This window comes from Coffea eugenioides, chromosome 2 (genome assembly GCF_003713205.1).
Source record: "Coffea eugenioides isolate CCC68of chromosome 2, Ceug_1.0, whole genome shotgun sequence".
Lineage (NCBI taxonomy): Eukaryota > Viridiplantae > Streptophyta > Magnoliopsida > Gentianales > Rubiaceae > Coffea > Coffea eugenioides.
In genome coordinates, this window is record NC_040036.1 from 23,501,002 (window position 1) to 23,563,153 (window position 62,152).

The 62,152-nt window shown below is 37.1% G+C and overlaps 6 protein-coding genes across 7 annotated transcripts; 2 read left to right on the plus strand and 4 right to left on the minus strand.

Annotated features, from left to right (window-relative positions):
* Positions 1-9,891: 9,891 nt before the first annotated feature.
* Positions 9,892-14,842, minus strand: LOC113763222 (tubby-like F-box protein 8). 2 transcript variants are annotated; one of them, XM_027306969.1, is made up of 6 exons: positions 14,439-14,842; positions 13,947-13,995; positions 12,734-13,195; positions 12,470-12,557; positions 11,837-11,969; positions 9,892-10,729 (listed from the first exon to the last, which is right to left on the minus strand). In XM_027306969.1, exons 3-6 carry the CDS (start codon positions 13,079-13,081, stop codon positions 10,021-10,023), a joined length of 1,278 nt encoding a protein of 425 aa, XP_027162770.1. In that variant the 5' UTR covers positions 13,082-13,195; positions 13,947-13,995; positions 14,439-14,842; the 3' UTR covers positions 9,892-10,020. The 2 variants fall into 2 exon arrangements, with proteins under 2 accessions (XP_027162770.1, XP_027162772.1); XM_027306971.1 differs by having other exon boundaries at positions 13,947-14,004.
* On the minus strand, positions 13,723-16,556 carry LOC113759284. The gene is made up of 5 exons (XM_027301852.1): positions 16,199-16,556; positions 15,465-16,111; positions 14,439-14,532; positions 13,947-14,004; positions 13,723-13,786 (listed from the first exon to the last, which is right to left on the minus strand). The coding sequence occupies exons 1-5, from the start codon at positions 16,554-16,556 to the stop codon at positions 13,723-13,725; spliced, it is 1,221 nt and encodes a 406-aa protein (XP_027157653.1).
* A 5,910-nt stretch (positions 16,557-22,466) lies between these two features.
* On the minus strand, positions 22,467-25,973 carry LOC113762322 (kinetochore protein NDC80 homolog). The gene is given in 6 exon segments (XM_027305715.1): positions 22,467-22,929; positions 23,270-23,308; positions 23,310-23,417; positions 24,254-24,500; positions 24,734-25,634; positions 25,679-25,973. Coding segments are annotated over 6 exon segments (1,761 nt in total). The 5' UTR covers positions 25,911-25,973; the 3' UTR covers positions 22,467-22,695.
* A 1,573-nt stretch (positions 25,974-27,546) lies between these two features.
* LOC113762762 (WD-40 repeat-containing protein MSI1) lies at positions 27,547-32,057 on the plus strand. Its single transcript, XM_027306346.1, has 6 exons — positions 27,547-28,092; positions 29,079-29,405; positions 29,969-30,121; positions 30,815-30,939; positions 31,056-31,151; positions 31,662-32,057. Exons 1-6 carry the CDS (start codon positions 27,748-27,750, stop codon positions 31,888-31,890), a joined length of 1,275 nt encoding a protein of 424 aa, XP_027162147.1. The 5' UTR covers positions 27,547-27,747; the 3' UTR covers positions 31,891-32,057.
* A 7,327-nt stretch (positions 32,058-39,384) lies between these two features.
* LOC113761425 lies at positions 39,385-43,215 on the plus strand. Its single transcript, XM_027304407.1, has 2 exons — positions 39,385-39,687; positions 41,785-43,215. Exon 2 carries the CDS (start codon positions 41,798-41,800, stop codon positions 42,926-42,928), a length of 1,131 nt encoding a protein of 376 aa, XP_027160208.1. The 5' UTR covers positions 39,385-39,687; positions 41,785-41,797; the 3' UTR covers positions 42,929-43,215.
* A 536-nt stretch (positions 43,216-43,751) lies between these two features.
* On the minus strand, positions 43,752-59,779 carry LOC113759286 (separase). Its single transcript, XM_027301853.1, has 28 exons — positions 59,112-59,779; positions 58,683-58,854; positions 58,488-58,595; positions 57,393-57,521; positions 56,903-57,303; positions 56,647-56,764; positions 56,357-56,482; positions 55,087-55,386; positions 54,895-55,008; positions 54,514-54,735; positions 54,257-54,387; positions 53,963-54,146; positions 53,499-53,858; positions 53,341-53,388; positions 53,153-53,242; positions 52,001-52,261; positions 51,753-51,876; positions 50,820-51,626; positions 49,559-49,790; positions 48,995-49,097; positions 48,467-48,661; positions 47,963-48,018; positions 47,648-47,874; positions 47,002-47,221; positions 46,013-46,397; positions 44,795-45,034; positions 44,486-44,573; positions 43,752-44,350 (listed from the first exon to the last, which is right to left on the minus strand). The coding sequence occupies exons 1-28, from the start codon at positions 59,777-59,779 to the stop codon at positions 43,827-43,829; spliced, it is 6,633 nt and encodes a 2,210-aa protein (XP_027157654.1). The 3' UTR covers positions 43,752-43,826.
* Between the last annotated feature and the right edge of the window lie 2,373 nt (positions 59,780-62,152).

Consider the following 62,152-nt stretch of genomic DNA (forward strand, 5'->3'; position numbering starts at 1 on the left):
AAGCTGAACTCCTGGCCACTATCTCCGGGAGAGCAATACAGAAGTTCTTCTGGAAGAACATAGTCTGCCGCTTTGGAATCCCGCATGTCCTGATATCCGACAACGGGCGACAGTTTGCTGAAAATCCCTTCAAAAGTTGGTGCGCAGAGCTCGGGATTAACCAGCACTTCACCTCGGTCGGGCACCCTCAGGCCAACGGTCAGGTGGAGAATGTCAACCGAACCATCCTGCAGGGGCTGAAGACTAGATTGGAGCTAGCCCAGTCTAACTGGTTGGATGAACTTCCTAGTGTCCTCTAGAATTACCGCACTACGCCCAGGACGGCAACCCATGAGACCCTGTTCTCTCAGACTTACGGAGTAGAGGCTGTAGTGCCCGCGGAGATTGGCCTCCCCTCCCCTCCTCCCGGACACAGAACTTCGTTGCGACAACCAACGAGGAAGAGTTGAGGTACAACTTGGACACGCTGGAAGCAAAGCGGGAGGAAGCGGCTGTGCGAATGGCTAAGTATAAAAGTCAGCTCGCCCGCTATCATAACGCCAAAGTGAGGGCCACACAGTACCATCCAGGGGACCTTGTCCTAAGGAAAAACTCGGTCAGCCGGGCACATGCCTCCAACAAGCTTGATCCAAATTGGGAAGGGCCGTACACGGTCTTGGAGGCAAGCCGAGTTGGGTATTGCAAACTCGCGAAGATGGATGGATCCGAGGTACCCCGCACTTGGCACTTCTCCAATCTGCGACTGTTTGTAGCGTAGGTTAGACCAGGATTGTCAGTTGTCTGATTCTTTGAAAATTCAGTTTTATCATTCAATAAAGGCTCGACTTTCGAGTTTCAGTTTCGTTTGTACTTCTCTGTTTTTTGAGTTTCTATCTTACACTAGCCCACCTAGCGTTCCTTCACTAACTGTCCTAGTGGGGGGTTAGGGCTAGGACAGGGGAGTGTTCGGCCCAAGAGGTCGGCACGAGTGAAATTACTTTGAAGGATTTCGAAAGTTTAAACGTTCGACCCAGGAGGTCGGCAGGAAATCCTGAAAGTTTCAAGTGAACTACTGTGGGTTCGTTGGAATTCGGGAGTTGGGCGTTCGACCCAGGAGGTCGGCGTGGCGTGATTGCCTTGGCGAAATGTTTGACGTTCGACCCAGGAGGTCGGACGTGATTACCTTGGCAAAATGCTTGCTGCTCGCCCAAGAGTCGGCACGCTATTTCGTAAGACCAGGTTGACGTCGACCCAGGAGTCGGCGTGATTACCTTGGGAAATGTTTGTGTGTTCGACCCAAGAAGGTTCGGCAGGGCTGTTTCGTAAGGCCAGGTGCGTTCAGTCTCTAGAGGCTGGCACATTGCCCTGGTGCGACGGTGCGATACTCGACCCGGGAGGTCGGCACATGTTCTCGGCAACCTGGTTCCCTCTAATGATTTAGTTGTTAGATTAACGGGGGAATGCATCTGGTGCTCGACCCGGGAGGCCGGCACCTGGTTTTGATTGTTGCAGGGGGTGCAAGAAGAAATTGCAAGGGAATCTACTTCGAATTTCGTATATGTATTTAAGGCCTATCTATTACAAAATTTCCGAGCTTGTGGCCCGGCCTGCCTATTACAATGCCTACCGAAGAGGAGGAAAACTGGGCTCCCATTCTTCTTGATGACCACCTGCCTGGAGAGGGAGCTGGAGGTTAACTTTCAAGAGCATATTCAACTGGAGTATGGTCACATCCTTATAAGAGGATGGGAAGGGTTTCGGGAGTGGCCGCCTAGACTACCGACTCCTTCCCCGAAGCTCTACCCGGGTCCCCGTCCTCCTCCAGGGGCAGCTCCTCAAGGTCGGCCCCAACGTCCTTCCTGCGCACCAGCTCTTTCAGGGCATGCCCCTTGCAATACCCGTCGAAGAGCCAGTCCACCTTCTCCTCGGCCTGGGGGTCGTACTCCTTGAAAGCAGCCAGGTCGAAGCCAGGCAGGCCGAGCACCTTGACCTTGTTCAGGGCTCGCGCGAAGCCGACCTGGGCGACGGGCCCGTTGAGGAGCGCGACGTCCTGGATGAACTGGTCAGAGGAGATGAACTCCCGAATGGCCTTCTTACGCTCCCGGCTGACGGTGCCTGAGAGCTCGATGGCGTGGTCCTCCCTCAGCTTGGCCACGCCGGCCTTCTCCTGGTCGAGCTCTGACCTTGTGGAGGCGAGCTGGACTTGGGCTGTTTCTAGCTCTTTCTCGGCCTTGCCCAACTTGGCCGCGAGGGAGTCCGCTTCCTTCAGTTTGGCCTTGAGGGAGTCCGCCTCCTTGAGGGCCTGGGTGAGCCTCTGCTCCGCCTCCCGTTTCTGTTTCTGCAACTTCTCTAAGTCGGGAGATAGCTCGGAGAAGCGGGACAGCAAGGCGGCTCCAGCGGCATGGGCCTGAGAGAAGAAAGGAGTTAGCATGATGCGCGGCCGAACTGGGGGTCAAAAGCGAAGATGGCCTGGAGGCCGGAAAGCCTACCTGGGCCTGGGCGGTACAGTACACTTCTTGGAGCTCGGAGGGGGAGGCTAGCTCCATCCACCTCCTGTCCCGAGGGAGGACCGAGCCTGTCACCCACTGGTTGGCCACCTCGGGGAATTGGGCTCGGTCATTGATGGAGAGCTCCCAGGACGGGCAGAAACGCCGGGGATCATGCATTGTGGGGGCCTGCCCCGGCTTCAGGGGGCCACGTGGCGGAAGTGCCACGAGCTTGGGGGAGTTGCCTGCAGGGCATGCTCCTCGGCAGAGCCGACACCCAGGTGAACGGGACCCCCCGAGGACATCTGGAGGGGAGGGGGCTGTGCTGGAACCAGCGCGAGCTTCTTCCCGGGCTGGGAGGGCTCGTCAGCTCGGCCCCTCTTCTGCCCGGTCGCCTTCTTCTTGTTGTTGGCGGACTTCTTGGAGGGGGAGGAGGCGTCTTGCGTTTGTGTCTGGGGGGCTTGGCCTCCCCCCGAGGTCGGGGCCGCCCCGGGGGCCTCCTTGGCCGCCTCCGGCTGAGAAGCGGGGGTGTCCTCCTCGGTGGGCAAGCCCAACAGCTTGGAGAGCTTCCTCACTGCAGCAAACACAGCCAAGTCAGCAAAAGGCAAGACAGTTTAGAAAATTACGACATGCTGTAGATACAACAGGTAACAAAGGCAAAGTCAGCGTTACAGGTGTCGAGATTGGGCTCGGGGGTCACCACCTCCCCGGAGGACTCGGACAACGTCCCCATCAGCCCGACCGCGGAGATCTGCTTTGTAGAGAGCTTGGTGGCATCAAGCTTCACTTGGGAGCCCGACAGCTGGCTTAGGGTTTCGTAGTCCAGGTCCTCCGGGTAGGAATCGGCCTGGACCTTTCCAACCTTCCACACGTTAGGGGGAAAATGTGTGGACTTGACAAAGAAGAAGTCCTCCTTCCAGTTTTTCACGGAAGAAGGGACTCCGTGGAACAACTCCTGGGCGCCTTTCCCTCCCCGGGTTTGGGGACCGCGGCGGGAGAAGTAGTACCATCCAGGGCGGGCGGCCTTAAGGATGAAGGCAGCCCGGAAAAGGGAGAGAGAGTAGGGGATATCGCAAAGCAGGCAGTAGATCAGGAATCCGGTGATGATCCTGATAGAGGTGGGGTGGACTTGAGTGATTCTGAGCCCCCAGTGGTTCAGAATCTTGGTTAGAGCTGAAGGAATAGGGAGACGGAGCCCTGCGATGAGCTGCTCCCTATAGATGGCAACGAAGCCGGGGGGAGGTCGGCAGGCACCGTCATCGGGCCCGGCAGCCCTCGGCTCGTAGGCCGGAGGAATGGAGTAAGACTTGGCCAGCTCGGCCACGGCTTTGGGTGACAGGGTGGCCTCCTGCAGGTCAGGATACCCATAGGAGAACTCGGGATCCTCCCCCTGCTCGGAAGCAGGGGTCCCCTCAGAGGAACCCCTGTCCTCCCCAGCTCCACCCTGGGCTCCGCCAGGGAAATCGTTAGGAGACTGGGGGGAAGGGGTGGAGGCGGCCTGCCGCTTGATGAGGGCGTCAAGCTCAGCCGTTTCCTCTACGGCTCGGGCTGAAGGGGAGTGGGCGGAAGGAGAACTCATGATGACTATGGGGTCAAGCTGATCAGGGTTGGAAGCAGAGGATGAAGAAGGAGAAAGAGAGGGAGATGATGAAGATGAAGAGGAGATGAAGATTCTGGTGGCCCTACGACGGACTGGAGTCTGGGAGGCGGTGAAAGTGACGTCGGATAGGCCCGACATAAAATGCAAAGGATGGCAGGAGGAGGAAAGGAAATGTGCAAAGAAAGGGGGAAGGACTTACTAGCAAACAAGGAATGTACTGGAGTTGAAGTGGGGTCGCCGGAATCTGGGGGGCTGTTGGCCGGAAACACACTATTAGAAGTTGGAAACGAACGAGAAAAGGAAGAAATGGCAAATAGAGTTAACTGAAATTTGGCGGCCACCATTTATAGGGAGCGAAATGGGGGGAAGACGGTTGCTTGAATTTGAACCGTCCCATGTGAACACATTTAATGGGGTACGGAGACCGAAGGGACACAACAACTGAGAGGACGCGGACGCCACTTCCTAATGTCAGCACTGTCACGGAGGTGACCACGGCAAAGCAGCGTGATGATGGGCTTCCACGTGGCTAAGTGGTAGATTAGGTCTGCCTGGGAGTCTGACCTAATCCAGGGGGCTAGTGCAGAGGTCCCATCCTGGGCCTGCACACGTGGCAGCCCAGGGTCGACCCGAGCTGGGCTTGCACCCCGGGCCCACGGGGAACCAGCCCAGGGTGCGCGGCGGCTAGGGCTCCGGGAGGCCCCCGAGAGCTACCCCGCAGAGGGCGGGAAGAATCCCCCTCGGCGCGGGGTGGGGAGCTATCCACGGCAAGTCCCGGAACGTACGGAGGTCGGACTCTTCAACAGGTATAAATGGTAACCCATACCTACTGTGCAAAGGACGCTCACTATTCGGCCAATCCACTCTGGCTAAGTTAATCCCCGTGAACCCTCCTCACCGGAAAACTAACTTGATCATCTGAGTGCCCTCGGGGACCACCTCGGGGCCCCCTTTGTGAGATCATTTCTTTCTGTTTTGTAGGCTTGGGACGAGCTCTTCCATCAGCGCTCCGAGCTCATCAGGTCAGCTCGGTCAGGGGAAGTTCCGTGCTTCTTCAGGTATGTTAAATTTTAGTGTGGGATGGAATAGAATCTACCCCAAATCTATTGGAAAGTTGGAAAAAAAAGAAAAAGGGGGCCGTTGTGGTGCACCGTTGTAACTTCAGCAACGCAACAGAAAAAAAAAAAGAGGAGGAAAGTTCGCCAGCAAGTGCTGGCAACAATGACCGAATGGAAGGGTTTGGCCAAGAAAAAAAAAAGAATAGTCAAGAATTGCGGCGTTGCTAAAGGCAAACAAGGAAAGGCCAGGCAAAGAGCAGGCCGGAAAAAAAAAAGAAGCAGCGGATGCTGCTGTTGTTGTACCACTGCCGAGTTGTAAGGTAAATGGAGGTTAGAGTTTTAGGAAAAAAATTGGCAAGTATTACTTGGGCCAAAACACAGTATAGGTTTAATTAGAGGTGTCAAAATGGGTGACTTGGACGGGTTTGAATTGGGTAAAATGGGTAATAGGTATAAGTGAGTCAACTCATTTATACCCATTTAATTAGATGGGTATAAATGGATAAGTCAAAAAATGAATTGGGTAACCAATTACCCATTTATAACCCATTTATTTTAACTTTTTGTAAACTCATTTAAATTCATTTTTGCAAACTAAGTTATGAATTTATACCACTTGACTCACTTATACCCATTTAATTAGATGGGTATAAATGGGTAAGTCAAAAAATGAATTGGGTAACCCACTTACCCATTTATAACCCATTTATTTTAACTTTTTGTAAACTCATTTAAATTCATTTTTGCAAACTAAGTTATCAATTTATACCACTCTTTGTACCCATCATTAGTTTTAAATATTTATTTATAATGTTCAATAAACTTAATTACCAATTTTTTTTCATTTATACTCTGTGTCACAAAATTACCTATTATTTAATAATTGAATAATAAGAATATAAAAATTTGAACTAAGTACTATAAAAATTAATATAAAAACTTAATCCAAAAATTTTGAACCCCTAACATTTTTTTCAAATATAAATTTAAAATTTCATTTTAGAAAGATAAGAAAATAGGCTAAAATTTATCATAAATTAGTAATACTGAAAAATGAGCAAGTTAACAAACTAAGAGAAAATAAAATAATAAGATAAAACCAACAAATAATAATAATAATAATAATAATAATAATAATGAAACAAAAGTAGTTAACATCATGACAAAATGAAAAATTTGAAAAAAAAAGGGTGGGGAAAAGAAGAGACTTGGGGGGAAGAGAATTCTAAATGGGTTAATTGGGTTTGATGGGTTATCCAATAATACCCATTTAATTGGGTAATCCATTTATACCCATATACAAAAATTTAAAATACCATACCCATATCTATTCATGGGCGGGTATGGGTAAATTTAATTAAGTGGGTTGATTTGCCACCTCTAGATTTAGTGAATTTCAATAGATAAATTTTAGATATAATTAACCCATCTTTATAGACTATCATGGGTATTAAATTTCAAAACCTAACCCAAGAATATAGGCCTGCCTGTCATCCACACCAGGAATAAATAGAGTTTCCGAAAAAACCTGCTAGTGGAAGCAGGCCTCCTAGGGATAAGAGACATAGGGCTAAAGAGAGAGCCAAAAAAGGATCTTTCGTGTATAATCTTGCATAATCTCGAATGTTAACTGTTCTAGTACGTAGACCAAATAATACAATGCAAGCAAAAGTTCCTAGATTCATGCAGATATAGAAGAGCATATAAGTTATTATGCTTGCATATCCATCATTTGAGTTTCCAACAATTATTCCAATAATTACATATCCGATTTGACCTATCGACGAATATGCAAGCATACGTTTCATGCTTGTTTGAGTAATAGCAATGAGATTTCCAATATCATGCTAAGAATAGCTAGAATTTCCAGAAGAAGATGCCATCCGTTTGATGAGAAATAAAAAGGAATATCGAAAATTCGAGTGGCTGAAGCTGAAGCAGCTACTTTCGAAGTAACAGAAAGAAATAATTTTTGAAGTTTAAAAATTTAGTCATTTAAGCTTATACTTAATTAATTGAGTCTAAGACACTTAAATAGAAATCTAAAATATCTTAATCTAACCTTATTAGATTAATTTATACAATGTAAGATAAATCCTAGATTGTTAAACAAAATACTTAAAATAATAATAATAATAATAATAGTGATAATAATAGTAATGATAACGCTAATATAATAATAATATAGATATGGATGAAATAAATTAAAGATATAAACAAAAATAAAATGAAAATATGTACAAGTGGAATAAACTAAGACTATAATTATAATAATAAGTCTATACATAAATAATAATAACACTTACACATGCGCAAAAATAGAAGTAAAGCAAAAGATAATAGTAACTAATTAACAAATATATATAAATAGTAATAAAATAAAATAGTGATAACAAGGACAATAACGATAATAATAAAATAATAAAAAAATATATATATATGTATAGTAAGATAATAGTCAAGATAATAAATATAATTATGAATAATTATTTTCTTTTAAATTAGGAAACTTTACAAAAAGAGAACTTTTCAAATTAAGAAACTTTCTAAAATAGAAACTTTCCAAAAATAGAAATTGTCCAAATTAGGAAAACGCTGGTAGGGTTCATATAATAGTCTAGACATGAATCTTCGACTCGCTCAGAGTTTGTATATTTATATATTTATAAGAAATATCAACTAATTAGGAAACCTATGCATTTGATAGGTAGTTTCACTCGAGTAACCAGACAAAGGTAGGTGGTACTTACCCTTTTGATTGACAAGGTCATGGTAATTCGGTATAGAGTCCGGCCGATTGACCTATGTATGTAATGAGACCAATCGATAATCATGAAACCTATTGATCGCTCACCTAGAAGAGGTTTAATCTCTATGCTAAATATTTAGAAGCCAATCATTGTATGTACTTGTTTAGAGTTGACATGAAACGACTTATGGATTTATGACTTTCATATACAGTTACAAATAAGGTGTTTATCAATTGTGTGTCATTCATTATTATTGATTATTTTACAAATAACGTTATTTTCATGATTATGGATGTGAATGATGTGCAAATAAGTTGATATATATATATATATATGTAAAGTTATGGGTGCATGGTCCAACAAAGAGGTAGATACTACCTATTGAGCGATTTGTCGCTCAACTCACTTTTTTTTACTATTTTTGCAGATTCTGAAGAGTATGAGTTGATTTACGTAGAAGATCCTAAGGATGATTTTTATTAGTTTTAAGTGAATTGAAACCAGCAGCCTAGCTGCTTCTAACTGTTAGTTTTATTTATTTTCTTCTCCCGTTGTTTTAATCAGAGAATAAATGTGCGAACTTATTGGATATTCGTAGACTACGTTTTATTTAAGATTTGTACTGCACTTTATTTAGTTATACTAGTTAGTACCTTCTAAATTTAGTCTAGTTTAATGTTTTATGGTATTCTTGAGCGGGATTTGAGAATACGGCGGATATCATGTGACTGGCGCGTGCGAGTCAGAGGCGTGACATATACCTACATGCAGAATAATATTATATATATAATATATATACATATACATATATTATTTTAGAGCATACATCACAGGCCTCTTTCAGTACATTCTCTTCACACATAGAAATAAATTCGTGAGAGTATTTAATTTAGCTATACATTTACATGAAGCATGCAAATATTCTTATATTTTTCAAACATCGAATGGTTAAAAGAAATTTGAAACTCTTTCTTTTATCTCCACTTTTTTGAACTAAGGTAAAATATAAAAAAACTCCCTATGATTTGACAAATGTTCAATTTAACTCCCTTTGATTTGAAAATCTACATTATAACTCCCTGTAATTTCGACTAAATTGAAAATTGGACAGAAAACATCAAATATAACGATTGTGTGTGAAATATTAATATTGCCTCTACTATATTTAAGATACTTTCCATTCAATTTATAATTTAGTTGAAATCGTAGGGAGTCACAGTATAATTTTTCAAATTAGAGAAAGTTAAATTGAATATTCGACAAATCATAGGGGTTCATTTATATAGGGACAATATTGACATTTCATGTATAACCATTAAATTAGATACTTTCCGTGCAATTTTCAATTTAGTTGAAACCATATGGAGTTATAGTATAGATTTTCAAATTAGAGAAAGTTAAATTGAACATTTTGCAAATCACAAGGTGTTTTTTGTATTTTACCCTTTGAACTATAATACAACAATTTTGGAGCACAACGTCAACTCGTCAAGTAGGTTAGAAAATAAGTAGAGCCATTTTCTTCATGTTGAATGAGTTGAATGATGACATTTCCAGTTTCATGTTATAATTGAAATATAGGAACGTAGCTAACATCGCATCTTCTAATACCTGGCTAATATCCACAATCATAATTGAAATACTTGTAGCACTTTTTTTTTTTTTTAATCTATTTTTATAGCGTTCCCTCCTATAGCACTTTTTTAACAAACATATATCGTAGCTTTCATAGCGTTCCCCGCCTAAAATTACCAGCTGATTTCTCTCCTTATCAATGCAGGCCTACAAGAAAAGCCTTCCTAATAACCATGCAATTGTGTTGCACATTTCTTTCTTCACACCAGGAGGACGAAATATAAGAACAAGCTGACAAAGAAATACTGAAGCCAAGGGCATTATGATGTTAAAACTAGAAAGTGAAGATGCAGAGGCGCAGAGAGTTGTTTTTAAAATGGTCCGAGTGCCTAGAGGTATCTTGACGAGTGTCTTGAGAGATTTTAATCAAGTCACAGAACAGATTTAACAACAAATCTTGAATTCTAATGATGATGATGAGAAAGTTACGATACAATGGAGCGAACATAAAGGCGTTGCGACCATGCTGTCTTTGGCCGCATATATATGTTATAACACCCTAATCTTTTAACCTATTCACAAGCCAATTTCGTGTCAAAGCTACTCAAACAGATTGCAAAAGCCTGAAATGCAGACAAAGGATAGCGGTAATCCATGGTAAACATATCTTTGCCCACCTTGCCAAACTGCAAGATGATTTTGTCATGGTCAGTTTGAGTTGGTTGGGAGGTGGTTGAAGCACTTGCAGCTGGTTGGGTGGCAGCGATCAACTGAAAATTTTTGACAGATGCCACCGTTACCCGGCCTCGAAAATTTAGGCACCAGCACTGTAATTGTTCGTGCCATCTAGGTGCCTTGTTCTTGAGGATTAAAGGTTTGACCTTACCCTCCTCATCTTCATTTCCCGGCACACCAATATCAGAAAATCTTGAGCTGCTGAACTCCGTAGAATGATCCAGAGATTTTGAGAAAGAAATACTCCGGAACGAGTCTTCCAGACACCTTGGAAGGAGCTCAGGTTGGCCCGGTACCGTTCCGCCAGCGTCAAGTGCCGAGGCTGGAATTGATTGCATTACACAATGCATTCTCCGTGGACCCCGTGTTCCCAGCACATTTAGCTCATATGTGATCTGAGCTATGTTATAACTTCCAGTTGGCACTTTTGGAGAGACCTTCTTGGAATAGAATCTGCGGCTTGTTCTCCCAGGTGGAGGGACATTTGTACAGGTATACGGAGGTTGCGTGTCGTATATTATGAATTTCGTGCCAAGAAAATTTGATCTGCAACAAAAAAGATTTTGCAGAAGAAAATCACATTGGAGTACTAAAAATGCATCATCAAATTGAAAAAAATGGTGTCTCAAGCTTTAACGAGATAAAGAAATCCAAACTAGCAAGAAAACCAACATTTACGATGACATATAAAAGCATAATCCCTTGAACTAGTTGAATCCATAGAGTTGCAAATGCCAGAAAACCAAATTGACTGAAAGTCAAGCAGCCCAGTGACAACTACGGTCTAAGGCATTGCAGATCCATACAAGAAATCTTCCTCACGTACACAAAAATATCGGGATATAGATCGTAGCAATTCCATTGGAAATTTGTCAAAACATTAATATATCAGTTAAACCAACTCAATTTCAACACAAAAACCCTCTATGACAGGTCAGCATTAGATTGGAGAGAAGAAAGCTACCGACCAGTTTGCTGCTTATCAAAATATTATAACATGTTATGACCAACAAGTGTGAGTTGAGGGGAGAGATGGGTTGGGTGGGGTATGGAGGGAGGGAGCGTCAGTGAGAGGCCTCGGGTTCGAAATCTCCCACTTACACCCCCTCCCCCCCCAAAAAAAAAGAACTTCATTAACCATTTTCTGACCAGAAATCTGTTTATGTGCTTTTGTACAAACTCTCGCAAACCGTGACTTTTAATTTTTACCTGTAGGTTTTCTGAACTTGCCACAAATCTTCAAAGAGATTACCCTTTGCACAAGTCTATAAAATTTACCTTTCACATGTTGCAAGAAGATAATATCTTATAGCCTAAAAAAATTGGGGGACTTTAGCTTAATTTAGTATAATGTTTATTTTGATGCCTCTTTTCAAGAATGGGGATGTTGTTTTGTCTGGAATTAAAATTTTAGCAATGGTGTTTGGCCTAAAAAGCCTCTATTGATGCAAAATACCCAGAATATGCTAAGTGAGCAGAAGAACAATAAGAAACAGGAATCTGCAAGTTTCAGATAGAGTGAAATAGATGCTGGACATTTGAATTTTCTGAAAGAATCCAATTCTTATTTATCTAACTTTACTTCTGAAAAACCTCTCAGTTTTGAGGCAATTCAGAACACTAAACGTGTACAAAGGAATAAATGGACCAAACCTTAGCTTTCCAATGTATGTGCTGCTTGATCTCGAAATGTTATCTGCATCCATTGAGATAACATACTCCGTGCAGGTAGTTCGCCGAGTACGTTTTGCGGAGAGAAGAAACTTACCATTTTCAACTAGCAAAGCTGTAAATTCAATTGCAATCACAGTTAAACACAACCAACCAAAAGAAGAAACTTAAGTGCACACATATTGCGGTAAAAGAATAATTTAACTCCATGCATTTGCAGGCTAGCCAAGTATACTTAATGCAATAGTTAGTAAATTAAACATTCAAATAACATGCAACAAATACAAGTAAAATACTGCGACCAGTAGCAACTATAGACATTGGAAAAACATTCACATATATGGTGTAAAAATGAAGTGGTCCCTAAATTTGTCTCTCCAAGTTTTCCTTCTTAAACTGCAACTTTGAAATTATTACTGAAAGAAGGCAATTCCTGAATTATTACTTTGAAATTATTACTGAATTTTGTGCTTTAGATATTCCTGAACTGAATATCAGATTTTAAAACAAAACGAAAAGGAGTATTGATAGCGAAAACTAACTCGATCATTCAACAAAGATCTTCATTCTAAAGCAAAAGTAGATTCTAGTACAAGGGCTGAAAGTAATGCTTACCAGGACTAAGACACAAGAAAAGATGGTATGTTAGATTAGATTTATCCCTTTTGATGAAGCACTGGATAGTTCCATCACGTGGCCCTGGCTGGAAAACCAAATGGATGAAGACTCAGTATCAGTTAAGCTACTTAATGTTGTATACTACATTGTAGAGCAAAAAGATAATCAAAAGAATTGCCAAATTCAGGTAACACTTCAATGTAAAAAGTAACATGCCATTGATTGCATGGCTGAGACATGAGAAAAAAGAAACAAATATACCTGCTTAAGAGAAACTGGAAAAGTGAGCTTCCCACAAAATTCTGGACTTTTTACAATTTCTTTACACATACTCCTCCATGACCTGCATACGGCAGCACAAGCCACGACATGCTTACGCCCTGGCCACGTAGTCTCACTCTCCTCTAGCCTTCTAATTACATCAAAGAGTAGCTCCGGTGGAAGATTAGCCCAACGGCTGTTTTGAATTACCAAAGGCTGTTCATTTGAATCATGAAATGAACCATGAGACTTCCCCCGATGATGGCCAGGTAATCTTACATTAAAACTCCGTCTCGATAGGCTCCCAAAACTATCTCTTACATCACTAACTATACTGCGGAACGACATCTAGTTCCCAATGTAGAGGCAAGAACTTAAGTGACAAATAACCAATACTATTCTCTAGCCTCTGGATATGCCTCTTTTCCAATTTACTATCTCCCACTTGACATGTGAATCTGACTGGAAATAAGCAAAAGAAAATCATGTTTCAGCCACAAAATTTAGTAGCCAAAAGGAAAAGAGAAAGGTAAAAAGAGAAAAAGAATATAGAAGAAAAGAAAAGAACAGAAAAGAAAAAGAGTAGTAGAAAAAGGCAGCCTCACATGGACCACAAAGTGAAAAAGATCACAGAACTTGTATCAGATGAAACTTTTATAGGTTATTAAAGTAGATCTAGATAAGCTCCCTCTTTGCCACTCACACGAGAAAAGTTGAGAACCAGCTACTCGGGGTCAAACATATATACAAGTACAGATTTATTGTGTGCTTCTGTTTGAGAGTAAGTAACATATGTTTCCTTGTACAAGTAACAATTCCAAACTGATACTAGTTAAGGTAAGCAATTCCACTCTAGGAAGAAATAATTCAAGAATCTCCATAACTCACCCAAGTTACGGGATTTTGAGTACTTCCTACAAAGATATGAACACAGAGGTCAACAGTATCAACAAGAGCATCAAAAAAATTACTGCTTCAACAAAGGAACCTTAAAACATATCAGCAACTTGGTTCTTTACCAATATTGTTGTAGAGCTCTTGAGGACTATTAATCTAAATCAAGCCAAACAAACTACAGATTACAAATCTAAACCAAACATGGCCTCGGCAGTTCAGTAGTGTTAGTGCCTACAGGTTTCATCCATGTCTCTTTCTAGCAAAACCTGTTATTATTCCGACATTTATTCTGCAATAACATTTGGCCAAAACTCACCTTTCTAAAGAGCTGTAAACTGAACAAGGCTTTGTAACTCCTTGAAGATCTGCAATAACTACAAAAATAACATTAATTGTCGAAAGGGTTTACCAATCGAAGCTAGAAATCCAAAAAAGCCACAAACTTTACCAAAATTTTCCCCCATAAATTAAGCCAACCAAACTTAAAAATACAAAAAAGGCTTCAAAATTCAAACTTTAATACGCAGCCTAAAATCCCATGATCCCCCCTTTGACCCAAAAGATTAAGCGAAAATAGAAAAAAAAAGTCAAAAATGACTCTAACCAAGGAAAAAGAAATTCACTTGTAGAAAAATATTTACAGTGATTGTACTCAAACCACAAAATGAAAGCCATTAGTGATAAAAAGGTTCTAAGTAGAAGAAAAGAATAAAGATAAGAACTTGACGCAAGCGTGAGATGGACAGAGCATTAATTTAAGATCTGAAGAAGAAAAAGGCCAAAGAAAGACGGGATGATAGATCTGTACCTGAAAGAAAGTCAGCCAAGCCCAGGTGAATGAATGAATGAATGTCTCTCTCTCTGTCTCTGTTCACATTCACATGGGAAAGTTTTCTGATAAACTTTTCAAACCCAGAAGAAGAAGCAGAAGCAGATCACAAAAATAAGAAGTGGGTCAGACCCCCCAGTTACATGTATATTGGTTGTATTACCCACTTTCACCTTCTATTCCAATCACACACACTAATACACACACAAGAACACACATTCACATACTAACTATCTCTCTCTTTCCTTAACACGGACTCAGAAGTGCCATTAAATGTAGTTCAACGAACCAGAGAGAGATAAGCAAGAAGAAGAACAAAGGAGGAGAAAAGAAAATGAATTAGTAGTAAAAAAAAATGGAGTACATATTAAAGATATGTAGTTAAAGAGAGAGTCCCTGCATGCTTTATTGTTTGTTTATTAGGTGAAATGGGCAAAGGCCTATTATATTTGGCCACTACCAGTGACGGAGGCAGGATTTTTTTTTTGGGGGGGCCAAAATTTTTTCCTAATAAAATTATCTTAATTATTATGTTCAAAATAATTTTCTTCTATTTAAATATATAACATCTAAAACTATCAAATATTAAATTTAATTATAAAGGCATGTCTATTCATAAATATACCGTACAGTCATAACAAAAAAGATACCCTTTGATTAAATATCTTATAACATCACAAACCATCCAATTTGCACATTATGAGAAGATGCTCTCCAATATGTCACCTATGCAATATATATATATAACCTTGTAATATAAATGTAACTATTTTCAATTAAAAAAAGATAAAAGTTATGTTATCATACTTTGAAATTTCAACATCTTTTCTTAGAAGTAAATTGAGCTCTAAGCTCTTTCATAAAACTAAATTCATCTATGATTGAATCACTGCTAAATTTTTCAGCAACCTTCTTTTCTATATACACAGTTAGACAATCATTCAAGAAATTATCTTCCATCTTGTTTTGGAGCTTTGTCTTGATTATTTTCATAATTGAAAATGCCCGCTCTGAAGTTGCAGTTGATACAGGAAGAGTAAGAACAAGTCGAATCAATCTATCAATAACATGATATATCACTGATTTTCTTGTCTTCACCAAGCCTTGACATAACTCATTAATACCAGATAATTCTTGCAATTCAGGATGATTTGGAATGTCGAGCTCAAAATGTTGAAGTTCTATTCTTAGACGTACTAGTTCTTGCTCCATAAACTCATTTGGATAGAACTTCTCTGCAAGTTTACAAATATCATCAATCTTGAACAGCATAAATCCATTTCTAGGATCTAAAGCAGTGCTCAAAATAAGCAATTCCACGGTATGATCCTTAAACCTGCTATGTAACTCTTGCAATTGATAATCAATTGTTGCAAGAAATATATCCACTCGATAATAATGCCCCACACTAATCTCATCATGATGACTTCGAGATCTACCACGTCTTGCAATATATTGAGCATTCATACATGGGATATCAATTTGATGTTGCTCACAAAATAATTTAACTTTCACCAAGAAATCATCCCATCCCGAATCTCGAAAAGTCTTCAGTAGCTTTGTTGTGCTTGAGACAAGATGCATTGCATTCAAAATATCTTGAGATTTATGTTGTAATGCTATATAAAGAAGATGAGTAATTTCCATAATGTCTTTCATAAGATGCAAAGTGAAAACAAACTTAAAGGATAACAACTGATTCAAAGCAAAATTTGCATCTCTACGTTAAGAGTATGAACCTCCATCTACTGCAATGTTACTTAAAACCACACAAGTAGCATTGAACATTTTCAGTAAACTAGAAATAGAATCCAAATGAGAACCCCAACGAGTATCTCCAGTTCGTTTTAAAGTGCCAATTTGATTAAGCTCCCTTCCAGTTTCAAGTTCACCATTAGCAATCTTAGTAGCAACTTCAATTGCTTGAGCCTCCTTTAATTCATCATTACGTTTGTTAGATGCAGTAACAATGTTGATAATGAAAACTAAATTGGAGAAGAATTGGTGAACAGAAGCTACTTCTCTAGAAACTGCAACTAAAGCAAGTTGAAGCCTATGAGCCAAACAATGAATGTAATAGGCATATGGACATATCATGGCAAATTAAAGCTTGCAGGCCATTCCATTCAAAGATGACTAATTCATATATATATATATATATATATATATATATCAACTCTCATAATATAAACTAAAATTGAAAAAATTTAGGGGGGGCCAATTTTATTTTACACACATATTTACATATTATGAATTAAAATTCTCAAAACTTAGGGGGGGCCATGGCCCCCCTCTGCCCCCCCTTGGCTCCGTCATTGGCCACTACGTGATCAGAAAGCTGGGATACCAAGCAATGACCAAACAGGGCGTTTTTTGACTTTTTCCGGTTTGGTGTCGAGCGTGTACGAGACAACTTAAATTGAACGTGCCAGTGTTGAAATTTTTTTTTTCCAACAATAACATTTTAGAGCGATTAACACTTGATAATACAAGAATTAATTACAAAAATGGTAGCTATCCCATATCCTTTCTTGCTAGATTTATTAGCCACGTTGGAAAATTATTTTTCCATTCAATATTCTTAACTAGTTTGGCAGCAAATTGTGCCAGGAAATGGCTACAACCATTGCTAGTGTTGAAATTTGTTTGATTATTTTAATGAGTTTAAAATTTTGTTCACAATTTTAGTTTAGTTATTTAAATCATCTAAGCTCAAATGCACTTTTACCGAGTCGAACCTTTTATAAGTAAAGTTCCAATTTTATACTAATTAAGCTATACTCGAGTTCAGTTTGAAAGTTTAGTGAATATAAAATACTGTTCAAGTTTGAGTTGATTAGTTAGCGAATTAAATTCGAATAAACTCTTAGTGAATCGAACTTTATTTGATCATCGAATAGGTTAATTCGTCTTTCAACCATAGCGTGTGACTTTACTGTTATGATTTGACTAATAGGTACCCAGCAGGTACTCATCCTGAAGGGTTGAGGTGTTAATTTTTTTTAGAAAAAATATAATTAGTTGAGAAAGTGTTTAAATATAGAGGGTGCAACAATTATTATGCATATTCATTTAATAAATTAAATGACTTTAAGTATGTTAACGAATTCTAGTATATGCTAATTATAAAAATCCTATTAGTATTACTAGTGATAAAGATAGGTCCGATATGTGTGCAATGCAAGAACAATCACTTTTTATACGGAAGAATTTAGTATAAAATTTTCATAAACAGAAAAACTTCGATTTTTTAAAAGTTTTTTTTAATAGAATTTTAGTTACTTGGTGGTTACATTATTGTTAGTGGGTGATTATGGGTGAAAATTAGTTATGGTTACATTAATTGACAATATGAATAATATGTAATAAGGTAATAAAGATATAATTAAATAATTGCGAGGGTAAAGTTAAAATTCTAAAAAGTGACAAAAAATTTTACACAAAACCCAATGCTTTTTTCTTTATATATACTATATAGACATTAATTGCATAGACTTCAACTCGCTCAGAAATTTATCAGAGGAAGTTGTTTTCTTTGGCTCATTTTTTGGGTCTATGTAGATTGCAATTCTGTCACTTCTGCCTCTTGTCAATCAAAGAGTCGCTCTAAGGGAAGATTTGCACAGCAGACATCTTTTTTCGTCGCTACCTGCCAATTCTTCAAAAAAAAAAAAAAAATCTTTGATTACCTTAAAAAATTATGATGCAATATTATTGTAATACCGACGTAGAAAAGGTAAAACAAAAATAAAACTCTGAATATATCCCAACATCGGATGGATTTAAGATAAAGGAAGAAAGAAACTTTTGATTTGGAATAGCATTTGAATTCATGTTTTTCAATGTAACATTAAGTATTGAGATTGAGGTGTTGATTTGGCATCATGCGTTACGATTTAATTGTCTACGAACAACGCTGATAGAAAGATATATGTCTGTAGCACAAATGCGAAATGTCCCTCTACAATAAAAAGAAGTATAAATATCAAGTGTAACGGACATTCAACTGTTTTTCCATATATGTAACGTGGTGTTAATTTTTTTTTATCTTCTAATTGCATATAATTAATACCCATAATAACTCACGGGGCACAAATCGCTTCACAACTATTTGGATTTTGTGAAATGAATTTGTTTTAATTTGCGAGGGTTATTTGTGTATATTGAGGATGCACTATCAGGTATGAGCGCGTGTCGAATGTGTAAGAATTGAAGTTTAAATTCCTGCATATGTGACACGTATTTATATTTTACAGTGTAATGTTTTAGAGTCTTTCTTTGAATCAAATTTTTTTTTTAAAAAAAAAAGTAAGAAGTGAAAATAAAAAAAATTCATGGAATTGACAAAGATCATACACTACTGCAACCGACGTTTGCCTTCTGTACTAGGATAATCTCCTTTTTGAAGCACATTATTATTATTATTATTATTATATCTGTGCTTCAATTTGTAAAGCAAGAAGATTATCCTTTATCATCGAGCAATTACTGGTTTACTTTTCAACTTTTCGGCCGCGACCCTTTTATCACAGGAAAGATGGACAAAACACAGACGCAGATTGCAGACGGACAAAACAAACGACTCCTTGACTTTGATTGCACTGACCATCAATCAACAAAAGTGGAGTGGTGGAAAAGTGAAACCAAATTCTCAAAACTAAAGTCTCAGCCTAAGCATCCAAAGAATGTGCAGTTTGCAGCCCCATTGTCTAATACATCTGAAAAGCTCACTGCTTTTGCCTTGATATTTCAAACACCTAACATGCAGTTTGGATCATCTTCAAAGAGCCACATTCCAATTTCCACCATACATTAGCGAGCGAGTCAGTCATGTGTTCGTTCTTCTTCTCCTTCTTTTCTTTTTTATTAAGTGGGATTCAAAATCTCGCACCTACAATCTCTTCTACTTTATCGTCCAGTCCAATAATATAAGATTAGTGTATTTGGACAGGAAATTATTTGTCCAATTATATTTGCTTACATCACCAGTACAATTTTCAATACACCTTTTTATCTTCTCAATTACCTTTTTATCTCACATACATCACATCACAAAAAATGTTACAGTAAAAATATCTCAAATAATTTACAATCCAAACACTTGGGAAAATAATCAGCTGTCCAAACAAATATATGTTTCTCCTGTAGTAATACATATTGATTCATTATATTTCATCGGCACATCATTTTTCTTCTAAAGAAACTGAAGACAAAAAAAAAATCCTCAACTATTCTAGTATATCTAGATGTTTACGTGCGCCATCAGATCATCATGACTTTAACTTGTAAAAAATTAATAGCTTAGAAATTGCAGAATATGGTATCAAGACCCGATTACTGCATGGTGCATGCCAATTGGCATATGCTTAATTGGAATCTCTGTTATATGTTGAAATAATAATATGATAATGGACGGTTTGTAGTAAACGAATTTAAAACTTTATCTGGTGCTAGTCAATTTTGGGAGGTGTGTTGCATCATTTGCCAACTAATCCAGCTATTACTAGTATTGCTGATGTTCATCCAAAAGAATACTACAAATATATGCGATATAACTCAAGCTTCATAATTGTGCACTAATCCAGCTATAATTAGGTTTGTTTGGATAGGGTATTATTTGAAATATTATTTGGAATAATTACTGTAGCACTTTTTGTGATGTGATGGTTGGAAATATAAAAAGGTGGATTGAAAAATGTGTTTATGATGCGATTGAAATATTATTTGGGATAAGTTTTGTATCCAAACACTCCCTTTTTCCTTTTTTCTTATTTCAGATATTCTCTACCACGTCTTAGATGACTAATTCCCGTTAGTGGCAGACCGGCAGTACTCTTTTTTTTTTGTCTATTATCATCATTTACATCTATTTCTACTCCTGTTCTAATCTATATTATGGAAGAATCAATAGAAACTGAATTACCATCGGACCATACGGGTGCAAGAGGCATCCATTTTTTTTTTTTTTTTTTCGAAACGATAATTGAAGAGGCACCCATATGAATTTAAAAGAAACCACATTAAGTGGTAACTTTTGGATCGTAACCAAGATATTTGAACTTTTGATCTCCCATCCCATAAGAATATGTGGTGACCAACTACTCTGAAAGTAGTTGGTTGCAGATTGGCGGTCACGCTGAGCCCTTCTTAGACAATAAATTAAGGAAGGGAAATGTTTGCACTCTCATTTTTGTTAATGATATTCTCACTATCATTCTAATCATATAAATTTTATTTATTAAATTATATGATAAAATAAATAGTGAGAGTGTAGATAACAAAAAATGAATTGTAAATAATATTTTCCTCAAGAAATCCGCAATGAGCAACTTATTAAACTTTTGTACTGGAGCGTTTTCACGCTTAAATTAAACTGTGGAAACATCAGCCTACAAATTAATCCTAGCCGATAACGGCTCACGTACTTTGCAGCTATCCATATCCATATAAAGTTCCTAGAAAAAACCAAGAAATTGACTGCCAATTGTCACAACCGGAATATTGAAGCCTCAAAAGTCATCAATCAAAACAACCTAAGGGAACAGTACTTGATGGTGAAAATTCCAAAATCTTGTGTTGTGTGGATTGAATATTGGATACATTTTGCTTATGTACGTGGTCGAATTCGGCAATCATCATAACTACTTGCGGCTTTAGTGTCTGCATTACTATTATTTTAGTCACACATTCCTATGACAAGATAACATAATAGAATTGTGTTTTACTATCAACTGAATTGAAAGAGTGCGTCTTTAGTCCTTTGTTTCATGCTTTCCTGTCATTACTTTAATTATTTTCTATTTCTTTGTTTTGAGACGAAAAATTTCACGATAAGTTGACATGCTGTTATTAGAGTTGCAAACGAAGCAAACTACTCGTAGTCGATTCGATTAAAGTTCAGTTCGAATTCAGTTAGCATCGAGTTCGAGTCGACCAAAATTAAGTTATCGAATTCAATTCGAACACAAAGAAACTCAATTTGTTAACTCGTGAATCGACTCGAGTATATATTTTATTTTTATAGTAAAATTACATATATGTATCCCTAATATTTTTTTTTATTTATTAAGGAAAATAGTCTATATATAATTTCATTTTAATACTGAAATTACATATATACATAATATTTTTATTATTTATTAAAGAAAAATGACTATTTTATTCATTAAAAAAAATGGAATAATTGTTTTTTATTTTTTAAATTTGAGTAGACTCGGATACAAACTCGACTAAGCTTGAATTTGAAATTGAACTCGATCTCGAATTTTACATTGAAAGCTCATCAAGTTCGAACTTGATTTTGAATTAGATAAAATTAAATCAAAACTCGATTCGATTAAATTAAAATTAAAGTTGGATTTCACTCGACTCAGTTTACAACCTAATGATTGTATTTGTATTATATTGCAAGCCTGGTGACTGTATTTGTATTTGACTAGGAATAGTTAATAGAGGAAGAGAGAAAAAGGAGGTCATGTGTCCCTGGTGGAGGGAGTATTGCTGGTGAGATGAATGATGGCCTGCAGCCCCATGCTGCGTACGCTTTCTTTTTCTCATCATCAAAAGTCGCTTTCCGCCTGCAGTTTTATATTTGAGATAACTAACACACATGCGTATAATGCACATTTTCCCAATCACTATTAATTAGAGGGAAATCTCTATTCTTTCCTTTTAAGTTTCATACTTATATTTATTTTATTATCCATATTCTCTTTTTTTGCTTTTAAAAAAAATTGAAATTATATCTAAATCCTTATGTAACTAAGGATATTAAAAAAGAAAAAAAAATTTCATCGAGTTGGGTAAAGAATCAGCATGTTTTTTGTGTTGGCATGGAATATATATACAGTGGATTATTAGGCAAAATTTTTAGAATGACACTGAAGCGTTCTTTGTGATATGACGTACGTAAGATAAAAAAGTGACCGTTGAAAAAAAATTGATTAAAAAACATGCATACTCATGCAAATGAATCATTTTTTTCAAATAATGTGCTAACCAAACAAATCCAAAGGTTCATTCAGAATCTGCTCTAACACTTTCTAAAGTTGTCATCTGTGAAACAACAGGAGCAGATAATAAAGTCCCACATAATTCAACAATCATCAATTAACAAATTTACATCAGTGGCTAGCTTTACTATTTCAATACCTGCTTGAGGAATAAAAAGAAGCTGTTTGTGGCTATTTGCGCCAACGGACTGATTGTTTGCTCTTCCAGTAGATATTGATGTTATTCATGAACCCCTTTCTGGATCTTTACAAGCCAATTTAGCTGACAAAGAAGCTTTGTGCAGATCGGCTATGGCACCTACAGTTTCTAAAAGTTCATTTTTCATGTCCGCAATTTTTGATGCCATGTACTCCTTATATTTTGAAACAGAATCAATCAACAAAAAAAGTTCCCGAGCACATAATTGAACTTCTTCATCAATTTGCAGTGTTGTTTCCTGCAACTTCACCTTAGATGCCTAAAAGGATAAAACGCACGAGAGAAGAATGATATGTGAGATAAAAATACTGTAGCACTTTTTCATGCAATGTATGTGAGATAAAGGAGTGGTTGAAAATGTGTTGATGATGCAAGCAAATAATTCACCATCCAAACAAACCCATATAAGTAGTATATCATCAAAATCATCAAACTAAAGTAAGCTCAGTCAACAAAAAATAGTATCAAATCATGAATGAAACCAAGCTCATTGGAACTCGTGTTGTCTGTCCAACACATTACCTACATATCTCTAATAGTCATTGAAAAAATAGTACACTTGAAGCGAACCATTGAAGGTGTGAAGGGATGATACATACCTTGAGAAACTGTGTCGCTTCTTTTTCAACAATTTCCAGGTTTATGAGTTTCTGCTTCAAGTTCCTCTACCATCTTTGAAGCTTCAGATGCACATCTTGAAGCGTACTCCTGTGTTTCTTTCCTTATTCTATCTATATGAGCTTCAACCTGATAAATTTTAGAAAGATGAAAGACACAAAATCATTATTCTACAAGCAACCAAATAGAATAAGAGTAAATCTTATATACCCTAACAATGTATACATGGTTAAATGAATGCCACATAAGTGAAATTTAGATTTAAAATTCAAATTCAACATATGTGGCATTCATCTAAGCATGACAGTGTATAGGAGACCAATGAGAAGAACAAGAATGAATGAATGAATGTTGAAACCATCCAAAAATTTCCTGACCATGAGTAAGGTAGAAACCTGGAACACACTTGACAGTGATAGAAATGAATTCGTCTCTAAGCACAGAAAGTCTATAATACACCTGCTGAAGTCATACTGCTTTCTGAAAATGCTTAAAACTCCTTTCCCTTCTGACTTTTAGCCTACTTGTGCATTTACAAATTTGCTTGTAGGCAACTGTACCGAGGTTTTTCTCAGTTTCAATATATATTGCAAGTGTTAAACTACTAGGAGTGATGAGATAAAAGAAATAAAAAGCAACCTGAGCTTACTGCCCAAATCTGTCGATTTATACCAAAACTACTAAGAAAGTCTCGTGATAGTAATCCATTACCCCGTGTAAACAAAAAGGTCATAACTCAACCAATACGCTCCGAGGGACATTCCGAAATAATTGGAACTCCTTCTACAAACCATTTTTGGCCTTCTGATTCACTACTTATTTGGCTTTAACAAATATGCATAATAAGGATCATCAACCTACGTGCGAATTATAAGTATTTTTCCTCTTCGATTTATAAGAATAAGACAATAGAGTAGTAGTAATACTTCACTTAACACACAATCTACAGAACTGCTCGTCTTTACCTCTTCTATTTCAGATTGACAAGTTGCAGCTTTATTCCTTTTAGCCTCTATTTTAGCTTCAACCTCAGCTGACTGTTGCTGAAGGCTTATCAACTCTTCTAATTTCTCCATGGAGCCTTTCTTTATGCTCTCCTCAAAAGAGGCAAGTGCAGGCTTGAGGGTTGACTTGTAATCCAACCCCAACAACTTGACAGTTGTGGATCCTTCTGCATTCAGCTGATACTGACATTCAATTCCAAGCTTTAACCTAGCAAGCATACACATACACACCCCACCAAAGAATAACAAAAACATATAAGTTGCTGCAGTAAAATGCTGGGCATAGTCTCATTTCTATTGATTACTTAACTCATGACTTCCATGTGACACCAATACCGGACAATAGCAATATATAAATCAACATCCATGCAGACATAAACTGAAGATTGATTGATACAATCCTGTTTCCATTAGGAAAATAAGAATGAGAATAGACAAAACCTTCGGATAGCTTGATTACACTCAATGATCTGCCCCTCAAGCTCCTGGAGTTTGTGCTCGATTTCGGAATTCAGACGCCAGCGCTTTTCCTCCCATCCATTCCTCAATATCTCAGCGTCTTTGATATCCTTCTCTACAGCCATCAACTCTTTCCTCATCCTCTCCGCATCTGAGGCATTAATCCCCTGCTCCTCAATTTTTCTCTTCAACTCCTCATTTTCCTCTTTAACCCTCTTGGTCTCCAAAACCTTAGCATTCAATTGATCCTCCTTCTCCTTCAAAACATTTTCCACGGTGACCATATGCCGATCCAAATGCTCAATCATGGCATGAAACTTCTTCACGTCCTCCTCCAACATGCTCTTCTCTTTCTCCAAGACCTCCCTCTGACTAGGCCCCGTCTTTAACGACTCCAATTTCTTAGCCGATTCACTCACATTCTCCTCCAAACCTTTCAAATCTTCCACCATTTCCTCCCTCCCACTGGTCAACTTCTTCACATATTCATCATCCAACGCTTCCACAGCCTCATCGTCCCCCTTTATAAACAACAAATAACTGTCGGTTGTATACCGGAGCATATCATTTGACTCGAAATTTGACCGAACACTTATTAGACTATCATCAAGTATATTAATCTGAACAAGCCAGTGAATTACGGCAAGTAAACTAGGCCAAGAGTGAGGCGTGCCGGGAGCACGTAGGGCAGATTTGTTCAGTTTGACAGGGCAATTTAAGGATTTCAAGACAATTTGGAGGTCGTCATCGATTTTCGAGGGGGCGAAGCCCATGCGAGAGAGGAGGAATTTTAGGGTTTCGGTGATGTCTTTAGCAGAGGGGAGAGGTGGCTTGAGGGAAATGGGGAAGGAGTGGGAGGAGAGGTAGTTGTTGATGGAGTCAATAGAAGCTGATTGGTAGGATTTGTTGGTGATAGGGGCGGCGGAGGCGAAGCTGATTGGTAGGATTTGTTGGTGATAGGGGCGGCGGAGGTGCGAGGTTTCATGCCGGCAGAGGAAGAAGGGCGGCTGCTGGCGAAGCTGGCGTCGGAGTCGCGGCCTGTGGAAATGAAGGCCCATGGTTCACCGGGTGTGGGGGCGACGCTGGTGGGTGTGGGTGGCGGAGGTCGTCGGTCGGATGCTAGGGAGTCGGCGGCTCGGCGGCGAGTGGAGTTTCTCATCGTCGGAGATCAGTTGCGTGAAGCGTCAGTGGTCGATTGACTTCCCGCCTGATTGTTTTTGGTAAGTTTGGGTGGGAGGGTGCTTCGAGTTTCAAATTTCGAGAAAGTTGTCAATGGTCTAGACTTGGGCTTGGGCTTGCGGTAAGAGATTCATGCATAGACCTATATATGAATGATTGGTAAAAACATTTCTGAAATCCATTCCACCTGTAAGCAAGCTGGATGGACTGGATGGCTTGGGAGGAAGCCTAAGAGAGATAGGCCTCCCACTTACTCAATTCAAAATAAAATGGAGATATTAAGGCTTTGTTTAAATATGAAATTTTTTAAAATAATATTTGTTTGCATCATAAATTTATTTTTTAAATTTATTTTTTTATATTTTTAATCATTTTTTTATTTCATATACATCAGATTATAATAATTATTTTAAATAATATTTCAGCTAATACTCTATCCAAACAAACCGTAAAATTTTCTAAGAATTCCTTCTTTTTTTGAGGGAGTAACAGAAGATTATTCTCTTTTATTGTACTGCCTTTTTTTGGAAGGCAACATAAGAAGGGTTGTGCTCTACTAAAATAAACATATGAAAATAAAATGGACATATGAAAATTTTTTGAGAATTCCTTCTAGCCAACATATAAACATATTTAAATAAAATAATAGATTTTTGTGTAATAGTTTCTACTTGAGGGTTTATAGATACTCATAATTGTTGTTATAATTGAAATTGAGAGGAATTTTTAACTCAATATTGATGTATCATTTTGTATTTTTTATTTATGTCATTAGGAGAAGAAAATATCAAATTTTGATATTCAAATCACTCATGAATTCGCAATCAGCAGTCAATAGTCAATGGTTCAAATTTGTCATAAAATTTACTTTTGTGAATGAAAATCCATATTTGATTTTTAATAGAAAGCGAAAGAAGTTGGCCATCATTTAAGGATGAGGATTGGGAGAAAGTTGGGTGAAGTAGCAAAGAGAGATGGATTGTAAGTAAAAACTGTTCTATTTAAAACTTTTCCCTCACAATAAAAAAAGGATTTTAGTTGATTTTTTAAAGTTTTTTAAGGATATTAGTAGATGATTAACGATAACCCTTTATTAGAATTATTACAGATGATTAACGATCAAGATTGGCCTAACACTTTAGATTAAAAAAATTTGTCATTTATTCTCCCTTTTCCTCTTTTTGACGTAGAAAAAGAAAAAGTGCCATCCTAATTTACTCATGTGCAAAACTCTCACAATAAAATACCCCAAATAGTAGTGAAAATTTAGAAACTTTTTAGAGTGTGTATGGATGATAATAATAAGTTTCGGTTGAAAATTTTTGAAACATTCTCCCAACACATTTTTTATTATTTGTTTACTTCAATCACATTACTAGAATTATTTCTATTAAACTTCAAAAATTTGCAATCCATTACATACAAATTTTTGATGATTTTGTAGAGGCACCAAATCCAAGGTCAAAGTCTAATTTGGGGTTGGCATTTGTTTTTTTTTTTAAATCTTTTTTATATATAACCCAATTTCTGTAAATCGAGAAATTGTGAAAAATAGGCTTGGCCCAAAAGTGAAAAGGCAGGGAAAAATCCCTCTTCCCTCCAAATACTCCCAAACCCCTGCAGAACACAAAATCCCTCTCCCACTTCAAAGCCACCCCTCCCAAAATAAAAATAAAAAACTCTTCCCACATCCAAAGAACCTACCCCGCCACCGTCCTTCTTCTTCTTCCCGCGAGAAATTTCCCTACCGTCAAAAAAGGAGAGAAATCTCTTCTCTGCTCAAGTTTACTGTACTGTTGTGAAATAAGCAGATAATAATGGGGAAAGATGAGGATGAGATGAGAGGGGAAATTGAGGAGCGGCTAATCAACGAGGAGTATAAAATCTGGAAGAAGAACACTCCTTTTCTTTACGATTTGGTCATTACTCATGCCCTCGAGTGGCCGTCTCTCACCGTCGAATGGCTTCCCGACCGGGATGAGCCCCCCGGAAAAGACTACTCCGTTCAGAAGATGATTTTGGGGACCCACACTTCTGAGAACGAGCCTAATTATCTCATGCTTGCTCAGGTTCAACTCCCCCTCGAAGATGCCGAGAACGACGCCCGCCATTATGACGACGATCGGTCCGATTTCGGCGGTTTTGGCTGTGCCAACGGAAAGGTTTCGGTTTTTGGAGTTTTTTTTTTTCCATGGTTAATTGTTTCTGTGTGCCGATTTTTATCTAGTCTTTTGGGTACCAAATGCACAACTACTAGACTACTAGTGAGGATCTTTTATTTTAAGTGTTCTTTTTTTTTTTTAACCTTTTGAAATGGAATAAAAGGAGAAAAAAGCAATCATAGGCCTATAGCTGCTTACATGCTTTACTGGGGAAAAAAGTTAAAGAAAAATAGAAAGAATTGGTCTCAGCTTGGAATGATTGGTTAAAGATAGAACTAGTTTGATGTTACGTAGTTTTACTATTTGGTTTTGGGAGTTTAAGCGTTAGAGGCCAGAGAATTATCCAAAATCATGCGAATACGTCATAAGAGGAAGAAATTGTGCACGTTGTTGATGAAAGATCTAATTTTATTAGGTATTAGAGCTTCTTGTTTCGCTTTCTATTCTCAGCAAATAGAGGCCATATTTAAACCTCATGAAATGATCTACAAGCGTTCATATAACAAATAGCAGCAAGATACAACTTAGCTCGTATTCATACTGCTGTATAATTTGGATATGTTTATATGCTTGACTTTGGGTATTTTGCTAGCTTAATTAGGCAAAGCAAATTTGCAGCACTAACATTAACAACTAATGTCTTTTTGCGACATTTGTTCATAAAAGGGGACTTGGTTATAGAAATGTTTCCTTTTTGGCAGGAAGAATTTGCAACCGGTCGTGTATATAGAAACTTGTCAAATTTGCATAGGTAATATGTCCACAACTAAAATAACATTTACTGGGATCATTTATTGGGACAGTTCGTGTTAGACTTTCTTTCTGTTACTTGATCTATCAACTCCAGCTAGTTTTTTTGTTTCTTTTTCTTTTTGTGGATGTATGTCGAAAGGCTGTCTCATTCAAGAGACAACATTTCATTAGTCAGTGTTGTTGAGGCTGATTTTGAGGCCCCTGCTAGATAATCCTCTACATGTTTCTTGCAGGTACAAATAATCCAGCAAATAAATCATGATGGTGAAGTTAACCGTGCTCGTTATATGCCCCAGAATCCGTTTATTATTGCAACTAAAACAGTTAGTGCAGAAGTTTATGTCTTTGATTATAGCAAGCATCCATCCAAGCCTCCTCTAGATGGTGCATGCAATCCTGATTTGAGGCTGAGAGGCCATAGCACTGAAGGCTATGGTTTATCCTGGAGTCAGTTCAAGCAGGGTCATTTATTGAGTGGTTCTGATGATGCCCAAATATGCTTGTGGGACATCAATGCTACTCCAAAGAATAAGGCTTTGGATGCCATGCAGATATTCAAGGTGTGTAACATTTAGCATTGGACATGTTATTATACTAAAAGACATACACCAGCAATTATCAGCTCCTAAAACTTTATCTGGCTACTTAATTTTTTTTTTTTGTTAGCTGCAGAGAGGTGGGATTTAAGAAGCAGGGAGGGGGGGAGGGAGGGGGATTAGAACCACAGACTCTAAGTCCTGCAGTCTCAATCTTAGCCACGAGACCAAGGCCTCCTCAACATCTGGCTACTTTACTTGTTAAAACTAAAATGAAAATATGGGGCAACCGTGTGGCTCATTCTGAGGGAGACTGAAAAAGTAATCAAAGAATATCCAATAATTAAGCTGAAACTGCCACTGAAAGTGGACTCTCAGTCAAGAAGAATGCGTTCTCCTGATTAATACTGGGTTGCTAAGATGAACTTGATTCAAGTTATGTTGATAGTAATGTTGTTTTGTTATTATTTACATGCTGATTAATAGCAAACCTGAAACTTTGTCCTTCCAAGCTCAGGCTATTATGTTGTAGTTGTATGTTGAGATATGTGGCTTACAGACAATGAATGCATGTATGCTACAAACAGATCCATGAGGGCGTTGTAGAAGATGTGGCATGGCATCTGAGGCATGAGTACTTGTTTGGTTCAGTTGGGGACGATCAATATCTTCACATATGGGATCTACGCTCTACAGCATCTACTAAGCCTATTCAGTCTGTAGTTGCTCACCAAAGTGAGGTGCGTATTGTCTTAAATTAAAAGTTCTCCATATTTCCATATGGATTTTTATTAATGTTTAGTGTGAAAACAATTAATGGAATTTTTTTGATAAAGAATTTTCTAGTCTATTAGTAGATCTTATCCTCTTCCCTAAGGGTTATTTCCCTAAACTTGTTTGAAGAATTGGTGAATATCCAAATAAGCTGGCAATCACTTGACAAATCTTGCGGGAATACTATGGATGACTGATTCGTGGTGTAGATTCATTATTATAGGCAAAGCGAGGAAAACAAGAAAATAACAATCCAATGGTCTAAAGAGGATTTTATTTCCATATGAAGAAACAAGTTACGAAGTCATTATTTAAGGAAAAAAAGGGTTACCAAGTCCTTAAGTGTGCAGTCTGTTAAGTTTCGTTATGGGTTTTCTATTGCTTGGCTTTAACTTCAAATACTCTGTTGTACTGCATCATTTGAAGATTGTGAATTAGGACATGGGGCAGAGTACTACAATTGAGAAATTGGTCAATCATGAGGTATCATGTTTTGCGAAATCATTAATTGTATGTGTCAGAATCAATTGCTTCTTGTGTACAGACATGATCAATACAACTATACCCTTTCAATTTTGACATCTTTAGTTTTTGAGCGGCATAAAATTGTGTGTTACTAGAACTTAACACAAGACTTGTCTGATCTGAACTCTTTGTAGGTTAACTGCTTGGCGTTCAATCCCTTTAATGAATGGGTTGTGGCAACTGGATCTACGGACAAGACTGTCAAGTTATTTGATTTGCGCAAGATTACTACTGCTCTTCACACCTTTGATTGTCACAAGTACGAGTCTTTGCTGCTCTTCTGTTACAGTCATTATTGATAATCTTTTAAGTCATTTTGGCGGCTTATTTTTCATTTTTTAATCATTGATCAACGTTTGAATGCTTGTCCAATAGGGAGGAGGTTTTCCAAGTGGGTTGGAACCCAAAGAATGAGACCATCCTAGCTTCTTGTTGTCTTGGTAGGAGACTCATGGTCTGGGATCTTAGCAGGTACATCTCTTCATGGTTTTATCTAGGTTGAAGCACGTACTTTGCTTCGTCACATGTTGATTCTTAAGGTTAATATAACAAGATCTTCCAATGGCACCTTTTTGTGCTTGTTAAATGTCAACGGTCGATGGTGGCATTCATTATCTTGCTGCAACAAATGCTTATGAGATTATCCTTCTGTCTAATGTGCTGCAAGAAGACAAGCCACATGGTTTAGAAATTTATAATGTTATTCGGGAACTTTGTCTTGCTAATTTCTTTTACGTTTTGCATGCTGTTGTTCAGTAAAAGCCTTTGCTAATTATGAAGTTGGTTGCTGTCTGTCTGTGCTTTCAAAGTGGGTGAGGCAATCTGTGGGTTTCTATATCCAATGCTTTTAAGCGGTAGCGGGGAACTATTTCATGATTGGGTTCATTGAATCTGTTTGGGCACAAATTTTGTTGAATGAACTTCAGATGGTTTACAATAACGCCCTAACAAATTTTGTTGATAATTGGTATGTCTTTCTAGAATTGACGAAGAACAAACACCAGAGGATGCAGAAGATGGGCCGCCAGAGTTGCTTTTTATTCATGGCGGTCATACAAGTAAAATTTCAGACTTCTCATGGAACCCATGTGAAGACTGGGTTGTTGCTAGTGTAGCAGAGGACAACATACTTCAGATATGGCAGATGGCAGAGAACATTTACCACGATGAAGATGATCTACCTGGAGATGACCCAACAAAGGCCCCTTAGTTTAGGCTTACCATCTAATTGCAGCCCAATGGGCGGAATGTATGATCATTTACGTGGATAGACAACTAGAGTTGCACATTTTTCTTTTGTACCATCGTAGCTTTGTTACTGATAAATGAGTGATTCTATTGTTCTGATCTGCTGGAAATTGAACTGCGTAATTACCACTTTTGCTGTATACGGTTAATTGCCCCTTGCGACCGCATGGTTGTATTCCCTTCTTTAGTCGGCCTACACGTCAGGGGGTGGCGGTAAAATATGAGATACTTATTTTAAGCTGCCAAATTTTGGGTCATAAATTTCTGATCTATGCTAGAGCTGAAGGCAAATTATTTTTGAGGGTCATTTGAATCTTCGTAATTATGGTTGTGGGGCTAATTGGATCTTAACGTAAAGCATTTTGCCTTCCACACAGGAGTTCATATCTTCTATGGTTGAGGAAGTGGATGGCATTTAGGCGTTTGTTATTTCTTCGGAAACGACCCATTTTGGATATGGAATAAGAATCCTTATTCTTTGAAGGATAAGAATCCTAGCTTTGAGGCCATAACATTTTGCATGCAATTTTCCCTTTTCCGCATTGATTTCTAGCACCTATTAGCTGGAGAATGGAAGCAATTTGTTGCTATTCGATTCAGAGTGATGTTCTTTCAACCTCCCATTTCGGAGGAGGATTAGGTTGGTTGATACGAGGAAAAGAGTGCAAGTGAGGAGGGGTCTAAAATCTACTTACACTACTATAATCCAAAGCAGTGCTTTACAGATCAACGGGCAGCTAAAGGCAGCTAGTTTAGCTGTAATTCTGATAATGTCACGTGAAATATCAAATATGTCCGGGGAAGAGGAAGGCCCCAACCATGCCTCCTTTATGTTCTTCATAGGTAGAACAAAACCTAGCCTAGTTATGCGTTTTTTATGTTTTGGATCTTTTTGGCATATTCTCCCCTTAGAAGAAAGAGAGAGAGAGAGAGAATTATTGTTGTTGTCGGAGCGTGAATGTTGTAATCCTGAACTGATCGTTCTTTTGCCACAAGTCCGGTATATCAACTGAGTTAACGCCATCTCATAGATTTTTACCTTTCTACTTGACCAATTACACATTCTTGCGTGAAAACTCAAAAATGATGTACAGTATTATTATGACTGAAAACATACGCATTATTAATTTTGCTGCATCATGAATGTCAAAGACTGAAACTTTCAGAGGAAGAAAGAGCCTCAGATTTTATATATATATTATATATATATATATATATGTATGTGTGTGTGTGTGTGGAATCATATATATATATATATATATAAGGAAAAGCTAGAACATCTCTTTTTCCAGGGCTTCACGTTAGACATTCATCAAGGAGGAACTCTGTAGTTGATTCGAGCCTTGGGCACAACGACAGCATACATATAGATCTGATTACCATATGTATATAGTACATAAAAAAAAAAAAAGGAAACAAGAAAGTGGAAAGATGTTTGCATTTGCCGATGAAAAAAAGTGTTGTTTGAAGCAAAAGCTTGAATAGCTAGTAGCAGTACACGCCCCCAGTGGGTAGCTCGGCTCTTTGGAACGAGCTCTGTCCAGCCTGGAGGGATTAGTCCGGATGACTCCGGTATACCCCCTCGGACCGTTAAAAAAAATATAAAATGTAGTAGTAGCAGACTAGCAGTAGCATGGAAGTTGTGGAAAGATGTTCGAAGAAAGTACTGTTTTCATGCTTTGAAATTTGAATAGCTAGTAGTAGTAGCAGTAGAATGGAAGTTGGATTTAGCAAGGACAGCGGCACATAACCACTGGGCCAATGGCGCAGTGGCCATCAGGGGGATTTAAGTCTCTCTTTGGGTTGTAGGTGAGGGTTTGAACTTCACCTGCAGCAAAAAAAAATCTAAAAATTGTGCTATAACACTCTCTTGATCTAGTTGGGTCGTATATCCACTAGCCTTTAATATATACTTATTAGAGAGAGTTTAGAGTTTAGACAATTCACAAATCCAACCAAAATTCCAAAACTCGAGACAGAGAGAGAGAGACGGGTTCCATCAACCTTCTTTGATGAACTAACCACGAAATTACTTCACCAAACTATTTGGAGCTTTTCTAGTTGCAAATGTCGTCAGCATGTGCCGGATCTTTCTACCGAAAGCTAGCTGGAGATTGTCAGTATAACCCAAAATCAATTTTGAAGATGAAAAAATTGTAGCTGGGTAGAATCTTCAATACATAGCTATATAGTCGCTGTCTAACAATGGTATGCACTGTTGTACTGAGAAGGACAGAGGAGAAGAAAAACATGACAACATCAAAGAGCAATCGAGAGAGCTTTTCAAGAAGTTACACGAATTTGCCAATGGTGGGGAAACATGTATCCAGCAAAATGGACGGAGGAATTTACCGGAGCGTGTCCATCATGCTAGTTTTTTTTAGCTAATCGATTCAAGTTTTTAAAAACAAATAAATAAAACATTACTGGGATTTTTTAAAAAAAATAAAAAATTTCTGCGACACTTTTCTTTTTCTTTCCGGTGTAAAGTACTTATATAGAAACTAAAGTGATAAAAAAATGATGAGAAAACATATTGAGATAATCTCAAAATTAGATTATTCCGCATAAATTTTATCCAGACGTGTAATAATAAGTTTCGATATACTGTACACACCAAGCTACATCTGTAGCTCATATTATTGACTTGAACACGAACCTCAAAAAATGGAAAAAGAACTCGCCCCTCTAAAAGTCCTTCTAGATTCCACGAACCTCCTCTGAAATTTCTGACTATTTCACCGGCGTTCCTCTAAATTTAAAAAATTATACTAACTTTTCTTGAGATTTATTATCTTATAACATTTAGGTCCAACAAACAATTAAAAGGTGATATTAGGAGAGAAAAGATAATATAATTCCTCCATTAACTCTCATCTACTAAACTGTTTAATTAAACTAATACCCACCACGCATTAAAGAAAATATTAGAATTTACTATTTATCATCACAGATTAAATCACATATGGTATCAAAATTAATACGCCATTCCGTATATTTCACTTAATATAAGATCAAAATTACTCTTTTCAGTTACGAATTCATTATCAAGTATGATCAACAACAAATAATCAAAATAATCTATAACCAAACTATTACAAAAGAGCAAACTTTAATACCATAAACATCTTAGCAATTAATTTTAATATATTGATAAGAATATTTATGATATTAAAGTTTGTTCTCTATAATATTTTGATTGCAAATTTTTTGATTATTTGTTATTAATCACATTAGACAATGGGTATGTAACTGAAAAGAATAATTTAGATCTTGTATTAAGTGAAAAATATAAAATGGTATACTATTTTTTGATGCTATATATGATTTAATCTCTAATAATAAATAGCAAATTTTAGTATTTTTCTTTAATGTATGGGTTGGTATTAAATTAATTAAATAATGCAGTAGATAAGAGGCAATGACGAATCATGTTATTTTCGCTCTTTTAATATCATTTTTTAATTATTGATTGGACCTAGATGTTATAAGATAATTAACCTCAATGAAGGTTGGTGTAATTTTTAAAATCTCGAGGGAGGCCAATGAAATAATCAAAAAACTCAAGAGAGGTTTCTGAAATTATTCCTAAGTGGAACCCTCGTATATTTACATGAAACATTTTTAATAGGTGCAGAAAATAATTGCTAGACTTAGCATTTGCTCCAGACCAACATAAAAATTCTCCAAAATGGCTGCCTAAATCAAAGAAATAAAACCAAGCTCGAAGCATTTTACTTTCCAATTCTACGATTTTTTGGTCCCATAAACGTACTCATGAGTGTTTGGATAGAATATTATTTCAAATATTATTTGGAATAATCACTGTAGCACTTTTTATGATATGATGTATGTGAGATAAAAAGATGGTTGGAAATATAAAAAGATAGGTTGAAAAATGTGTTTGTGATGCAAGCGAAATATTATTTGAAATAATATATATCCCAACAAAGCCAATACTATGTCGCCATGATTTTGAATCTGTACGAGAAAGAGACAAAGTACTGTATAAAGGTCCATGGGTTACAGATGAATAATAAAATAGGAGTAGGTGTAGAATAAAAATAGGGCATAGTCTGAATCATGTGCTCAAAAAAAAAAAAAGTAAATGTACTCTTTTATGTCGCCACGCCTCTTTAGAGAACTGGTTCCGCTTTTCAGTAGCTTTTCTATCAAGGGAGAAGAAAGGACTACGAAAAGTTGGAGGAATTATCACGGGATTGCCATGAAATTGAACCATCCAAGACAACTACCTACTTGGCTCTGAAAATTATAGTAATAATTAGTCATCGACAATAAATGTATTTAGGTATTTTCACTGCAGTATCTACTTTTATTTGGTTAAATACATGCACTATGTGAAAAGAAAAAATAGTCTTCTGAGTACAGAAGAATCTAAAAAATAACTCCAAAGATTGGATTATAAGATTAAACTCCAAAGATTCCTTTACAAATGTTTTGCTAATGTTGTAATGATGTGGTAATTTAGAGGTCGTTTGCATGTGTACACGTTGAACACAGATGGTATCATTTTTATAAGCATTGCATCTTACCTGCGACCCTTTTGATGTCTCGACAAATTTGTCATCATGTGGTTATTTTGAAATTATCCGTAGATGTTGAATTCGAACAACATTTAACATCTCTAACTCGCTAACTTTGTTTGAATTGTAATTTTTATTTTTTCAAAAAAAAATTTAACACCTTCAATAAAGATATTTCTGACTCATCATTTTACTTTATATATATCAAATTATTATCACATATTTTTTGATAAAAATTTTAAAAAATAGTAATCCAAACTTGCTGTGAAGGACTTTATATCATTACCAAGACAAAGGCCAATACAGGAATTTTTTTTTTTAAAAAAAAAAATCAAGTCGCGAATATAATACGACTAGTCTGATTTTTTTTAAAAAAAATTTGCTGCTAAGTTTACATTACGTGTTACTTACTTTTGGAACGAAAAAAAAAAAAGGGAAAAAAGACCATGCTGTTAATATTGTCAAGGTCACGCCTCCCCATGTTGATAAAAACCGCTACCAGTATAGCTCACGTCACCTCACTCCCAAATTCGCCCACCTCCCCACTACGCTTCGCGTGTATTCACTTTCACATCGCCAACTCCCTCTTCCAGACAAGGTCGACGGCTGTGTTTGGATAAGAAGTGTTTTTTTCTTTTTTAGAATGCTCTTTTTATTCATCATAAACGCTTTTTAATTATCTTTTTATACTTTTAATAGTGATATTTTTATCTCATATAAGTTATATTATACAAAAAATTTCTGCATCATTTTAAAAAACAAATCAAAGTATCTTTGACACTAACCGATTAATTGAATTTTAAAACAAGTTCAACTATAAAAATGTGTTTGGAATTTCATTTATCATCGAATTGTAGCCAATTCAAATCAAAACCTATCATTGCTTTAATTTTTTTAATATGGACTTGAGATTTGAGCTCAATTATCTAAGTTTGAAAATTACTAAAAATCATTTGTACTTCTACGACTAATATTTACTAATTTATTCATTATAGACACGATTTTTCGTGAAAAAGTATTTACAATTTCTAATAAAATTTAAACTAACATTTAATACAATTCTCCTATTATCAAAATAACCTCACATATCAAACGCACAAATCTCACTCTCCCATTAAAAACTCGGCCTCGAGTATTAGAGCAAAATTATCTGAATGACTGCTAAACTTTTGCAATCGTCGAGTTTTGGCCACTGAACTAGTAAATGTCTGATTTTGGTCACTAAAATGTATACAAGTTAAGACTCGAGGCCATTCTGTTAAATTTAATCGTTAAGTTTGCCAATCTGATTGTCCGCACTATTTCCAAGACAAAATAAATGGGCAAATTAGGAAGTTCAACATGTATCTTTTTCATCCGATTGTATAAACCTAAAGAAGACAAAGGAGTACCTGAGATCAGCTACTGCTACAACAAGAGAGAAGGAAATGAAAGAAGCCCAGCTTGGGTTAGAGGAAGTAGGAGCAATCTCAACACCACCAAAATGATATAGCTCTACTTCCACACAAATCTGATCACTTTTCCAATTAACACAATACAATAAATTCGATCGACCGTTCACAACATATTAACAGAGCATGATAGGGAATGAAGGGAAAGGCTTTGGGTGGGTTTGCATCTAGGTGATCTTCTTATCACTTTCTAATTAATACTACTTTGGATTCCACCATTCGCAACATGAACTTCCCAAGATGATGCCAACAAGCATGCTCCTAAAAAGTTTCACTTTCACTTGAAATGAGTCCAAAGCATAAAGCAGGGCGCTTCAAGAAAAGAGGCCGGGTCGGTTTTTCCTCGCTTCTAGGTTGCTCTTGCTTCTTATCGTCTTTTGCAGACTCATAATTTGTTTTTTCTTTTTACTAGACAAATCTCATATAGTTAAAATAAGACCTTTCAACTGGCTTTTTTGTTCCCATGATTCTCTTCCATAGGCCGCCGGTTGATACGTTTCGAAATGTTGCCAAAATTGAACGTATAGGCAAAATACACTTAAGTACTGTTTCTGTCTGTACTCTGGCTGACTCAAAATGTATGGGATGCCTTTTGCAGATAAGAACATAAAATTTGATAAACGAGCAGCTCAAGCCTCAAAGGATGTCATGACTCTCAATCCCTTCATTCACTTCGTTGTTTCGTTTTTCTTCATTTCTCAAATGTTTGATGTTTGGGTTTAAGCAGAAATAAAAGGAAGATGAAGAACCAAATCCATGGCAGAGGAAGAAGTGGTACAAGTGCTCTCTTCAACTTCCTAAATTGCCTTTTTCTTTTGTTTTGGAAATCGCGCGGGCAGTTAGATCGGCAATCTTAACGACTAAATTTAACAGAATGACATCGAGTTTTAACTTTATACATTTTAGAGATTAAATTAGACTTTTAATAGTTCAGCGGCCAAAACTCGACGATAGCAAAAGTTTAGTGGCCATCCAAATAATTTGTTCCAAATATTATTACAACTAAAATTTCAATATCATAACTCAAAAAAAAAATCGAGGGACTTCTTGAGTTTAAAGATTCATTGAATTCAAGATTCATCGTCCTCCTATCAAGGAGTTATTTAGACTTTAGATTTTACTTCTAATTTTTTGTTCTTGAAACAAATCTTATTTTTACGCTTTCACTGCTGCATCAAATCTCGTAGTATTCATTTAGAATATATATTGAAGCTGAAATCCAACATAATCAAAGTTTTAATTAAATTTAAACATGACGACAGAATGTGGCTAGGTTGCGCAGGCGGAAATGTGTATCTAACTCTCCCCTACGAGAGCGTGAAACTGCCATCCCCCAAAGTAAAGCCCCTTCTTCTTCTTCTCTCTCCCAACTTGGTTGGACCAGTGACTGAGAGAGTAGCGTACAAACAACTCTCAGCCGAATCGCATAAATCAACCGTTCCCCCTTCCCCTTCGCTTTTCCTTTAAATATAATCTCTCTCTCTCTCCCCATCTTTTGACTCCTTTATTTATTTATTCATTCATTTTTGCCATTTCCAACTCTTAAAATTGTAGTAGTAAAACATCAGCGAACAGGGAAAATTAGAAAAATGCCCGCGCTCTCTCATTTCTGTTTTCCCTCGACCTCTCCGTATGCGTAACCCTAGCTTTTTCCTTTTCTCTCTCTCTGTATCTTCCTCTCTTTCTCTCTCCGTATAAATTATCCCTCCAGTTACTCTCTGCGCGAATTTCACCCGCTATCATCCAAATTCAAGAAATATCCCGGTAAGATGAATTGGATGGAATTTGTGATGGTTTTAGTATTTGTAAATTCGTGTTAATTATATTAAGTTGGATGAATCTCAGATGTGGATTGCAAAAATGTCAGAAGCCATGTGCAATGGAGATTTTTCTTTGTAATTTTTAAATGAGCAAACTTTGCTACTTTTTTCGTCCAGGATTATTTTATTTGTATTACCGCGATTAGTTTATTCAATTATCTAACTGTCTAGTCGCGTGATTATTTGGGTTTTGCACGTTATCCGGTGATTTGGATGTATTATTCTGATACGGCCACTCTCAATACTATAAAAAGGTTGAAATTTTTTTCTTTTGGGGGAATGTATGAGGAATGCTTAGGTTCATTTCATATCGGTAAGATCCAGATACGATCGAAGTGCGTAGGTGGGTTTGCTTGCTTTTCTCAAATTTAGATTGCATGTTTGTTGGAGGATTAATTCTTTGTTTCGCCATTGTTTTTGTTGTACTGATCAATAGTCAATTATTCGAGGTGAATGAAGGTATAATTTGGCTACAATTGTTGTTTGATTGAATCGAATTACTCAAGACATGTTCGTTGTGTGCCATAATTTGGGGAGAAATGATGATTTGTTGGTGGGTAGCATATGCATAATAAAAAAAAAAAAGAAAAATTCTGAACTTTCTAATTGTCAATTATTCACTCATGAATGATGGCTGGCAGTGAGGTTAAGCAGTCTAGAGTAAACTGGATAAAGAATTGGAAGAGACCGATATTTTTGTACTACTTTTTTGTCCTCCCATTTACACCTTGAGTTGTTGTGCTGCTGAAAGAATTAATGACCAGTTGTTAAGGTCATCTTTGTTTTCTGGATCATCTGCATCTCTATTATTCAGAGTTTATATGTTTAAGGGATACATGCCTCCAATTGACCTGTTTGTCTGCTTATTGTTGCTGGTTAATTTTGTCCTCTACCATCTGTTAACTGAATGCCATAGAATCTCTAAACATTGAAAACTGGTTTGCTACATGTTTTACTAAGCATGATATATCTATATACAACCAGGTCATTTGCTTTATGGCTCTTTTCTAGTAAATTCCAATTGCATCAGATTAGCATGTTTGGAAAATAGGTAGCAAGTTTACAGCGAGAATACATGGTCTTGTTCTCTTAGATGCAATTCGGAATATCTTGTCTTTTATGTGGGCCCTGAACCACCAATCTTTATGTAGTTATTTGAAAATTTTCAGTTATTTGAATGTTGATATTTTTAAGCTGTATCACGTATTTCATCTATCATTGATGTGTGGAAGCAGTTCTTTTGAGTGTAATAGAGGGTGACTTGTGCTTGAAAGCGGTAGTTTGTCTGTAATTGCAAACGAGCAAGGCGCAGCTAGTGCTTGTTAGTTTGGACACTTATTTTCTGATCTGATGGTCCTCTATGTGCGTAGAGGCAGGATGCATGTCCCTTTATCATGATGGTGGGAGCAGTAGTGGTTATCAACTATTGTTTGTTGTTTTCACATGATCTTTTGAGTCATACAAAGGTTACAGGATTTGTTCAGATAAGTTGAGAAATGCCTGTTTGGAAAAAGGAGTGTTTCTTGTCTCTTGGACGAATTTATTATCAGTCTGTTATTTAGTTAAATAGTCTTTGATGAAAAACTAGTAGTAATTTCTTTGCCTGAAATGCATCTTTATATTCACTATATTTGGACCTGTCCAGATGTGATATGTTCTTTTACATTGTACAACAACTTTTTTTGTGCTTGAAGTGAAATGTCCAAATGTTCTGTGGTCTTCGAATATTATTCATGATGTCCCACTATTCACTGTCGATAATTGTGCCGAATGTGAATTTATAACTGTTGTATTCAACTGACAATTGTTGCATATGGTGATATGCTTTCTGATGCATGTGTTTATTGATGCTGTGTGAATCTTGTTTGTAGTAGGGGAAGATGGTTGGTGCAATAATTTAATAGTTCAGTGCTAGATTGATTTGAGATGTTACTTGTAGTTGAGCTTCAAATGTAGATTTTAGAGATGTGCTACATTGCTTTCTTGTTTGTCATTATCAACAGGGTATATTGTTTGATGATGTTTCCAATTTTACTTGCAGATTTATTAAGGAAATGGCAAAAGGTACCAGGGGGAGACGCAGGTTTGCTTCTCGCCAGTGCAGGCAAACCCCATACCCATTACCATGTGGTAATCAGTCTGAGAAGATGCAGCGGAAGAAATGCTCCAAAACACTTGTCAAGAAAGACTGGGAAGATGCCACTTGTTCTGTATGTATGGAGTATCCCCACAATGCTGTTCTCCTTCTGTGTTCTTCACATGAAAAAGGTTGCCGTCCCTATATGTGTGGAACTAGTTTTCGCTATTCCAACTGCCTTGACCAGTATAGGAAAGCCTACACAAAAGTGACATCAGCTGATCACAATCAACATCTTGATGGTACAATTGACAGCCCAGCCATGATTCCACCAGTGTCTGGTTGGCCCATTGATAAATGTGAAGTCACTGAACTTGCATGTCCCCTTTGCCGGGGCCAAGTGAAGGGCTGGACAGTGGTTGAGCCGGCACGAGAATATCTGAATGCTAAAAAACGAAGCTGTATGCAGGATAACTGCTCATTTATAGGAACTTACAAGGAGTTGCGGAAACATGTTAGGGCAGATCACCCTTCTGCTAAACCTCGTGAGGTGGATCCCCTTCTTGAACAAAAATGGAGAAGGCTTGAGCGGGAGCGAGAAAGAGAGGATGTTATCAGCACAATAACATCATCAATGCCAGGGGCAGTCGTTTTTGGTGATTACGTGATTGAAGGAGGTCATTATGGTTTTATTTCGGATGAGGAAGACGGTTTTGATGATGATCACCTGGACCAAAGTGAAGGTTTTGAGTTTGGTGTTGATAGCAGTTTGGCAAGGATTGAAAGCAATTTGAGGAACGTCTTCCTTGTTTTGCAGAGAATTGATCCTGCAGGTAATATTGGATCAAATAGAGGTATCAGGCGGCAGGAGAGGAACTCTAACCATACATTGGAGGGAGGAACTGTGGTAGGTAGTCGCACCTCCCGTATTGGGAGCTTTGACTATTCAGATCAAGACAGTGAAAGTGACAATGATGACAATGCAGTTATTCCTCGTGCCAGTGATCGTTTGTCACTTGTGAATCGTCTCCGTAGTCAAGGCAGAGTCCTTTTAGGGCGTTCTGGGAGGAGACGGAGGCGTAGGGAGGCCAATCGGAGCCGCAGATGAAGTTTTATTGGTGGTTGGAAAATGTAGAGTTTAGGATGGGTGAATTTTAGGACCTAGTTAGTGATAGAAAAAAAATTTAGCTGTACTTCTGACATTGTCTTTATATTGCCAACACCGATTCATGTTACATGGTTTGATGGGGTGTATGATGGTGTGATTCCAGAACCTTGAGGGTTGAAGAAAGGTAATTCTTCTGTAATTTTTAGTTGTAAGTCTATGGGTACCTCTCTCTTTTCAAACGCTCAACCCTCGTTCCTGACATCTCAACTTCTACGTCTCTTTCCATATTTGTCTTGGCTTCTCCACTGAGCTTTTCTTCAGAACTGTTTTTGTTCCATCAGCGTTCGTCATTTCCTTTATTTTCTTCTCCGAGCAAGAATTTTATCCCCTAGTACTGGTTTGAATTTTCATTTATGACCCGGAATCCATAGCCACTCGACATCAGTCTAATTATTCGAATTCCTTTGTTTAATTATGCGTTTTAGACCCTTAGGCACCGTTTGGATTGAAGGAAAGGAAGGGAAAGAATATCAATGGAAAATTATAAATTAAATTAATTTTATTTCTCTCCGTTTCCACCTATTTTTAAACAAAAATCATAACTCAACAAAATAATTAAATTTTTTCCTTTCTCAAAAATTAATCCAAACAATAAAAGTCAAATCCCTTCAATTTCTTTGCCTCCCACTCAAATCCTAACGGTGCCTTGGTCATTTTCCACGATCATCCTCATAGTCACTCACACGTTCAAAAGAAAATTGCTGGAATTTTCTGGAGTTAGCAAGCCAACTCAAAAGCAAAATGAGGTTTTGGAGTTCGCATGGACAATAATGTAAAATTGACTTGTAGATTATACTAAGCTTGTCAAAGAATGAAACTATTCCCTGGCAAACAAATTTCAGGGGGATAATACGACAACTCTTTTCTTTTCAGCTATACCTGTCGGAACACCATAGCAAACGGGAGAAGCTCCGATCAAGAAAGGTAGATTACAAGCTTTGCGAGCTTGCCCCATGAATGAACCAATCTTGGGTCTGCGGTTACAAGTACTACACACACTCACACAACTATCAGGTGATTTATTTCTTGTTCTTTCTTTTCCATTTCCTCTAGTCTCACCGATATTTATGGACTTAAATTTGTCCAAGAGCATATCACATCTAGTGCACCTCTCTGAAACAACCGATCTTTCTCTCAACCATGCGTCCAGCATAGCTTTACCAAATCTATCAATGTCCTTATCAGTCACTTCCCATAAATTTGCTACTGTAACAGGAGAACCAGCTAAGAGATAGCAGAGTGGGGTACCATGGGGAGCATAACATCCGCTCATAGACAAAGATCCACTACAGCAACCCATGAGTAGAGTAGCAGCACATCTATTGAGCTTCTTAATCTCGTGTTCATTAACATATTGGGATCCTGAAGTTCAACAGGTACATTCAAGTGTCATTTATCAACACAGGTAGTCTATAAAGATGCAAAGAATAAGGATAAACTAGCCACGGAAGTCATTATCCAGTCATAGCAATTGCAAAAAGTTCAAATAATCCATACCACTTCCATGGCCAATATAAATGAAGAGGTCATAGATTTTCAATGCCCCCACCAATTCTTCACTTTTAGGCACAGTTCCTGTCTTCCCCTGTAAAGCAAGTCAAGCAAGCATTTGATGTATATGCTACGACCTTGCATTTCAAGTTTCAAATAAAAAGTAGCAAACTAGTACAATGCAGTAAAAAACACTTGACTAATGACACACGTGAACAGATGATCGTTGTCTATTCCCAGAAAGCATAGATTTGAATGCAATTTGAACTACATATTCCTGTTTTCCAACTGTCTAGCTAATCAAGAAATAATTACCTCAAACTTCTGATCTCTGAACCAATTCTCAAATTCAACCTGTGTGCGGCTAAGATCACCACTGGGATTCAACACATAAAAGGAATCCAAGGGATCTATAACTGGGAAAGCTTCACCCTGCTCAGGCAGCTGATCCTGATACTGATGGCATCTAGCAAGTGTGGTACAGATACTGCCAACAGAAGGCATGCGATAGACTTCTTCATTTCTTAGTATTGGTAGACTCTCCCAAGGAAGCATCTGCATGGAGTTTTTGATCAATTACTAGATCTAGAAATTGCCTTTCCTTTCATCCTTTTATTCCAAAAAAAATATGTAAATGAACATGGTATGATTCGTCACCGACTGCACAAGTCACTCAAGTACCTGATTGAGCTGTATCCAGCTAGGGTAGTTGAAGAACAAACAAGCTTATGTTATTTTGTTAATACTTGCAGTTAATGTCAATCAGATTATCCAAGCATATATCAATCTTACTGTGGTTCACTTTACAATTCAAAAAACTACCAAAAGATCTACCCAATTAGCCTTTTAAAACTGTTTTAATCATTATTTTACCCATATTTTGATTACACTAAACTTTCCTCTTGCTGGTTTTCCAAGGGACTTGTTCACCTGTGCCAGTTTGGGGTATGAAAGAGTTCTGCTAACAAGATATGAAACCCGAGATCATTTGAGTTAAAAGTATCATTGTCAGAATGGACGTCTTTGAGATTATGATAGGACCAAGAGAGGGTTCCAGTTTCAAAAACTAATCCTACCATATTCTCAGCTTCCACTTCCAGAGCAGTTGGTTCTGAGGGAAGTGTAGAAAGCTGAGGGAAAATATGTTTTCTCATGTCTGTTAGGTTGATAGGAAATGTAGAAATTTTTTTTACTTTTTTACACTTTCCAGCATTTAGTGTACTCTCAAATTGCAGGATTTTGTAGGAGAGTTTTGTTACAGAAACTTCAACTATCTATTGCTACCAATTTCCCTTATAACTTTGTTGACGATACACAAAGTATTGTGCATTTTCCTTCATCTCATCTTATTGCAATTTGTTTTTTTGACATAACTTTCACCGTATTCAAACAAAGGGGTTGATATTGTTCATAGACTCTGTCAATCCCACACATAACTTTCCCCTAAGTACAGTGCTCCAGGAAACTTTTAATGATAAAAACGAGTTAAAAAACACTGAAGTAAACAGTAAGTGAGAGATACCCAAATCGCACCTGCACCGCAGAGTCCAAAACAAGAGTGACAGGCTTCCGGCCAAGGCTTTCAGTCTCTGCAAGTGCAAGTCCTGTTTCAAGGATTGTCTCAAACACTTCCAGGGAAAGTCTTCTGACTTCAGTAGACGCATTGGATAATGCCTCACAACATCCACCAATGTAACATCCTTTGTTAATAATAAGCTGTAACCCACATTCTCTTATTTCAGAAGAATACAAAGCACCACCAAGAATAACTTCAGCAAGATCCTTATCAACATTCACTTTACATTTGTGCAAAAGACTATCCATTAGATTCTTTCCCAGAGACTTGACATGTTTGCTGTCCAAACAATCCCCTAACAGTAAGTATTTCCAAGGACCTAGCCATGAATCTTCCAAGTACCTGAGTCAAAAAGATGCTGTATTGTAACATTGCTTACCATAAACATCAGGATTTCAAAAGGATCTTATCAAATTCAGGAAAACAATTGCTTAAGCCAATAATTACGGTATAACATAGAATAGGGAAGCCTAATAAGGGAAAGATTCCCACGCAACCAAGTTGCAAGGGCATGGAATATGGCTTTCATCGAAGCTAATGGTGTAATATACATATACATATATACAAACACATGCAAATATGTGTATATGCATGTGTTTGCATACATACATATGCATGTGTGTATGTATACAAGTAACCGTCCTCTTCATTCCAATCTAGACAACAGATATCACTGTCATTTACAACTTAGATATAACATTGCATGAGGTCCCCATCACATAAACACTCCAGATTTTTCTCTTGCTAAAACTCATTGAGATTTACTTTAAACCAAATTAGACATTACCTAAGAAAAATAGACATTGCAGTCAGATTATATTTGAGATCCATCTTAATCAGTTGTATGATTGATCACAAACAAATGAAAAAGTCTCAAATGACAATGCACACATTCATTTCTCCTTAGTGCAGGCAGAATTATATTTCCAGGGGGAGAAAGACTTACTGCAAAAATTTACCAAAGCAATCATCAAGCCTTTTCCTCTGTGACCACCATAGTACCCTGTTGCTTGTAGAGTCTTCTTTTGGAGATGCTGAAGACAAGTAATTCTCCCTTAGTATAGATCTGAAAGCTGGGGCAATTTCATCCACCACGGTATAGACCCATGGACAGCGCCACTGGCTGACAAAATCTTCGCCTTGTAGGGAAATATCAAATGATGCTTCTGCAAACAAAGTATCAGACAAGTGAAAAGGGGTAGCCTGATATTAATGTCTTATAAGAGATCCTGTATATAGTATTCTCCCAGGTTACACAAGGAGACACCAATTTTGGTGACTCAAAGTTGAATTAAACATGCAGATTATAAACTGATGATTTCCAATTTTACATAATAAGCTAAAAAGCATTTAAGACAACTGTGTACGTTAATTTGAAAATAGTGAACAGATTTCAATGCCATCCATGCTAGTTTTCCAATTATCCAACATAGGGTAAACTTTACCAAGGCATTCTCAATGTTGAAGTTCTTTTTGTCAAAATTACTCCTTTATTCAGGATATCAGAACATTCTTATCGATATTCAACTCTTTTAGTCCTCATTTGGCTCAAACATTTTCAAAGCCAACTTAAAAAACGCAAGCATGGTTACCTTCTAACAGTGATTCTATAGGCAGAACTAGGAATATGGGATGGCTTTTAGAATTCAAGCGGGACAAGAGGATCCATGCTCGAGCAGAGGTACAACACAATAGCTCTCTCAACAGAATGGCATCAGCACCTCCTATAACACTAATACAGATTATGGTAGTGCAAGGGAGTTCCTGGAAGAATCTCATCACATATTTGCCCAAACCTTCTAGTGAATCAGGTGCAAGCCTGCATCAGGAAGAAAGATCTTAGAAACATGGAAATGACTGAACTTTGTAAAATAGTGAAAAATTCTCCCAACAAGGCAAATCAAAACCTGAGGAAGCTAATGGCACTGAGGGAAACAAAATTTGAGCTAGAAAAAGAACAATCCTGTAACAGAAACACGAGGAATGAATATCAGGAAACACTGTTAGCATTCAAAACAATATGCAACTCAGTAGAAGTAAATAAGAAGAGCTATTATGAGCAGAAAATATGCACATTAGACCAGAAATCATGTTTTTAACAGCCGAAAGTCTGCTGTAGCAACAAGAAAATCATGAAACAGAGAGGCCAGAGTTCAAGAATTAACAGTTTCAGACCAACCAAAGGCAGTCTGTCATAACTGCCTCAAAACTTACTAAGGAAACAAAAGGTCAGCACCATTTTTCCTGTCCACAAAGATGGTTGTAGATCTAATGAAGGGCAAGCAAAGCCCAGTATGGTGCCTACCAAACGGTGGTATAGTAAAAGCAGAAAATTCAAAGAAATCAACAAAACATCAAAGAGATACCAACACACTACTGCAGAAGAACAAAGCATATATCAGAACGCATACCTCAAGACCCATCATGCCTTCAACTTTTGGCTTCCTCATCATGCTAGAAAGTAGCTGCTGGTTAAAATGACTACCAATCGAAGCTTGGTGGAAAAATGTAGCCCAGTGACTTTGAGAAACTGCTTCATCAGGTGACATAGAAAAAGCCTCAACTGAGGTCGAAAGCATGTAGAGCACAGTAAGCAACCTGGAAACCTGTTGCATTGCATTTTGGGTTGGATGTCAATTACCAAATGCTATCTAACTAAATGGAAGGTAAGACACCACAGTTAACCTATGTTAGACCAATCCAAATTCAAATCTGATTGTCAGAAACTGTCATTGGCAGATTAATGCATGATCGTGGTGTCCCATACTGGTACACGATGGGAACCATTATCACTAAATTCTAATAACTAACCAACCAGTGATTTCATTAATAATAAGCCAAGAGGCAATATATGGCATGGTCATCGTATCAAGCCTGAATCTGCTGTATCTAAGTTGGTTCAAAGCATGAAAAAATATAAAGCTCTGAAAAGACCTAACCTTCTGAGAAAGTAAGGGAACTTGACAGCAGAGCATAAATGCCAGCTTCAACCAAGAAAAGATTCTGGGAATCCCAATACATGACAATTGGCAACCATTCTCCCTGGTTGACATAAGAGAAAAAGTGAGACAGAGTAGCACACAAATATTAGATGGGCTCAAGAAGCACCAGTGTGAAGGCAATCCTCATCTATCAGGCAAATCGAAAATAATCACAAAGAAACAAGTAGGAACAAATTATACAGAAAAGAATAACATCATTTCAACTGGAATTGTTATCTCTATAAGGTATCCCATATGTGCCTAAACCAGAACTTATTTCCACAAAAAAAAAAGAGCTCATTTAAACAGCTACAACCTTCTTAGTCATATAACCAGTTAACTCCTAAAGTTGTTCTCACTCTTGTGAATTTTAAATCAAATGGAACTCCATTAATTTTGACAAAAATATCAGTGACTACTGGCTATTAAGTTGACCTTCATGACATAGCATGTAAGAGATGTATGCACATAGTATAATGTGTTGGATAGACAGATTATTGAGTTATACTCTGCAACATATACCTGGCAAACCCAAAAGAGTAGTGTTTCACAGCAATCCGGCAGATATTGTAAAGTAGCATTGCATGCTCAACAGCAAATACATCTCCTTGGATATCCTTATTGATTGAATCAATTAAGGACATAGAGGAAAATGAAGAGTACTTTGGACAGGATGGATTCCCCAGCAGTGATACACTCATCAAAACAATCTTATGTGCATTATGGTCATCAGCATAAGTGCCCAAACATTGCCCTGTAGCCAACAGAGAACATGCATGGTGTAAAAGTTTCCAGACTAGTGAACAAGAAAAGAAATAAGCAATGAAAGTGACAAACAAAAATGTTAATTTAGAACTGAAATTTATGTTTTTAGATGCTTTGTACACAGCGAGTATCAGCCTAGCATGACTATCTCCATGTTTGTCCAAGCATATGCAAATACTACATTACCAAATATTCTAGCAGCCATGCAGCAACACATGCATTAAGTCCTAGTCCGTGCAGCAACACATGCATTAAGTCCTAGTTAGTTTAAGTCAAACGATAAATTTCAACTCATGCTACACTCACAACTAATATCACTATGCCCATCTTTGTCCAAGTATACTCAAAAAGAACCTGACCAACATTCTACCAGAAGTGCTGGAACACAAGCATTGCTTCAGGTTCAAACTGTAATAGATGCTCAACTTAAAATTAACCAGACAAATATGCAATCCATTTTCTCTGAAAATGATTTAGTGGTAATCCGATCTGTCTATCCTTTTTTTGACAGGCATACGTGCTAGAAGCAGTAGACAGAGCAATAGTGGCATTTCAGCATTTCAATATGATATCATGTGCAGGTATCACAATTAAAATACTTATAGATATTTAGCTAGAACCAGAGAAAGAACATGTTGATCATGGTTCCCTCAAACTATGAAAACTCTGACAAACTTTAGCAACAAATATGGTCTAATATTATCTCTTCTGCCACTAGATTGGTTGCCCCAGAAATGACACCCTAGAGTCCCTAATGTTGGAAACCCAATTCACACACCCAGTGAAGAAAGATTGTTAAAGACAAGCTCTAAAACCAAAGCTCAAGTAATTTCAGCAACAGCAATTTAGACATATAAAGAAATATAAACCAGTTAGATGCAACTGCTTTATCTGGCTTTCAACATTATTGAAGATGCTCAAGACCAAATACACAATATTACAGTACACAATATGCAACTCCCAAGACAAGTATTGCACCATAAACATAGCAAGGATTTTTCTTGGGGTTTTACTGTACCTATGCTGATGAGCAAAGTTAAGGAGCTCCGTCTGTGGACGAGGTCCCAGTTCATATGCACAAAATCTGTCAAAGACTTAGACTTGAGGGCTTCAAGAGCAAGACAATGCCAACATTTGATTTTGTTGCAAAACCTTGTGATTTCACATGCAAAGTCATCAAGAGACAATTTAGCTTCTGATAAGAGTCCTCTTTGATTAGGTGCAACATTAGAAGCAAACAAGTGATCATTGTTTGACTTTATGGGAGGCCCACATTGATCACTGCTTGATAGACTTCCACCACTTTTTTGCAAAGACCGACATCTAGATCGAGTCATCCTCAAATGATGGCCTGCAACCAAGCACTGTCCATGCAGTGAGGAAGCTTTGTCATCTTTTTTAGTCTTCCTAGGTCTTTTCATTTGAGTTTTTGTGTCGGGCAATTCATTTTTGGAAGGGAGCTCTATTGTATCCAAAGGATCTATCGAACAGCTGAAAAATGAGCTTCTAGTTCTATACTCATCCTGCTCACCAGTTGCATCTGGAAAACTACCGGTAGAATAATCCCACTCAAAATTATTCAACTTATGCAAGGCTGATCTGTACTTTTCTACAGCATAAGATAACATCTCAAAAGAAGGATTAGTCATGTTACTGCACAAATGGCTTTTGTACAAATCCCCCAGTTGTTGATAAATGGTACACTCCAGAAGCATCCTGCACTTTGAGCAAGAAATCATGTTGCAGTTGTCAGCCATGAGCTGTGAAGCAGCTTTTAGTTCCCTTTCTGCCAATTCCCAGAGCATCCTTTTGTGGTAGAGCTTCCCTGACAAAATTGCAACCAGTAACTAAATACACTGTCCAATCTCCTTTGTAGCCAGGAAAAGTCCAGAGATTTCCCAGGCACAAGCCTTGCATGACAAATGAAATAAGCAGTTAAAGAATTCAGTACCTAGCATTGAAGTAAAAGAAATCACAAAAAGGGGCAGACACTGACGAATGGCAATTTCTTTTCCCCACAGTAGAAGAGCTTCAGCTTCCAATGCCTCTCCGAGTATCTCATGAATATTTGCTACCTGTTACAACAAAGTAGTCATTGAAAAAAGTACCCTCAGTGGAACAATCGCAACTCTTGCTGTAAAAAGAGTGTGTGCAATTTGTTGGATTCAAGTTCCTAATAAATGACGGGAAAAAAAAAACCTGCAGTGTGCTTTCAAGATAACACTGAAGTATATTCCAAGAAGTCAAAACAAAGCTCTCAAAATCACATGGAGCACCATAATTCCAAGCTTCAGTAGCCACTAAATTGTGCATTTGGAAGTTTTCAAGGCTATAGCAATGCCTTTGGGTGCCATCTCCATTTTCATGATTAATCTCAGCCTGATTCTTTACAGAATATAAGAATTTCTCTCGCAAGAGTTTAGTACGACATTGGTAGGCTTCCCTTGCATATGAAAGAGCCTGAAAATCCAAAAAACTTATCAAAATGGTCGGATATGAACCAAAATTAGCATGCCAGTTTCAAGAATATAATTATTTCAGGAACATTATAGATTAACCAGAAATCACCAGAAAACAACTAGCTGATCAGAAGGTTAAGATTTCTGCTGGCCCACATTGCAAGTTACAAGTATTTTAGGCTAAATTGTGTGAAATCTCTTATCAACTTACTGCCCTGGATAATCAGCAATTATCAAATTGAAGAAATTAAGACATCCACTTTATGATTATACATCACTTATTTTAGCTAATTGTTAAATACATCATAGATCACAGTGACTAAGGCTGAAAAATTGGACGAACCATCAACACAATGCTAAGAAATTACACCAACCATCAAGACATAAGGCTTTGAAATTGCCCTGTATCTCTTCAACAAGCACGAAGGGCTCCTTTGTCAAGACATTTGACCTTTAGTATTCAGGGGTATGGGCATTATTCTTTTGTTCTGAAGCATAGACACAATAAATTCCAACTTAAATATGGGATAAGTGTAAGCCTTATTCTTTCTGGAGAAGCAAGTAAAGATTTCCTTTTAGTTTCTTCCCTATAACCTGTTCATGCTAATTGTATAATCCCCTATAATAACATCATTGCAATACACAAAAACCAAAAGCTATTCCATATATAGGAAAACAATTGAGATCTCATAAAAGGCAGAAGTCATTCCATCATTTTCCCAGGTTCATTAATCTTGTTTTCAAGACCCAAACAGAAAGTAATGAATCTGGATTTCGCTGTCTCTCTCTAAGCCAGCAAGATGCACTGATAATTACCAACTAGTTCCTTCTTCCAGCAAAATGCAAATTAAAACTGAATAAACATCATTATGGTAGCGACTGGTTAGGATACCTCAACTACTTGTCCTTGCATAATTAATCTTTCACTCAAGTCATAGTAGAGATGTGCAGAAAGAAAACATCCAGTGCTGGATTCAGGCACCTAAGACAAGAAAAACTTTCAGGTTTAAAAGGTCTGAGGACACTATTAGAGCTGCATAAAGGAAAGGAAATGCAAATTCTTTCTCAAGAGGGACTCACAGGGGAAGTAAGATCAGAAGCAGCAAGTTTGACTTCTTCTATAGAAACCTGGCAAGAGAAAAGGCAAAAAGGTCAACAAGTTCCTCAAGCAAGAACACACAAACAAACAAAAAATAATAATGTGCAGCAATACTTCGCCAACATGTTAAAGGCCTTACATGGAAAGTAGGATCAGAAGCAACTGACTTGATTTCATCATCTGTGATCTCTAGACTTTCATGTTCAAATGAGTTTTGCGCAGAGACAGGTAATGTTGAAAAGAACCTTTGTTTGAATCCAACTAGCAGCGCATGTGAAGGCTGCATACATTTTATCCAATACCCAATAAACTCAGAAACTTTACCATAATGCTGTGACAACTTTGAGACTAAGGTTTCGCTTATAGGTGAAGCACAGATGGCATGTCCAACCCTTCTACTTCTCCATAGCATAATTAGAACCTCCTCCAAAGGAAGTTTCTTCCATTTGAACAATTGAATAATTATCTCATATATGTCTGCATGAATTTCCATATAGCCCTGGAACAAATACAGGACCACTAATTAGACCATATTTGTCTAAAGATGTTGACAGACATGATGTTTACTGTACAGATTCAGAGTTGGTAAGGTACAAAGTTTACCTTTATAGCTAAAAAATCAAGAACATGATACAACAACTTTAACATGCTCTCAAAAGACAGAAGGGGGTGAACCTTCTGGTGAAACAACTGTAGTACATCTTCGAGAGTATTGCAATGATTAGAAGCAATGCTTTGATGTCGATGCAACCACAGATTAACAGCAGCATGAATATCTTCAAAGTAGCTGCTCATGACAAAAGCAGGTGGAAATTAAATAAAGAAACAATTTTTTGGAAAAATGATCCATATAGATAAAAACCCCTTAACATATACTACTCAATGCTGGAGACTAGCCTTTTAAGCAATAACACCTTTGAGTTTGCTTCAATTTTCTCCTGTGCAGACAATGCACGTAAACAATAAGCGCAGGCCATCAGATGGAGAGCTTGACCATCATACTTTGAATTTCTATCACAGAAGTCCCTCTGGATGATTAACAATTTCAGACCACCACAACCACAAGAAAGAAACCACAGGATTCCAAATCAAAATTCAAGAACCTAAAGGGGGCTAAAAAGAAGAGGAAGAGCATCATTGAAGATAAAGCTTACTAATAACAAAATTGCATCACATAAACACTGTATGCACTCATCCAGACTTTCAATTCCAAGTTCTCGGTATTCCTCTCCTTTTGTAATTAGAATTCTTGACCTCTGGACATAGGTATCACTAGAGATGTATATTTTCTCCAAAAGGATGCCTATGATCTTCATTCGCATTTTCAGACAAAATCTTGGATCCACAGCACTCTTTGCTTTATAGGCAACTAGTTCCTGATAAAGGTTTACCAGAAATGATCAACATTGTTTCAACAAATACAAGTAAAAAGGTGTATAGAATGCAAAAATAGAAGAGAGTGAGACTGTGTGTGTGGGGGAGAGAGATAGAGAGAATTATCAAACTCAGCCATTAAAGGAAAAAAGAAGCCAAACCTGCTCCAATAGTACACCGAGAGCCCTTTCAGACACATTTACTGATGATGAAAGCAAACAATACAAAGTTGGTGCGCTATGCTCACTTAAATTCTTACAGAGTTTATTTTGTATCTGAAAAAATGAGAAAAGTAAGATTCTGAATATGCTCAGAATTTGTAAAAGACAAATAAGGAGGCATTTATAAGTTACCTTTACCCAACGTCTGACTAAAGCTAAAGGGGGTGGAAGTGATTTGAACATATATTCTGCAATACACCATTTTTCAAGGCTATCTTTGAGCTGTCTGTTAATCTTACATTGATTGTTTTCAAAAAGTAGGTCCAATAGAAAGGCTGTTTTTTCAGATGTGTCATTGACCAAATTCATGGCCCCATCCACAAAAGCTCTAAAACAATGTCCTGACTGATCTCCCCGAAACTCACTGGATTTGCAATGATATACTACATGATTCCAGGATGCCTTGCAGCTTAGTGTTAGAGCTTTTGAAGCCTGAGAAAGGTGGAAAAACTACTTGATGGAAGCCAAAGCATCTAGAAGTTCATGAACACAGGATTCCATATTGTTGGTACATAACCAGATTACATTCACCAAAAAGTTAGTCAAATTCAAGGTTTAGAGACTCATAACTTATAGTATCATGCACATGAAGAAAAGAAATGGCAATCACCACAGCAAAAAATAGTTAGGATTTCATTGAATACATTTAAGACAAGCATGAATAACAAAATCCTGTTCCAGACTTTAACAGAACTAAAGATTAATCATCTAACATCTGAAATAACTTTCGAGATTCATTAGTATAAGAACCAACAAATCACCTGTCACAAAGAAAAGGACATTTTGCGTTATGAAATCCTACAATCTGAATAACTGAACACACCAACAAGAAGTTTTCTATTCATGGATACCTAGAATCAATTAGAGCTACCTATTCACAGTAATACCCACAATTAAATGTTTGAATTACTATGTAGCATTCTCAAATTTTCCTGCATGAGACAATAATTCATCATCTAGATCAATCAGAGAGAAAGAGGTTGCAAAATCTCAATTTCCAGACCACATAACTGGGAATTGTATTCACATCAAACAAGATTCATTGACTTCATGAAGCAGCACTTTCACATGAAAAGTATGAAACTATTAACTCCAAATAAAAATTCTTTTTATCAACAAACAACATAATTGCAGAAGCACTGAAGAACCGGTTAAACCACTAGAAAAGCTGATAACTGGATGCCATTAATCACAAATTACCAATAAACTTTTCAATTCACAGAATCTGGATAAAAATTCCAGAAAACTATTACAGAACATTAGTAAGAAGAAAAGCAAAATCAAACCCAAAAATAGGGATATTAAATATGCCAGCTTTCATTCATACAAACAGCACATTACTTAGCATGGTAGTAGTATTGTGTTTCATGTTACTGAAAACAGTATCTTTGTGTGCATCTACCTCCTTCATTTGCTTATTCCTATATAAAACAACAGCAACATTGTAGAGTGAGGCAAAGAGATACTTGAATCCATCAGCCTCAATCCAATCACTTGAAGCAACATACTTCACAAGGTTCTCACTTTCCTGAACACAAATGACAAGCATAGTTCTTAATATGATTATTCTGATATACCAATAAAAATATCAAGACAACATTGATTAACAATGAAAATCGCAAAGAGCAACAATAACCAACATCTAATTCATTACAATTACCCTACTTGGGCAACATAGTTTGCAATGCGCACCTTAATGTGATATCCTGTTTTGAGAGAGAGAGCAAAAGTAGCAACAGATACATGAGTTATCACTTTGGTATTATCATCAGATGAACAGTTCACAGATACATTACTGTTTGCACCTGTGCTGCATACAAGAAACAAGATGCATCCAAAGCTTAAAAGAACAGCAGAAAGTGCATGTTTATAATTTATACTGTTTCTAAAAATAGTATAATTTATAATCTTTACTGCAACAATTAAGACTTTGACACATGGCGCTTACCCACAAAACTGGCGACAAATGTAGCAGAACTGATTGAACACATCCTGGATGATTTTTAGATTGGTAATAAAGATTGCATGATTTCTTACAGCAAATATCTCTTTCCTCTCTTTAACAATGAAACTAGCAAATGGTTGGCACAAGAATTTGAGAACATTACAATAACATAGCACGTGTGAAATTTGTTTCTTTGACAAGCCATTCCTACTGCCTCCAATATCGAAAAATTCTTTCATCAAATCGAGATAGATGGGCAATTGTTGGAGCATCTCTTCATCATCAAGGAAAAATCCTGTGGATCTTCGGGTTGTAGATTCATCAATTCTTGATTGACAGTCAAATGAAAAGATTAACAATCCAGCAGAATAAAGCGCCATTGTAGAGCCAATTAGTGGTATAGCCTTCAGAAAAAGTCAAATGTATTTTACTAATAAGAGCACTATTCCCAGCAGAGAAAAGGACTATAACATAGAAATGAACTATGACAAACCTGAGAACCAGCTAACCTATTTAACTGTTCTGCAACAGCAGAACAAACTGCTGGAGATGCATTCTGACATCTTTGAGCACAATAATGGACAATCTCCAAAAACTCCATTATTGTGTAATCCACGTTGAGCTGTTGATTAAAATTAAATTATAGCTAATGAAAACTCACTTCAATAAAGTATAACTCATTGCTGAATTCAACATTCTCAAGACAATGAATAATTGGACAGTCATCTGATCTATATAATTACAATAAGTGTCAAACTGCATTAATTGCTGTTTATTGTGATGAATATTGCACCAAAGATTTCTTTGTCCAAGATAGCTACTGGAGATCGCTTAATAACCTCTATAGTACAGAACAAAATACAATTATGAAAAACAGGCATTCTGTGTAGTAAGTTGCTTGTAGTACAGTAATATAACCATCATTAATGAATTGAAAGATCTACTCTAGAACCTAAAAAATTCAAGCCAAGGTGAGCTTTCTGAAAACTACTGCAATAAGCATACATCCAATCTCTAGCCAGGAACTGAAAAAATATCTCTAAATGAACTACTAAACAACAATCACTGATTTTTTATTGCATAGGGAAGAACAAAGAGTTACAATAAAAGCAAGCAACTAAACAGGTGAGGATGGAAGCTGGAAAGATGGCAAAAAAGAAGTTCAAACTAAGGGGGCAAGAAGAGAAGTTCAACTTAAAAAAAAGATAAATCAAGTTGCAAGGTCTATAGAAACAAATCAATTTGCTTAAATGTAACCAGCCTCTGGAGAAAAAAATGGGAAATCAAGTCACTCAGCCTTCATACCTCCAGTTTAATGTTAGACACATTGGCCATTAAGTTGGTACAACATTATTAGGAATTGGTTTAGCAACACTCTTGAACCTAATACTTCACTTAAGTTATTCCACCCATATTCAGTGGATTTTGCAAATTAGAAGCATCCAATTGCTTCAAAGAGTAAATAATTTCCAAATTTAACTCTAAATTAACAAAAATCAGCAACTAATCTCAAATTTAAACAACAGCAAAACAAATGGTATTGAAAAATTAAGGAAGAAAACTTGTTCATTAATTAGTCTTTCATTACCTTGCAATCAGAAGCTAAGGTGCTCAACACAAAATTTAGTATGCCAATGATATAAGACAATTGGCAACTCTTTTTTGAGAAAAGGCAACAGCATATTCTCAAAGCCAACTGTCAAGGGACCCAAAAAAAAAAACAATTAGACATATATCCATCACATAAATCAAAAGCTCAAACATATAATAATCTGTATTTCACCTTGTAAACTTGATCTTGAGATCTTTTGAACACAGAAAAGGTCACATCACAAAATTCGAGCACCAACTCTAGATCAAAAAACTCCAGTTCCTCAACCAACTTCACAGCAATTTTAGATATATGCCCAAGAAGTACCTTATGCCATTTCTCATATGCATTGCCATCTAAAACACTGAACCATCAAAATTAAAACAAATCCTGTCAATAAACGACCCCATCACTCTAAAGCTACGACTATTATAACGACAATTACGTCCATAGGCCCTCAAACCAACAGGCAAATGCAATCCCGAAAATAGCAATGCATTTTGAACAATAAGATTGTTTCATTTGAGCACACAACACACTTGCATGTGCACAAATTGCGGTGTAGATTAGTATTCATATGGGAAGGAAGAGACCAACAAATAGACGGCGAGAGAATCTTACTCAAACCAAGGTGTGGCTTCATGAATCAAAGCTATAACTCGCTTATAATCATTCCCATCTTTACTTTGATTCACCAAAGCACATTTCGTCAATCTGACGACGGTCTCCACAACCAGACCAGCAAATAATTGATCCGCGTCCTCTTCGTCCAACCTTGGCAGCAAGAGTTTCTTGAACTTTGCCCCCGATTTCCCAGAATTGATCCCTCTAAGACCATCTAACACTGAGAAACATTCTGTTTCCGCCTCTTTATACAATTCCCACGCCTCCAAACAGTGAACTAGTCGAAGCTGTTGAAGGTAAATAGCGTAAGTCTTACACTCTAACTGCGAAGAGACCAAATGTAGGCAGTTGAGGCAGAGGCGGTAAACATCGAACAGTTTAAAGGCTGAATCGCGGGAAATCTTGTTGGGGCTTGTGGCTTGGGCTTCGGAGGAAAGTCGTTTGGGGAGAAAAGAGATGGAATTGTTAAGAAATGGGAGGAATTGCTTCGCAAGAGATCGAATGGTGGTGGTTTCTAGGGTTTTGGGGGGCCTTGACGAGGGTTTTTTGGGTGCTAGGTGGGGTTTGAATGGGTGGAGGTAGCTGGAGAAGAGGGTATAAATGTCGGCAAGATCTACGGAGGACTGAAGTTTGGAGAGTAGGGAGGACTCCACGGCGGAGTTCATTGATTGCTCTGCCGTCACGGTGGTCGTGGAAGTGGTGGTGAAGAAGGGTTGGGAAATCTGAAGATGAGTGATGGTGGACTTGAAAAACAACTGGAAAAAAGTGGATGAGCGGGAAAGTTAGGCGCCTTGGATTATATTCAAAACCAGCTTTGACTTTTGAGGTGTATGGCTAAGGGACCTGATCCCTGGCTGCCGCGCTGTAACGTTCAGTAGCAGTGGGGTTTGATTGAATCGAGATGATTTCAGATAAAATAATTTAATTTACAAATTTTTTTTATTTTTTATTTTTTAAATTATTTTTTATTTCATATATATCACATTATAAAAAGTGATACAGTAATTATCTCAAATAAATCATCCAAATAAACTCATATCCAAACAAATTCAATATTATTTTCGCCCCTGTAAATAGCACATTCCCGTATCACATATGTTCACGAGTTGAAAGCATGATACTAATCCTGTTAAAGGCCTTCAAATGAGAGTTTTGTCATTTATGGCCATGATACATTAGTGTGTTTGGATGAGAAATTATTTTTTCTAATGTAATGTTTTTTAGATTAATTGAAAATTGTATATGTAATATAAGTAAAATAATATTTAGGATTATTTTTTGCTATTCAAACACATTTTAATTGTGAATATTCGTGAAAACGTTACGTTCAAATTGCATTTTCAGTTGATAGTTCATGAACCTAGTGTGATAGGCTTTATCCTATTTCCAATGCCTTATTTTGAGCACTAGACATTAATAGTTATCTTCTTTTACTTTTCTTAAAAGAGAATAAAAGTCCCCAAAACTCAGATTTAATTAACATAATTTGTAGAGACATTAATTATTGTGAGATTTTTTATTCAATTATCTGATCATACATTTCTCCTTATAAGGCCTAAAAAGCTCCATTTTTCCCCTTCTTTTGCTATTGATATTTCAAAATTCAACAAAAGTCCATGTATGTTTTTTGTAGCTAGTCTAATGCCAAAATGATTTGATGATCGTACGTACAATATCTTATACTATATAATATTGAGTTTTGGTAAAAGAGGGAGTTGAATTTTAACTGCATGGGCGGGGGCATTTTGGAAATTTTAAAAATATGTTGCTTTTTTCAACATTTTGATACAACTGATTGCAGCACGTGTTTGGGTGTTTTTACATTAAAACCCCCATGTTTGTACATTTAAAGTTTGTATTTATAGACACATCTGGGTATTTGTGGAACGTGGGCTTATTTGGCGATCATTTATGCATTTTGTCCAATTCATATAAGCATGTGTTTTTGTGCAATTACTGAAATAGGGTTATTATGTAATTAAAATAGAGTCACTTTGTTGATAACTTTGATAATTGCAGTATAACTCCATTTCAATTGTCCGAAACACTTATAATTATATCAACATCTGCTTCCCCATGTTTGTAACTCAACAACTTATCTACCAGCAATAAGACACTGTTTACATCCCAATTAAACGCCCAATAAAAGTGGGCATGCTTCTAAATTATTGCCTTAGTATCAATTATGGTTCTTTCAATTCTTCTGTTTTCCCTCTTTTGGCTTCCAAGATTGCGTTATTTTTTTAACATTTACACTCAGCATTTCATAATGGTTTTCAGTAGAAACTATATTTCTTTAATATTACTTAATATGCACAGTACCTTAAGTTTATATTTATTTATTTGTTCATTACAAGCATCTAAAAATTCTCTTTAACCACACACGCCAAACATCTATAGTTTTTCCAAATAAAATTCAATTTTTGGACAAAAGGGAAGACACATGCAAACTTTACCGTGATTAAAATTCCACAATAGGGTAGCATTATAAATAATACAACCACCTTTTCGAATTGACCTTAAGAATAGGTATACATGTTTAATTTACAGAAAAAAAGAAAAAATCGTTCAAAACGTCCCTCACATTTTGTAAAATAATTTTTTTCGTCCCTCACTTTTAAAAATGTAATTTTACGTCCCTTACAAATTTGCATTGGTCAATTTTGATCCCTACTTAGGTTTCCGACTAGTTTTTTGTCGGAATTCACCACGTGCCTTGCACGTGATCATATTTTAAGGGCAAAATTATCAAATCAAATTTGATATAATTCGATTCATAATCCCTCACATTTCATAAACTAAATTTTTTCGTCCCTTACATTTCACAAAATGAATTTTTTTATCATTCACATTTTTCAAAATGAATTTTTTCATCTTTTATTGATCATGTGTATGAATAATTTTTTTAAAATCCATGTATATATCTATTTGATTTCACATGAACAGTACAGATAGCATGTGAAATCAAATAGAGATATATTACATATTATTCGTACTGTTCAAGTGAAATCGAATAGATATATACATGGGTTTAAAAA

Bases quoted from the DNA above. Each gene is read 5' to 3' on its own strand.
- LOC113759284 (XM_027301852.1), bottom strand. From the start codon at position 16,556: ATGATATGTCCATATGCCTATTACATTCATTGTTTGGCTCATAGGCTT. The intron at 14,533-15,464 runs GCATTTTCAATT...GGGTTTGAAAAG, and splicing joins CAACTGCAACTTCAGAGCGG to TTTATCAGAAAACTTTCCCA. The intron at 13,787-13,946 runs GTGAGTTTTGGC...GGCTTGATTTAG, and splicing joins GTTTACAGCTCTTTAGAAAG to ATTAATAGTCCTCAAGAGCT.
- LOC113763222 (XM_027306969.1), bottom strand. From the start codon at position 13,081: ATGTCGTTCCGCAGTATAGTTAGTGATGTAAGAGATAGTTTTGGGAGC. The intron at 12,558-12,733 runs GTATATTTGTTT...TTGGTTTTCCAG, and splicing joins TTCCAGTTTCTCTTAAGCAG to CCAGGGCCACGTGATGGAAC. The intron at 11,970-12,469 runs GTAAGCATTACT...TTGAATTTACAG, and splicing joins TTTCTTGTGTCTTAGTCCTG to CTTTGCTAGTTGAAAATGGT.
- LOC113761425 (XM_027304407.1), top strand. From the start codon at position 41,798: ATGGCAAAAGGTACCAGGGGGAGACGCAGGTTTGCTTCTCGCCAGTGC.
- LOC113762762 (XM_027306346.1), top strand. From the start codon at position 27,748: ATGGGGAAAGATGAGGATGAGATGAGAGGGGAAATTGAGGAGCGGCTA. The intron at 28,093-29,078 runs GTTTCGGTTTTT...TGTTTCTTGCAG, and splicing joins TTGGCTGTGCCAACGGAAAG to GTACAAATAATCCAGCAAAT. The intron at 31,152-31,661 runs GTACATCTCTTC...ATGTCTTTCTAG, and splicing joins ATGGTCTGGGATCTTAGCAG to AATTGACGAAGAACAAACAC.
- LOC113759286 (XM_027301853.1), bottom strand. From the start codon at position 59,779: ATGAACTCCGCCGTGGAGTCCTCCCTACTCTCCAAACTTCAGTCCTCC. The intron at 54,736-54,894 runs GTTTGGCTTCTT...AACCTTTATCAG, and splicing joins TCGGTGTACTATTGGAGCAG to GAACTAGTTGCCTATAAAGC. The intron at 48,019-48,466 runs GTATGCGTTCTG...TTTCTGTTACAG, and splicing joins AAGGCATGATGGGTCTTGAG to GATTGTTCTTTTTCTAGCTC.